The following is a 69118-nucleotide window of genomic DNA, read 5'->3' on the forward strand; positions in this document are numbered from 1 at the left end:
CGGACCGTGTCTGAGCGCGGGACGGGGCGAGACCCGCCCACACCAGGTGGTGATCCGAGCTCGGCACCTGCTCCATGGAGGCCGTCGGAACGCTGCGCAAGTACGTCTTGGAAATGTAAAGACGGTCGATGCTGGACGCTCTGAACTGGGGCCGCACAGAGGTGCGCACCCACAATTCAGGATGGAGAGTCCACCAGACATCCACCAAGTCAAAGGACCTAACCAGGTCCCTCAACTCCACCACCGCCGCTGGGCCGCGCTGGACTCCGATGCGGTCCTTGTCCCGGAGGGTGCAATTGAAATCCCCTCCGAGGACGATGCACTCGCCCACCGGGATGGTGCCTGGAAGAGTGGACACCTTTTGGAAGGAAGCCGCCTGCTGCAGTCCGGCCACGGGAGCGGATACATTTACAAAGTGAATCACCGCTGCCCCGAAACGGGCCTTTAGGTGCAGCAGACGGCCTGGCACTGGCTCCTTGACCCCCCCCAGAGGGGACGAGGGGAGACTCGGTGCCGGGTGTGAGGGTGCCCTCTGCCTCGCTGCAGAGCGCGTCTAAATCCTCCTCCTCACCCGCCACCGAGCAGCCTTCCTCCTCCGAACGGTCACCTCCCGAGCTCGAGTCCCCCGCCACATGGAGTATGGCGGGCGGCACGGACCCACCGGCTAACCCTTGGCCCGATTCGACCCCACCCCCAGGGTCGTCCTCAGGCAGGTCCCCCGCAGGCTCCTCCCGCGGCTCAGGGCCCGTGGACGGCGCCCCCAACCACGCCGGCGACTCCGGGACCTCGGAGAGACCCCCCCGGAAATATGTCCGGCTTGAAAACAGGGCTCTCCGGCGTCGCCCGCCCGGGTGTAGAGGGCGGGGAGCCTCCCCCGTCCACGGCCCACAGTGGCACGATGAGCGGTCGCTGCTGCTGCCGGCCCCCGGCGATGGTGAAGAGGAGGCGTCCGGGGAGGAAACTTGCACCGGGCGGGACGGGCCCCCAGGGGCTTCGACTCCGCTCGACCCCGGGTCCTCCTGCTCGGGGGGCGACAGCAGCTCGAGTGGCTCGGGGGCCTCGGAGGCCCCCCCGGCCTTGCTTCTCTTCATTGTGTGCCCCGGGCCAGGCGTCGGGGGGATGGGCACCAACACGGGAGAGATGGGGCAGGAGGAGCTCGGTGGGGAGGGAGGGCGGGACGTTTGATAGAACAACACGTTCTGCGGTGGCCTCCAGCGTCTCCACCGCCACGTGTGTCCCGCCCACCGTGAGCCCCCTTTCCAGGGCCCGCTGGGCCGCCTGCTCGGCCCGCAGGAAGAACCCGGCCTTGCCGTACATCCGCGAGGCGGCTACGATGGCCGAGGGGCCGACAGCCCCGCCCATCGCACGGGTGCCCGCCTCAATGGTCATGGTAGGGTGGGCAGAGCACTTCACCCCCAGCTGCCGCGTGAGCAGGCGGGAGGGCGAGGGCACCGCGGGGGCAGCGGAGCGACGGGAGGCTGCCGCCCCCACATAATGTCTTGTCCGCCCTGCCCCCGGCAGTGGAGGATGCCCCCGAGGTGCTGGCCAGAGGGTGGGAGGGCAGGAGGCTGGGCCTGCAGCCATGGGTGGTCCCACTCCCACCTCAGGCAGAGGGGTGGGAGGACAGGAGGCCGGGCCTGCAGCCCTGGATGGTCGCACTCCCACCTCTGGCAGAGGGGTGGGAGGGCAGGAGGCCGGGCCTGCAGCCCTGGATGGTCGCACTCCCACCTCTGGCAGAGGGGTGGGAGGGCAGGAGGCCGGGCCTGCAGCCGTGGATGGTCACACTCCCACCTCAGGCAGAGGGATGGGAGGACAGGAGGCCGGGCCTGCAGCCCTGCATTGTCCCACCTCAGCCAGAGGGGTGGGAGGACAGGAGACTGGGCCTGCACCCCTGGATGGTCCCACTCCCACCTCCGGCAGGGGTGGGAGGACAGGAGACTGGACCTGCAGCCCTGGATGGTCCGACCTCAGGCAGAGGGGTGGGAGGATAGGAGGCTGGGCATGCAGCCCTGGATGGTCCCACTCCCACCTCAGGCAGAGGGGTGGGAGGACAGGAGGCTGGGCCTGAAGCACTGGATGGTTCCAGTCCCACCTCAGGAAGAGAGGTGGGAGGACAGGAGGCTGGGACTGCAGCCCTCGATGGTCCCACTCCCACCTCAGGCAGGGGTGGGAGGACAGGAGGCCGGGCCTGCAGCCTGGGTGGTCCCACTCCCACCTCAGGCAGAGGGGTGGGAGGACAGGAGACTGGTCCTGCAGCCCTGGATGGTCCCACTCCCACCTCAGCCAGAGGGGTGGGAGGGCAGGCGGCCGGGCCTGCCGCCCTGGATGTTCCCAGTCCCACCCCAGGCAGAGGGGTGGGAGGACAGGAGACTGGGCCTGCAGCCCTGGATGGTCACACTCCCACCTCAGGCAGAGGGGTGGGCGGACAGGAGGCCGGGCCTGCAGCCCTGGATGGTCCCACCTCAGGCAGAGGGGTGGGAGGACAGGAGACTGGGCCTGCAGCCCTGGAGTGTCCCACCTCAGGCAGAGGGGTGGGAGGAAAGGAGGCTGGGCCTGCAGTCCTGGATGGTCCCACTCCCACCTCAGGCAGTGGGGTGGGAGGACAGGAGGCTGGGCCTGCAGCCCTGGATGGCCCCACACCCACCTCAGGCAGAGGGGTGGGAGGACAGGAGGCTGGGCCTGCAGCCCTGGATGGTCCCACTCCCACCTCAGGCAGAGGGGTGGGAGGACAGGAGGCTGGGCCTGCAGCCGTTGATGGTCCCACTCCCACCTCAGGCAGAGGGGTGGTAGGGCAGGAGGCCGGGCCTGCAGACCTGGATGGTCCCACTCCCACCTCAGGCAGAGGGGTGTGAGGACAGGAGGCCGGGCCTACAGCCCTGGATGGTCACACTCCCACCTCAGGCAGAGGGGTGGGAGGACGGGAGGCTGGGCCTGCAGCCCTGGATGGTCCCACCTCAGGCAGAGGGGTGGGAGGACAGGAGACTGGGCCTGCAGCCCTGGAGTGTCCCACCTCAGGCAGAGGGGTGGGAGGAAAGGAGGCTGGGCCTGCAGTCCTGGATGGTCCCACTCCCACCTCAGGCAGTGGGGTGGGCGGACAGGAGGCCGGGCCTGCAGCCCTGGATGGTCCCACCTCAGGCAGAGGGGTGGGAGGACAGGAGACTGGGCCTGCAGCCGTTGATGGTCCCACTCCCACCTCAGGCAGAGGGGTGGTAGGGCAGGAGGCCGGGCCTGCAGACCTGGATGGTCCCACTCCCACCTCAGGCAGAGGGGTGGGAGGACAGGAGGCCGGGCCTGCAGCCCTGGATGGTCACACTCCCACCTCAGGCAGAGGGGTGGGAGGACGGGAGGCTGGGCCTGCAGCCCTGGATGTTCACACTCCCACCTCAGGCAGAGGGGTGGGAGGACAGGAGCCGGGCCTGCAGCCCTGGATGGTCCCACTCCCACCTCAGGCAGAGGGTTGGGTGGACAGGAGGCTGGGCATGCAGCCCTGGATGGTCCCACTACTACCTCAGGCAGAGGGGTGCGAGGACAGGAGGCTGGGCCTGCAGCCCTGGATGGTTCCACTCCCACCTCAGGCAGAGGGGTGGAAGGACAGGAGGCCGGGCCTGCAGCCCTGGATGGTCCCACTCCCACCTCAGGCAGAGGGTTGGGTGGACAGGAGGCTGGGCCTGCAGCCCTGGATGGTCCCACTACACCTCAGACAGAGGGGTGCGAGGACAGGAGGCTGGGCCTGCAGCCCTGGATGGTCCCACTCCCACCTCAGGCAGAGGGGTGGGAGGGCAGGAGGCCGGGCCTGCAGCCCTGGATTGTCCCACTCCCACCTCAGGCAGAGGGGTGGGAGGACAGGAGGCCGGGCCTGCAGCCCTGGATGGTCACACTCCCACCTCAGGCAGAGGGGTGGGAGGACAGGAGGCTGGGCCTGCAGCCCTGGATGGTCACACTCCCTCCTCAGGCAGAGGGGTGGAGGATAGGAAGCCGGGCCTCCAGCCCTGGATGGTCCCAGTCCCACCTCAGTAAGAGGGGTGGGAGGACAGGAGACTGGGCCTGCAGCCCTAGACGGTCCCACTACCACCTCAGGCAGAGTGGTGGGAGGACAGGAGACCGGGTCTGCAGCCCTGGATGGTCACACTCCCACCTCAGGCAGAGGGGTGGGAGGACAGGAGACTGGGCCTGCAGCCTTGGATGGTCCCACTACTACCTCAGGCAGAGGAGTGGGAGGACAGGAGGTTGGCCTGGAGCCCTGGATGGTCCCACTTCCACCTCAGGCAGAAGGGAGGGAGGACAGGAGGCTGGGCCTGCAGCCCTGGATGGTCGCACTCCCACCTCAGGCAGAGGGGTTGGAGACAGGAGGCCGGGCCTGCAGTCCTGGATGGTCCCACCTCAGGCAGAGGGGTGGGAGGACAGGAGACTGGGCCTGCAGCCCTGGATGGTCCCACCTCAGGCAGAGGGGTGGGAGGAAAGGAGGCTGGGCCTGCAGCCCTGGATGGTCCCACTCCCACCTCAGGCAGTGGGGTGGGAGGACAGGAGGCTGGGCCTGCAGCCCTGGATGGTCGCACACCCACCTCAGGCAGAGGGGTGGGAGGACAGGAGGCTGGGCCTGCAGCCCTGGATGGTCCCAGTCCCACCTCAGGCAGAGGGGTGGGAGGACAGGAGGCTGGACCTGCAGCACTGGATGGTCCCACTCCCACCTCAGGCAGAGGGGTGGGAGGACAGGAGGCTGGGCCTGCAGCCGTCGATGGTCCCACTCCCACCTCAGGCAGAGGGGTGGGAGGACAGGAGGCTGGGCCTGCAGCCCTGGATGGTCCCACTCCCACCTCAGGCAGAGGGGTGGGAGGACAGGAGGCCGGGCCTGCAGCCCTGGATGGTCACACTCCCACCTCAGGCAGAGGGGTGGGAGGACGGGAAGCTGGGCCTGCAGCCCTGGATGTTCACACTCCCACCTCAGGCAGAGGGGTGGGAGGACAGGAGCCGGGCCTCCAGCCCTGGATGATCCCAATCCCACCTCAGGCAGAGGGGTGAGAGGACAGGGTCGGCAGTCCTGGATGGCCCTAGTCCCACCTCAGGCAGAGGGGTGGGAGGACAGGTGGCCAGGCCTGCAACCCTGGATGGTCACACTCCCACCTCAGGCAGAGGGGTGGGAGGACAGGAGGCTGGGCCTGCAGCCCTGGATGGTCCCACTCCCACCTCAGGCAGAGGGTTGGGTGGACAGGAGGCTGGGCATGCAGCCCTGGATGGTCCCACTACTACCTCAGGCAGAGGGGTGCGAGGACAGGAGGCTGGGCCTGCAGCCCTGGATGGTTCCACTCCCACCTCAGGCAGAGGGGTGGGAGGACAGGAGGCCGGGCCTGCAGCCCTGGATGGTCCCACTCCCACCACAGGCAGAGGGTTGGGTGGACAGGAGGCTGGGCCTGCAGCCCTGGATGGTCCCACTACACCTCAGGCAGAGGGGTGGGAGGACAGGAGGCCGGGCTTGCAGCCCTGGATGGTCACACTCCCACCTCAGGCAGAGGGGTGGGAGGACAGGAGGCTGGGCCTGCAGCCCTGGATGGTCACACTCCCTCCTCAGGCAGAGGGGTGGAGGATAGGAAGCCGTGCCTCCAGCCCTGGATGGCCCCAATCCCAACTCAGGCAGAGGGGTGGGAGGACATGAGGCCGGGCCTGCAGCCTGGATGGTCCCACTACTACCTCAGGCAGAGGGGTGCGAGGACAGGAGGCTGGGCCTGCAGCCCTGGATGGTCCCACTCCCACCTCAGGCAGAAGGGTGGGAGGGCAGGAGGCCGGGCCTGCAGCCCTGGATTGTCCCACTCCCACCTCAGGCAGAGGGGTGGGAGGACAGGAGGCAGGGCCTGCAGCCCTGGATGGTCACACTCCCACCTCAGGCAGAGGGGTGGGAGGACAGGAGGCTGGGCCTGCAGCCCTGGATGGTCCCAATCCCACCTCAGGCAGTGGGGTAGGAGGACAGGAGGCCGGGCTTGCCGCCCTGGATTGTCCCAGTCCCACCTCAGGCAGAGGGGTGGGAGGACAGGAGACTGGGCCTGCAGCCCTGGATGGTCCCACTACCACCTCAGGCAGAGGGGTGGGAGGACAGGAGGCTGGGCCTGGAGCCCTGGATGGTCCCACTCCCACCTCAGGCAGAGGGGAGGGAGGACAGGAGGCTGGGCCTGCTGCCCTGGATGGTCGCACTCCCACCTCAGGCAGAGGGGTTGGAGGACAGGAGGCCGGGCCTGCAGTCCTGGATGGTCCCACCTCAGGCAGAGGGGTGGGAGGACAGGAGACTGGGCCTGCAGCCCTGGATGGTCCCACCTCAGGCAGAGGGGTGGGAGGAAAGGAGGCTGGGCCTGCAGCCCTGGATGGTCCCACTCCCACCTCAGGCAGTGGGGTGGGAGGACAGGAGGCTGGGCCTGCAGCCCTGGATGGTCCCACACCCACCTCAGGCAGAGGGGTGGGAGGATAGGAGGCTGGGCCTGCAGCCCTGGATGGTCCCAGTCCCACCTTAGGCAGAGGGGTGGGAGGACAGGAGGCTGGACCTGCAGCACTGGATTGTCCCACTCCCACCTCAGGCAGAGGGGTGGGAGGACAGGAGGCTGGGCCTGCAGCCGTCGATGGTCCAACTCCCACCTCAGGCAGAGGGGTGGTAGGGCAGGAGGCCGGGCCTGCAGACCTGGATGGTCCCACTCCCACCTCAGGCAGAGGGGTGGGAGGACAGGAGGCCGGGCCTGCAGCCCTGGATGGTCACACTCCCACCTCAGGCAGAGGGGTGGGAGGACGGGAGGCTGGGCCTGCAGCCCTGGATGTTCACACTCCCACCTCAGGCAGAGGGGTGGGAGGACAGGAGCCGGGCGTCCAGCCCTGGATGGTCCCAATCCCACCTCAGGCAGAGGGGTGAGAGGACAGGGTCGGCAGTCCTGGATGGCCCTAGTCCCACCTCAGGCAGAGGGGTGGGAGGACAGGTGGCCAGGCCTGCAACCCTGGATGGTCACACTCCCACCTCAGGCAGAGGGGTGGGAGGACAGGTGGCTGGGCCTGCAGCCCTGGATGGTCCCACTCCCACCTCAGGCAGAGGGTTGGGTGGACAGGAGGCTGGGCATGCAGCCCTGGATGGTCCCACTACTACCTCAGGCAGAGGGGTGGGAGGACAGGAGGCTGGGCCTGCAGCCCTGGATGGTCCCACTCCCACCTCAGGCAGAGGGTTGGGTGGACAGGAGGCTGGGCATGCAGCCCTGGATGGTCCCACTACTACCTCAGGCAGAGGGGTGCGAGGACAGGAGGCTGGGCCTGCAGCCCTGGATTGTCCCACTCCCACCTCAGGCAGAGGGGTGGGAGGACAGGAGGCCGGGCCTGCAGCCCTGGATGGTCACACTCCCACCTCAGGCAGAGGGGTGGGAGGACAGGAGGCTGGGCCTGCAGCCCTGGATTGTCCCACTCCCACCTCAGGCAGAGGGGTGGGAGGACAGGAGGCCGGGCCTGCAGCCCTGGATGGTCACACTCCCACCTCAGGCAGAGGGGTAGGAGGACAGGAGGCCGGGCTTGCCGCCCTGGATTGTCACAGTCCCACCTCAGGCAGAGGGGTGGGAAGACAGGAGACTGGGACATCAGCCCTGGATGGTCCCACTACCACCTCAGGAAGAGGGGTGGGAGGACAGGAGACCGGATCTGCAGCCCTGGATGGTCCCACTCCCACCTCAGGCAGAGGGGTGGGAGGACAGGAGACTGGGCCTGCAGCCTTGGATGGTCCCACTACTACCTCAGGCAGAGGAGTGGGAGGACAGGAGGTTGGCCTGGAGCCCTGGATGGTCCCACTCCCACCTCAGGCAGAGGGGAGGGAGGACAGGAGGCTGGGCCTGCAGCCCTGGATGGTCGCACTCCCACCTCAGGCAGAGGGGTTGGAGGACAGGAGGCCGGGCCTGCAGTCCTGGGTTGCCACACTCCCACCTCAGGCAGAGGGGTCGGAGGACAGGAGGCCGGGCCTGCAGCCCTGGATGGTCCCACTCCCACCTCAGGCAGAGGGTGGGAGGACAGGAGGCTTGGCCTGCAGTCCTGGATGGTCCCACTCCCACCTCAGGCAGAGGGGTGGGAGGACAGGAGACTGGGCCTGCAGCCCTGGGTGGTCCCAGTCCGACCTCAGGCAGAGGGCTGGGAGGACAGGAGGCTGGGCCTGCAACCCTGGATGGCCCCACTCCCACCTCAGGCAGAGGGGTGGGAGGGCAGGAGGCCGTGCCTGCAGCCCTGGATGGTCACACTCCCACCTCAGGCAGAGGGGTGGGAGGGAAGGAGGCTGGACCTGCAGCCCTGGATGGTCCCACTCCCACCTCCGGCACAGGGGTGGGAGGACAGGAGGCCGGGCCTGCAACCCTGGATTCTCCCAGTCCCACCTCAGGCAGAGGGATGGGAGGACAGGAGGCCGGGCCTGCAGCCCTGGATGATCGCAGTCCCACCTCAGGCAGAGGGGTGGGAGGTCAGGAGGCCGGGCCTGCAGCCCTGGATGGTCCCAGTCCCACCTCAGGCAGAGGGGTGGGGGACAGGAGGCTGGGCCTGCAGCCCTGGATGGTCCCAGTCCCACCTCAGGCAGAGAGGTAGGAGGACAGGAGGCCGGGCCTGCAGCCCTGGATGGTCCCACTCCCACCTTAGGCAGAAGGGTGGGAGGACAGGAGGCCGGGCCTGCAGCCCTCGATGGTCCCAGTCCCACCTCAGGCAGTGGGGTGGGGGTCAGGAGGCTGGGCCTGCAGCCTGGATGGTCCCAGTCCCACCTCAGGCAGTGGGGTGGGGGTCAGGAGGCTGGGCCTGCAGCCTGGATGGTCCCAGTCCCACCTCAGGCAGAGGGGTGGGGGACAGGAAGCTGGGCCTGCAGCCCTGGATGGTCCCACTCCCACCTCAGGCAGAAGGGTGGGAGGACAGGAGGCTGGGCCTGCAGCCCTTGATGGTCACAGTCCCATCTCAGGCAGAGGGGTGGGAGGACCGGAGGCCGGGCCTGCAACCCTGGATGGTCCCTGTCCCACCTCAGGCAGAGGGGTGGGAGGACAGGAGGCCGGGCCTGCAGCCCTGGATTGTCCCACTCCCACCTCAGGCAGAGGGGGGGGGGAGGACAGGAGGCCGGGCCTGCAGCCCTGGATGGTCCCACTCCCACCTCAGGCAGAGGGGTGGGAGGACAGGAGGCCGGGCCTGCAGCCCTGGAGGTCCCAGTCCCACCTCAGGCAGAGGGGTGGGAGGACAGGAGGCTGGGCCTGAAGCCCTGGATGGTCCCTGTCCCACCTCAGGCAGAGGGGTGGGAGGACAGGAGGCCGGACCTGCAGCCCTGGATGGTCACACTCCCACCTCAGGCAGAGGGGTGATCAAACCGTGATCTTTATCAATGATGAGAAGGCGGAAACAGTGGAAGTTTAAACTGGACAGATATTTCACAGTTGGATTCACACAATACAGACAGCAATGTGTCGTAGATTGTGGAAGTGCCACAAATGTTGTCAAATGCAGGACGCGGGGTCCCTCAATGTTTCAATCTTGCTGAGAGACTGTCAGCCCACAGGGAGAACATTTCTGTTTAATAGGACTGATGGACAAGTTAAAATAGTTCCGTTTCAAAGTTTAAAATAACCAGTCATTGCTCTGTGCAGCTTTCGGAATCTGTCAGTGGAATTTACTTCACACAGGCAAGTTTAACAAGTGTATGGGGAACTGATTAGAGGTTTTGATGGAGATATTCCTGCATTGTGGAAAGGTGTGAGATCTTTTTCGGGTTGGGAAATGGATTGAGGATCAAAGGAAGCAGTTGTTTTTTAACTACATTAGACTGAGAGCCTTGAAGATTCACAACTTCCATGTGCTGTGAGGAAGGATTGATTAACCAAGGCCTATTATTCAAATGCTTCAGACAAGTGACAAAACAACAGTAACAGAGAATATACAAACAGAGACAAGCAGACACCTGTAATCGGACCTTAAACTTCACATTTGAATGTGAAGGGCTGAAATAAACAAGAGTCCACCCTGGGATTCGGTGCAATTTAAGTTCTGCTTTTCCAAAAAATAAAAATAACTATCTGCAATGAAAAATTCCTTGGACAGGACAGAGGGATTTTGACTCTGTATTTAACCCCAGACAGTATTTGGGTTGTGTGTGTTTGATGGGCAGTGTAGATGGAGCTTTACTCTGAAACACTGGAATTCAGTCTCAGGGCTGATTTAATCAAAATGCTTCAGAATAATAATTGATATTGTACATCTCGTGTGTGTCTCAGTGACAGCTGTGAAACATGTACAGCACAATCTCATCCTGTTTCTGTGTGTCTCTCTGAAATTAGCTGGTCCATTTCCTAAATTACCACCTTTCAAAAGGGCTCCATTGCCTGTGAAGCAGTTTGTGATACCCAAAGGTTATGAAAAGTGCTTCAGAATTATCTGTCCCCAAGCTGCTGTGAGGATGTTCAGAGTCAGTGTGTGACTTGGGTCAAACACAGGCCAGATACACCTCTCCAAGTTAAAGGTGGAGAATGGATCTCGCTCCATTTGAAAGATGTACTGACCCAGTCTGTCTGAGTTTGAGTATCTGTGTTTCTGTACACGTGTGTGTGTGTTTGGGGGGGGGGGGGGTTATGTGTGGCATTCTTTAGGCCGGACTGGAAGTTACACGGTAGCACAGTGGTTAGCACTGCGGCCTCACAGCTCCAGAGCCCCAGGTTCGAATCCCGGCTTGGGTCACAGTCTGTGCGGAGTCTGCACGTTCTCCCCTTGTCCGCGTGGGTTTCTCCCGGGTGCTCCGGTTTCCCCCCTGACGTACCGAAGGACGTGCTGTTTGGTGAATTGGACATTATGTATTCTCCCTCAGTGTACCCGAACAGGCGCCAGAGTTTGGAGACTAGGGACTTTTCTTAGTAACTTCATTACAGTGTGTGATTGTGTGTCTGTGTGTGTCTGTGTGTGTGTGTGCCTGTGTGTGCGTGTGTGTGTGCCTGTGTGTCTCAGTTTGACTTTGTTGAGTACTGATTGAAGATAATGAGATAGAAAGTTTGATAGAAAGTTTGGCAGCATTGTCGGTGTAAACAATAATGACAGAGACAGTGTGAACCCTGAAGAGAGCGCCATACCTGGGCCCACTCCCCTATCCCGTCGCTGTCACCCCACCTAACCTGAACATCTTTAGATACTGTGGGTAATTTGCATTGATCACCGCCAACCCACCTAACCTGCACGTCTTTGGACGGTGGGAGGAAACCGGAGCACCCGGAGGAAACCCACGCAGACACGGGGAGGACGTCCAGACTCCGCACAGACAGTGATCTAAGCAGGGAATCGAACCTGGGGCCCTGTAGCTGTGAGGCAGCAGTGCTAACCACTGTTCAATCCCGGCTCTGGGTCACTGTCCGTGTGGAGTTTGCACGTTCTCCCCGTGTTAGCCTGGGTCTCACCCCCACAACCCAAAGATGTGCAGGGCAGGTGGATGGGCCGCGCTAAGTTGCCCCTGAATTGGAAAAACTGAACTGGGCTCTGGATTTATTGTAAAAATCTTTTTATTGCCGTTTCCACAATTCTGAGCATTGCGGCTAGTTTACATTTCTCAGAGAGTGAAAAGGCTTTCTCTTACGTTTCTATCGTTACAAACTGTTGCCGTTCAGTTCGGCGTGTCTGCCCCCCCCCCCAAACCCCCTTTCCCTAAACCTTCCCCTCTCTCCCCCGCAGACCCTCCGTGATGCCCTTCCTGGCCGACCTGGTGTGTGACCCCCTGCTCCTTGTTTACCCCCTTACCCCCCCTTTCTTTTCTCCCTCCATCGGTTTCAGCCGTGTTCTTTCAGTGGATTGGGGGGGGGGTTCCCCCTCTCCATCCCTCTCGGTGGGGGGGGGGGGTTCTCCCCACTCCACAACTCTCGGTGGGGGGATTTCCCCTCTCCATCTCTCTCGGTGTGGGGGGATTCGCCCTCTCCATCTCTCTCGGTGTGGGGGGATTCCCCCCCTCCATCTCTCTCGGTGGTGGGGGGGGTTTCCCCTCTCCATCTCTCTCGGTGGGTGGGGGGGTCCCCCCACTCCACAACTCTCGGTGGGGGGGATTCCCCCCTCCATCTCTCTCGGTGTGGGGGGATTCGCCCTCTCCATCTCTCTCGGTGTGGGGGGATTCGGTCTCTCCATCTCTCTCGGTGTGGGAGGATTCCCCCCCTCCATCTCTCTCGGTGGTGGGGGGGGGGTTTCCCCTCTCCATCTCTCTCGGTGGGGGGGGGGGGGTTCTCCCACTCCATCTCTCTCGGTGGGGTGGGGGTTCCCCCCTCTCCATCCCTCTCGGTGGGGGGTCCCCCCTCTCCATCACTCTCGGTGGGGAGGTGGCTGTTCCCCCCTCTCCATCCCTCTCGGTGGGGGCGTCCCCACTCTCCATCCCTCTCGGTGGGGGGTCCCCCCTCTCCATCACTCTCGGTGGGGAGGTGGCTGTTCCCCTCTCTCCATCTCTCTCATAGAACATTACAACGCAGTACAGGCCCTTCGGCCCTCGATGTTGCGCCGACCTGTGAAACCACTCTGAAGCCCATCTACACTATTCCCTTATCGTCCATATGTCTATCCAATGACCATTTGAATGCCCTTAGTGTGGCGAGTCCACTACTGTTGCAGGCAGAGCATTCCACGCCCTGACTACTCTCTGAGTAAAGAACGTACCTCTGACATCTGTCTTATATCTATCTCCCCTCAATTTAAAGCTATGTCCCCTCGTGCTAGACATCACCATCCGAGGAAAAAGGCTCTCACTGTCCACCCTATCCAATCCTCTGATCACCTTGTATGCCTCTATTAAGTCACCTCTTAACTTTCTTCTCTCTAACGAAAACAGCCTCAAGTCCCTCAGCCTTTCCTCATAAGATCTTCCCTCCATAACCAGGCAACATTCTGGTAAATCTCCTCTGCACCCTTTCCAATGCTTCCACATCCTTCCTATAATGCGGCGACCAGAATTGCACGCAATACTCCAAATGCGGCCGCACCAGAGTTTTGTACAGCTGCAACATGACCTCATGGCTCCAAAATTCAGACACTCTACCAATAAAAGCTAACACACCGTACACCTTCTTAACAACCCTCTCAACCTGAGTGGCAACTTTCAGGGATCTATGTACATGGACACCGAGATCTCTCTGCTCATCCACACTGCCAAGAATCTTACCATTAGCCCAGTACGCTGTCTTCCTGTTATTCCTTCCTAAATGAATCACCTCACATTTTTCTGCATTAAACTCCATTTGCCACCTCTCAGCCCAGCGCTGCAGCTTATCTATGTCCCTCTGTAACTTGTAACATCCTTCCGCACTGTCCACAACTCCACCGACTTTAGTGTCAGCTGCAAATTTACTCACCCATCCTTCTGCGCCCTCCTCCAGGTCATTTATAAAAATGACAAACAGCAGTGGCCCCAATACAGATCCTTGTGGTACACCACTAGTAACTGGACTCCAGTCTGAACACTTCCCATCAACCACCACCCTTTGTCTTCTTCCAGCTAGCCAATTTCTGATCCAAACTGCTAAATCTTCCTGAATCCCATGCTTCCGTATTTTCTGCAGTAGCCTACCGTGGGGAACCTTGTCAAACGCGTTACTGAAATCCATATACACCACATCAACTGCTTTACCCTCATCCACCTGTTTCTCACCTTCTCAAAGAACTCTATATGGTTTGTGAGGCACAACCGACCCTTCACAAAACCGTGTTGACTATGTCTAATCAAATTATTCCTTTCCAGATGATTATACACCCTATCTCTTAAAAACCTTTCCAAGATTTTGCCCACAACAGAAGTAAGGCTCACTGGTCTATATTTACCGGGGTTGTCTCTACTCCCCTTCTTGAACAAGGGGACAGCATTTGCCAGAGAATCCTAGGATAAATCCCATCCGGCTAGGGGGACTTGTCTATTTTCACCCTTTCCAGAATAGTTAACACCTCCGCCTTATGAACCTCAAGTCCTTCTAGTCGAGTAGCCTGAATCTCAGTATTCTCCTCGTCAACATTGTCTTTTTCCTGTGTGAATAGTGATGAAAAATATTCGTATAGCACCTCTCCTATCTCCACGGACTCCAAGCACAACTTCCCACTCCTGTCCTTGACTGGCCCTACTCTTACCCAAGTCATTCTTTTATTCCTGACATATCTGTAGAAAGCTTGAGGGTTATCCTTGATCCTACCATCCAAAGACTTCTCATGTCCCCTTCTGGCTCTTCTTAGCTCCCTCTTTAGGTCCTTTCTAGCTAACTTGTAACTCTCGAGCGCCCTTATTGAACCTTCATGTCTCATCTTTACATAAGCCTCCTTCCTTCTTCCTCTAGACAAGTGTTTCAACTGCCTTAGTAAACCACGGTTCCCTTGCTCGACCACTTCCTCCCTGCCTGACAGGTACATACTTATCAAGGACACGCAGTAGCTGTTCTTTGAACAAGCTCCACATTTCCATTGTGCCCATCCCCTGCAGTTTTCCTCTCCGTCTCGGTGGGGGGGGGGGAAGGGTCCCCCCTCTCCATCTCTCTCGGTGGGTGGGGTGTTCCCGCCTCTCCATCTCTCTCGGTGGAGGGGGAGTTCTCCCCTCTCCATCTCTGTCGGTGGGGGCAGGGCTCCCCTCTCTCCATCTCTCTCGGTGGGGGCAGGGCTCCCCTCTCTCCATCTCTCTCGGTGGGGGCAAAGTTCCCCCCTCTCCATCTCTCTCGGTGGAGGGGGGCCCCCTCTCCATCTCTCTCGGCGGGGGGGGGGGGTCCACCCTCTCCATCTCTCTCGGCGGGGGGGGGGGGGGGTCCACCCTCTCCATCTCTCTCGGCGGGGGGGGTGTCCACCCTCTCCATCTCTCTCGGCGGGGGGGTGAGGTCCACCCTCTCCATCTCTCTCGGCGGGGGGGGGGGGGGTCCACCCTCTCCATCTCTCTCGGTGGAGGGGGAGTTCCCCCCTCTCCATCTCTCTCGGTGGGTGTGGGGGTTCCCGCCTCTCCATCTCTCTCGGTGGGGGGGGTCCCCCTCTCCATCTCTCTCGCTGGGGGAGTCCCCCCTCTCCATCTCTTTCGGTGGGGGGTCCCCCCTCTCCATCTCTCTCGGTGGTGGGGGGGTCGCCCTCTCCTTCTCTCTCAGCGGGGGGGGGGGTCCACCCTCTCCATCTCTCTCGGTGGAGGGGGAGTTCTCCCCTCTCCATCTCTCTCTGTGGGGGGAGGGGGGGTTACCCCTTCTCCATCTCGCTCGGTGGGGGGGGGGGGGGGTTCCTCTTCTCCATCTCTCTCGGTGGGGGAGGGGGTTCCCCTTCTCCATCTCTCTCGGTGGGGGGAGGCTGTTCTCCCCTCTCCATCTCTCTCGGTCTCTCCGTCTCTCTCTGGGACTCTGCCAAAACAAAATCCACAACCAGCAGTCGGCCATTAGTATGTCAGTTCACAATGGCCATTGTATGTCAGTTCACGGTGGCCATTTTATGTCGGTTCACGGGAGCCATTTTATGTCAGTTCACAATAGCCATTTTATGTCAGTTAACAATGGACAGTTCATGTCAGGTCGCAATGGCCATTTTGTGTCAGTTCACAATGGACAGTTAATGTCAGTTCACGGGGGCCATTTTGTGTCAGGTCGCAATGGCTATTGTATGTCAGTTCAGAATGGCCATTTTATGTCAGTTCACGGTAGCCATTGTATGTCAGTTCACATTGGCCATTTATGTCAGTTCACAATGGCCATTTTATGTCAGTTCACATTGGCCATTTTATGTCAGTTCACGGGGGCCATTTTATTTCAGTTCACGGTGGCCATTGTATGTCAATTCACATTGGCCATTTTATGTCAGTTCACAGTGGCCATTTTATGTCAGTTCACAATGGCCATTTTATGTCAGTTCACAATGCCCATTTTATGTCAGTTCACAATGGCCATTTTATGTCAGTTCACGGTGGCCATTGTATGTCAGTTCACAATGGCCATTTTATGTCAATTTGCAATGGCCATTTTTTGTCAGTTCACAATGGCCATTTTATGTCAGTTTGCAATGGCCATTTTATCTCAGATGCGGTGGCCAGTTCATGTCGGTTCACGGGGGCCATTTTATGTCAGTTCACGGTGGCCATTTTATGTCAGTTCATGGGGGCCATTTTATGTCAGTTCATGGTGGCCATTGTATGTTAGTTCACAATGGCCATTGTATGTCAGTTCATAATGGACATTTTATGTCAGTTTGCATAGGCCATTTTTTTCTCAGTTGACGGTGGCCATTTTGTGTCAGTTCACGGTGGCCATTGTATGTCAGTTTACAATGGCCATTGCATGTCAGTTCACAATGGCCATTTTGTGTCAGTTTGCAATGGCCATTTTATCTCAGTTGCGGTGGCCAGTTCATGTCGGTTCACGGGGACCATTTTATGTCAGTTCACGGTGGCCATTTTATATCAGTTCACGGGGGCCATTTATGTCAGTTCATGGTGGCTATTGTATGTCAGTTCACAATGGCCATTTTATGTCAGTTCACGGTGGCCATTTTATCTCAATTCACAGTGGCCATTTTATGTCAGTTCACGGGGGCCATTTTATTCAGTCGATGGGTGCCATTTTATGTCAGTACACGGTGGCCATTTTATGTCAGTTCACGGTGGTCATTTAATGTCGGTTGACGGGGGCCTTTTTATGTCTGCTCGCAATGGCCATTTTATGTCAGTTCACGGCGGCCATTGTATGTCAGTTCACGGCAGCCATTTTATGTCAGTTCACGGTGTCCACTGTATGTCAGTTCACAATGGCCATTTTATGTCAGTTCACAATGACCATTTTATGTCAGTTCACGGTGGCCATTGTATGTCAGTTCACAATGGCCATTTTATGTCAATTTGCAATGGCCATTTTATGTCAATTTGCAATGGCCATTTTATGTCAGTTCACGGTGGCCATTGTATGTCCGTTCACAATGGCCATTTTATGTCAGTTTGCAATGGCCATTTTATGTCAGTTCACGGTGGTCATTGTATGTCCGTTCACAATGGCCATTTTATGTCAGTTTGCAATGGCCATTTTATCTCAGTTGTGACGGCCAGTTCATGTCGGTTCACGTGGGCCATTTTATGTCAGTTCACGGTGGCCATTTTATGCACAGTTCACGGGGGCCATTTTATGTCAGTTCATGGTGGCTATTGTATGTCAGTTCACAATGGCCATTTTATTTCAGTTCACGGTGGCCATTTTATCTCAGTTAAAAGTGGCCATTTTATGTCAGTTCACGGGGGCCTTTTTATGTCAGGTCGCAATGGCTTTTTTATGTCAGTTCACAATGGCCATTTTATGTCAGTTCATGGTGGCCATTGTATGTCAGTTCACAATGGCCATTGTATGTCAGTTCACAATGGCCATTTTATGTCAGTTTGCCATGACCATTTTTCTTCAGTTCACAATGGCCATTTTATGTCAGTTCACAATGGCCATTTTATGTCAGTTCACGGTGGCCATTGTGAGTCAGTTCACAATGGCCATTTTATGTCAGTTCACAATGGCCATTTTATGTCAGTTCATGGTGGCCATTGTATGTCAGTTCACAATGGCCATTGTATGTCAGTTCACAATGGCCATTTTATGTCAGTGTGCAATGGCCATTTTTTTATCAGTTGACGGTGGCCATTTTGTGTCAGTTCACGGTGGCCATTGCATGTCAGTTCACAATGGCCATTGTATGTCAGTTCACAATGGCCAGTTTATGTCAGTTTGCAATGGCCATTTTATCTCAGTTGCGGTGGCCAGTTCATGTCGGTTCACGGAGGCCATTTTATGTCAGGTCACGGTGGCCATTTTATGTCAGTTCAAGGAGGCCATTTTATTCAGTCAATGGGGGCCATTTTTTATCAGTTTACGGTGGCCAATTTATGTCAGTTCACGGTGGTCATTTTATGTCGGTTCATGGCGGCAACTTTATGTCAGCTCACGGTGGCTATTTTATGTTAGCTCATGGCGGCCATTTTATCTCAGTTCACGGGGCCATTTTATGTCAGTTCACGATGGACATTTTATATCTGTTCACGGGGGCCTTTTTACGTCCGGTCGCAATGGCCATTTTATGTCAGTTCACGGTGGCCATTGTATATCAGTTCACAATGGCCATTTTATGTCAGTTTGCAATGACCATTTTATCTCAGTTGCGGTGGCCAGTATATGTTGGTTCACGGGGGCCATTTTATGTCAGTTCACGGTGGGCATTTTATGTCAGTTCACGGGGGCCATTTTATGTCAGTCCATGGTGGCCATTTATATGTCAGTTCACAATGGCCATTGTATGTCAGTTCACAATCGCTATTTTGTGTCAGTTCACGGTGGCCATTGTATGTCAGTTTACAATGGCCATTTTATGTCAGTTTGCAATGGCCATTTTATCTCAGTTGCAGTGGCCAGTTCATGTCGGTTCACGGGGGCCATTTTATGTCAGTTCACGGTGGCCATTTTATGTCAGTTCACGGGGGCCATTTTATGTCAGTTCATGGTGCCCATTTTTTGTCAGTTCACGGTGGCCATTTTATCTCAATTCACAGTGGCCATTTTTGTCAGTTCACGGGGGCCATTTTATTCAGTCGATGGGGGCCATTTTATGTCAGTACACGGTGGCCATTTTATGTCGGTTCACGATGGTCATTTTATGTCGGTTGATGGGGGCAATTTTATGTCAGCTCGCAATGGCCATTTTATGTCAGTTCACGGTGGCCATTGTATGTCAGTTCATGGTGGCCATTTTATGTCAGGTCACGGTGGCTATTTTATGTTAGCTCATGGCCGCCATTTTATGTCAGTTCACGGGGCCGTTTCATGTCAGTTCACGATGGACATTTTATATCAGTTCACGGGGGCCATTGTATATCAGTTCACGGCAGCCATTTTATGTCAGTTCACAGTGGCCACTGTATGTCAGTTCACAATGGCCATTTTATGTCAGTTTGCAATGGCCATTTTATCTCAGTTCATGGTGGCCATCGTATGTCAGTTCACAATGGCCATTTTATGTCAGTTTGCAATGGCCATTTTATCTCAGTTGCGGTGGCCAGTTCATGTCGGTTCACGGGGGCATTTTATGTCAGTTCACGGTGGCCATTTTATGTCAGTTCACGGGGGCCATTTTATGTCAGTTCACGGAGGCCATTTTATGTCAGTTCACGGGTGCCTTTTTATGTCAGGTCGCAATGGCCATTTTATGTCAGTTCACGGCGGCCATTGTATATCAGTTCACAGTGGCCATTTTATTTCAGGTCACAGTGGCCATTTTATGTCAGTTCACAATGGCCATTTTATGTCAGTTCAAGGGGGCCATTGTATGTCAGTTCAGAATGGACAGTTTATATCAGTTCACGGGGGCCTTTTTATGTCAGGTCGCAATGGCCATTTTATGTCAGTTCACAATGGCCATTTTATGTCTGCTCACATTGGCCATTTTATGTCAGTTCAAGGGGGCCATTGTATGTCAGTTCACAATGGACAGTTTATGTCAGTTCACGGGGGCTGTTTTCTGTCAGGTCGCAATGGCCATTTTATGTCAGTTCACGGGGGCCATTGTATGTCAGTTCACAATGGACATTTTATGTCAGTTCAAGGTGGCCATTGTATGTCAGTTCACAGTGGCCATTTTATGTCAGTTCACAATGGCCATTTTATGTCAGTTCATGGGGGCCATTGTATGTCAGTTCAGAATGGACAGTTTATATCAGTTCACGGGGGCCTTTTTATGTCAGGTCGCAATGGCCATTTTATGTCAGTTCACAATGGCCATTTTATGTCTGCTCACAATGGCCATTTTATGTCAGTTCAAGGGAATCATTGTATGCAGTTCACAATGGACAGTTTATGTCAGTTCACGGGGGCTGTTTCATGTCAGGTCGCAATGGCCATTTTATGTCAGTTCACGGGGGCCATTGTATGTCAGTTCACAATGGCCATTGTATGTCAGTTCACAATGGCCATTTTTTGTCAGTTCACAGTGACCATTTTATGCCAGTTCACGGCAGCCATTGTATATCAGGTCACAGTGGCCATTTCATGTCAGTTCACAATGGCCGTTTTATGTCAGTTCACGGTGGCCATTGTATATCTGTTCACAATGCCATTTTATGTCAGTTCACGGGGTCCATTTTATGTCAGTACACGGTGGCCATTTTATGTCTGTTCACAATGGTCATTTTATGTCAGTTCACTGTGGCCATTGTATGTCAGTTCACAGTGGACATTTCATGTCAGTTCACAATGGCCGTTTTATGTCAGTTCACGGTGGCCATTGTATATCTGTTCACAATGCCATTTTATGTCAGTTCACGGGGGCCATTTTATGTCAGTTCACGGGGGCCATTTTATGTCAGTTCACGGGTGCCTTTTTATGTCAGGTCGCAATGGCCATTTTATGTCAGTTCACGGCGGCCATTGTATATCAGTTCACAGTGGCCATTTTATTTCAGTTCACAGTGGCCATTTTATGTCAGTTCACAATGGCCATTTTATGTCAGTTCAAGGGGGCCATTGTATGTCAGTTCAGAATGGACAGTTTACATCAGTTCACGGGGGCCTTTTTATGTCAGGTCGCAATTTGCCCCCCTCAAATTGCCCCCCCCCTCAAATTTGCCCCCCAGCCAAAATTATTTCCCCCCCAATTTTATGCCCCCTCAAATTGCCCCCCAGCCAAAATTATTGCCCCCCCCTCAAATTGCCCCCCCCCTCAAATTTGCCCCTCAAATTGCCCCCCCCTCAAATTTTGCCCCCCCCCCCCTCAAATTTGCCCCTCAAATTGCCCCCCCTCAAATTTTGCCCCCCTCAAATTGCCCCCCCCTCAAATTTGCCCCCCGGCAAAAATTATTTCCCCCCCCCCAATTTTATACCCCCCTCAAATTGCCCCCCCGTTATTTTTTTTTTCTACAAATATTCCCCCCCAAATATTTTCAACCCTATTATACTCCCCTCCCCCCCACACATTCTTCCCCAAAAATATCCCCCCTGGATAAAATACTTAATCCTCGGGTCAGGTTGGTTGTTTACACATTTTATTGCCAATGTAGATACAGAGCTGGGGGGGGGGGGGGGGGTCCGTTCGCCCCCTTACAAAACCCTGACCCACATGGGGAGAGTTTAAATGAAATGAAGGTGCAAATCCACTATTTAATTTATTAAACACACCAGACCCCTCCTGCTCCCCACTTCTCCTTAATCCCTTCCTGAGGCTGCGTTCCCTCCTGCCCCTTAATCACCTGAGGCTACGTTCCCTCCTGCCCCACCTCCTTAATCCCTTCCTGAGGGGGTGTTCCCTCCTGCCCCACCTCCTTAATCACCTGAGGCTGCGCTCCCTCCTGCTCCCACACTCCACCTCCTTAATCACCTGAGGCTGCGCTCCCTCCTGCTCCCACACTCCACCTCCTTAATCACCTGAGGCTGCGCTCCCTCCTGCTCCCACACTCCACCTCCTTAATCACCTGAGGCTGCGCTCCCTCCTGCTCCCACACTCCACCTCCTTAATCACCTGAGGCTGCGCTCCCTCCTGCTCCCACACTCCACCTCCTTAATCACCTGAGGCTGCGCTCCCTCCTGCTCCCACACTCCACCTCCTTAATCACCTGAGGCTGCGCTCCCTCCTGCTCCCACACTCCACCTCCTTAATCACCTGAGGCTGCGCTCCCTCCTGCTCCCACACTCCACCTCCTTAATCACCTGAGGCTGCGCTCCCTCCTGCTCCCACACTCCACCTCCTTAATCACCTGAGGCTGCGCTCCCTCCTGCTCCCACACTCCACCTCCTTAATCACCTGAGGCTGCGCTCCCTCCTGCTCCCACACTCCACCTCCTTAATCACCTGAGGCTGCGCTCCCTCCTGCTCCCACACTCCACCTCCTTAATCACCTGAGGCTGCGCTCCCTCCTGTTCCCACACTCCACCTCCTTAATCACCTGAGGCTGCGCTCCCTCCTGTTCCCACACTCCACCTCCTTAATCACCTGAGGCTGCGCTCCCTCCTGCTCCCACACTCCACCTCCTTAATCACCTGAGGCTGCGCTCCCTCCTGCTCCCACACTCCACCTCCTTAATCACCTGAGGCTGCGCTCCCTCCTGCTCCCACACTCCACCTCCTTAATCACCTGAGGCTGCGCTCCCTCCTGCTCCCACACTCCACCTCCTTAATCACCTGAGGCTGCGCTCCCTCCTGCTCCCACACTCCACCTCCTTAATCACCTGAGGCTGCGCTCCCTCCTGTTCCCACACTCCACCTCCTTAATCACCTGAGGCTGCGCTCCCTCCTGCTCCCACACTCCACCTCCTTAATCACCTGAGGCTGCGCTCCCTCCTGCTCCCACACTCCACCTCCTTAATCACCTGAGGCTGCGCTCCCTCCTGCTCCCACACTCCACCTCCTTAATCACCTGAGGCTGCGCTCCCTCCTGCTCCCACACTCCACCTCCTTAATCACCTGAGGCTGCGCTCCCTCCTGCTCCCACACTCCACCTCCTTAATCACCTGAGGCTGCGCTCCCTCCTGCTCCCACACTCCACCTCCTTAATCACCTGAGGCTGCGCTCCCTCCTGTTCCCACACTCCACCTCCTTAATCACCTGAGGCTGCGCTCCCTCCTGTTCCCACACTCCACCTCCTTAATCACCTGAGGCTGCGCTCCCTCCTGTTCCCACACTCCACCTCCTTAATCACCTGAGGCTGCGCTCCCTCCTGTTCCCACACTCCACCTCCTTAATCACCTGAGGCTGCGCTCCCTCCTGTTCCCACACAACATCTTGTTCACTGGAATAACTCACCCAACCCTCAGTGTGAAAATGTCACCGGTCTCCCACTCCCCCCAGAGACACGGACTCCTGCCTCTCCCCCCCACCCCCCGCCCCCCCAGAGACACTGAGACTCCTGCACCCCCCCCCCCGCCCCCCAGAGACACTGAGACTCCTGCACCCCCCCCCCCGCCCCCCAGAGACACTGAGACTCCTGCACCCCCCCCCCCCACCCCCCCGCTTCCAAAAAAACAAAAGAGCCCAACACTTGAGTAGCCATCAGAATAATGAAACCCCAATAATGACACACAAAGACACATTGACATTTATTCTGTTTCTCTCAGGTTCGAACTCCTGTCTGAGGATTCCTCGCCGAGGAAGGATTCTCTTTGCGTCGTCCAAGCTTCAAAATCAACTCTCCTCGGGAAGAGAAAGCTGGAAATTGATTACAGCAAAGCATTATTGAAATAATAAAGGCACAGCAACATCCTGGGACTGCCCCCAATCTGTTTTATAAAACCCATTTTATAAACACGGCCGAACGCTGCAACAGTTTAGTTGTTTCAAAAAAATATATTTTTATTGATAACAATAACAAAAGCAATAACAACATAACCATCAACATAGTAAAGGAGATATTTCCCACCCAACCCCTTCTGTACATCCCTTAACCATATTGCACTTTCCCCCCCCCTTCAGAGTGCTGCTTCTGCCGACACTTTAATTCGCCCCCAGAAAGTCGACGAACGGCTGCGTCCTCCGAGAGAACCCCAGCATTGACCCCCTCAAGGCAAACTTTATTTTCTCCAGCTTGAGGAACCCAGCCATGTCACTGAGCCAAGTCTCCACGCTCGGGGGCTCCGAGTGCCTCCACATTAAAAGGATCTGTCTCCGGGCTACCAGGGAGGCAAAGGCCAGAACGTCGGCCTATTTCACTCCCTGTACTCCGGGATCTTCTGACACTCCAAAGATCGCCACCTCCGGACTCGGCACCGCCCGGGTGTCGAGCACCTTGGACATTGCTCGAGCAAAACCCTCTAAGCTTCGGGCATGCCCAAAACATGTGGACGTGGTTTGCTGGGCTTCTCGCACATCTATCGTCTACCCCGAAAAACTTGCTCATCCTCGCCACCTTCATGTGTGCCCGGTGTACCACCTTAAACTGTACTAGGCTGAGCCTGGCACATGATGAGGAGGAATTAACCCTGCGGGCGTCCACCCACAGACCCGCCTCTAACTCCCCACCTAACTCCTCCCACTTGCCCTTCAGTTCCTCCACCGGGGTCTCCTCCGCCTCCAACAAATCCTGATAGATATCCGACACTTTCCCCTCCCCCACTCTCCCTGCTCACTCCAGGACTGGTATTTACCCTCTCCCCCTCTGTCTTCCCCCCCCCACCCTCTTCCCCCTCTGTCTTCCCCCTCTGTCCCCCCTCCCCCCCTCAGACTCCCCCTACCCTGCAAGTTTCCCCAATCTCCCTGCATATTTCAGCTTCTAATTCCTGTTGACTGTTTGGGTACAATCCCAATGAGGTCACCATCCCATCCTTGGTTCCACCCACAAAACATCGCTGGATGATTCCTCGGTTATTTCATCTCTTGACTGCTGCCGTGACGCTCCCCTTAATGAAAAACGCAACTCCCCTTTCCTGCACCTCTGTCCCTCCTGGAGCACCTGTACCTATCGTGTCTATCCAGCTCTCTGCCATTGCTGAGGACTGCGACCCTTTCAGCCGCTCTGCTTTACAATTACAACACTGAGGGAGCACCCGATACCCAATTACAACACTGAGGGAGCACCCAATACCCAATTACAACACTGAGGGAGCACCCGATACCCAATTACAACACTGACGGAGCACCCGATACCCAATTACAACACTGACGGAGCACCCGATACCCAATTACAACACTGAGGGAGCACCCGATACCCAATTACAACACTGTGGGAGCACCCGATACCCAATTACAACACTGACGGAGCACCCGATACCCAATTACAACACAGAGGGAGCACCCGATACCCAATTACAACACTGAGGGAGCACCCGATACCCAATTACAACACTGACGGAGCACCCAATACCCAATTACAACACTGAGGGAGCAACGGATACCCAATTACAACACTGACGGAGCACCCGATACCCAATTACAACACTGAGGGAGCACTCAATACCCAATTACAACACTGAGGGAGCACCCGATACCCAATTACAACACTGAGGGAGCACCCAATACCCAATTACAACACTGAGGGAGCACCCGATACCCAATTACAACACTTAGGGAGCACCCAATACCCAATTACAACACTGAGGGAGCACCCGTTACCCAATTACAACACTGAGGGAGCACCCGATACCCAATTACAACACTGAGGGAGCACCCGATACCCAATTACAACACTGAGGGAGCACCCAATACCCAATTACAACACTGAGGGAGCACCCGATACCCAATTACAACACTGAGGGAGCACCCGATACCCAATTACAACACTGAGGGAGCACCCGATACCCAATTACAACACTGAGGGAGCACCCAATACCCAATTACAACACTGAGGGAGCACCCGTTACCCAATTACAACACTGAGGGAGCACCCGATACCCAATTACAACACTGAGGGAGCACCCGATACCCAATTACAACACTGAGGGAGCACCCAATACCCAATTACAACACTGAGGGAGCACCCAATACCCAATTACAACACTGAGGGAGCACCTGATACCCAATTACAACACTGACTGAGCACCCGATACCCAATTACAACACTGAGGGAGCACCCAATACCCAATTACAACACTGTGGGAGCACCCAATACCCAATTACAACACTGAGGGAGCACCCGATACCCAATTACAACACTGACTGAGCACCCGATTCCCAATTACAACACTGAGGGAGCACCCGATACCCAATTACAACACTGACTGAGCACCCGATACCCAATTACAACACTGAGGGAGCACCCGATACCCAATTACAACAGTGACGGAGCACCCGATACCCAATTACAACACTGAGGGAGCACTCAATACCCAATTACAACACTGAGGGAGCACCCGATACCCAATTACAACACTGACTGAGCACCCGATTCCCAATTACAACACTGAGGGAGCACCCGATACCCAATTACAACACTGAGGGAGCACCCGATACCCAATTACAACACTGAGGGAGCACCCGATACCCAATTACAACACTGAGGGAGCACCCGATACCCAATCACAACACTGAAGGAGCACCCGATACCCAATTACAACACTGAGGGAGCACCCAATACCCAATTACAACACTGACTGAGCACCCGATACCCAATTACAACACTGAGGGAGCACCCGATACCCAATTACAACACTGAGGGAGCACCCGATACCCAATTACAACACTGAGGGAGCACCTGATACCCAATTACAACACTGAGGGAGCACCCGATACCCAATTACAACACTGAGGGAGCACCCGATACCCAATTACAACACTGACTGAGCACCCGATACCCAATTACAACACTGAGGGAGCACCCGATACCCAATTACAACACTGAGGGAGCACCCGATACCCAATTACAACACTGAGGGAGCACCCGATACCCAATTACAACACTGAGGGAGCACCCGATACCCAATTACAACACTGAGGGAGCACCCGATACCCAATTACAACACTGACTGAGCACCCGATACCCAATTACAACACTGAGGGAGCACCCAATACCCAATTACAACACTAATTGAGCACCCGATACCCAATTACAACACTGAGGGAGCACCCGATACCCAATTACAACACTGACGGAGCACCCGGTACCCAATTACAACACTGAGGGAGCACTCAATACCCAATTACAACACTGAGGGAGCAGAATTATTAATTACAACACCGATTTAGCACCTGCTACTCAATTACAGCACAGATGGAGCATCTTTACTTCATTACAACAATGTGGGACGAGAGAATTTTACTGTCAAAAACTCATTAAAGTCAAAGATAATGTCTCCCGAGCCAATGGCTCCAGGATTGCTGCTGTTTCCTCATTCAGTATTAATCCTGACGCTTCCCCTTCCATCAGTCACCTCTCCCTCTCTCACAAACACTCGGAAGTCAGTATGTTCCATGGTACAGTGGCAGCGCACAGTCCGATCCCACAAACCCCCTAGAACATTTACCTCTCTCCAAACAAACTACCCCCTCTTACTCCACTTCAATATGTCCCTCATCCTCGCACAGCAGGATCCCACACACACACTGCAATGTGGTATCGGCCGGATTTGAAAAAAAAAAAGGTGTTTGAGGTGAGAATTGCCGCAGTTGTTGTGCGAAGAATGTGTGGCGGGGTCTAGGGAGGCTGGAACCCTCCCATCCGTGGGCAGGGTGGGTACAGAGGGATATGGGCCAAATGCGGGCAAGCGGGACTAGCTTAGTGATAGAAACTGGGCGGCACGGACAAGCTGGGCCGAAGGGACCGTTTCCATGCTGTAAACATCTTTCACTCTGTGACTGGCCTCCAGTCGCACAAACAGCCTTCTCCCACCTCCCTCTGCCTCCTATCACTAACTCAGTTCTGCTTCCAAGTTACCCCATCTCCCATGTGCATTTGACTTCTTTGTCAGTCTCCCATGTGGGGCCTTGTCAGAGGCTTGGCTGCAACCCAGATAAACTACATCAACTGCACCACCCTCATCTGGTCACCTCCTCCAATAATTCAGTCCCATTGGTTCAGCACGGCCTCCCTCTGCCACGCTGACTATTCCTGATCAAAGCTCGCCTCTCCCAAGTGGAGAGTGATTCTCCAGCCCCACCGCCCCACGTCAATATTGCCCTCAGCCTCGCACAGCAAGATCCCACACTGAACACCGTCAGATCCGGTGTCTTTATCCCCCCTTCCCTTGACCCACCAACCAATGTCCACCTCTGCTTTGCTGTCTCTGGATCCCCCCTCCCACCCCATCGCCTCACTGGCTCTCTTTCACCCACACAGCCCCCAATATTCCCCACCCCCCAGTGTGGACAGTGTCGCCTTGCGAGGAACATGGGGCGGGTTGTGTGGGCGCAAGGGGAGGGGGTGGGGGGAGGGTGCTGGACCCTGACTCTACACCAGGAAACCCCCATCCACGATTCTTGTCTCTCTCTCCGCTCCCTCTGGCTTTGCACTCTCCCCTATCTCCATCCTAATTGCACAATGAGATCCAATCACCCCTCCAGCCAGTGTACATGAGCAATGAAGGCAATTCTACACAGCAAGATCCCACTGGCAGTACCACCATGGTGCAGGACACCCCTCCCACACACTCTGTCTCTCTCTCCCACCCCTCCAGATCCCCTTCACATCCCCAGCCTTCAACTTCCATCACTTACCTCTGCCTCCATCTCTCTTTCTCTCATTTCATTTCTCTCTCTCTCTCTTTTCCTTTCTCTCCCTCTCTCACTTTTCATTTCTCTCCTTCCCTCTCTCTCATTTCATTTCTCTCCTTCCCTCTCTCTCATTTCATTTCTCTCCCTCCCTCCCTCTCATTTCATTTCTCTCCTTCCCTCTCTCTCATTTCATTTCTCTCCCTCTCTCACTTTTCATTTCTTTCCCTCCCTCTCATTTCATTTCTCTCTCTCCCTCTCTCTCATTTCATTTCTCTCTCCCTCTCTCTCCATTTCATTTCTCTCCCTCTCTCTCATTTCATTTCTCTCGCCCTCTCTCTCATTTCATTTCTCTCTCTCCCTCTCTCTTTTCATTTCTCTCCCTGTTTCACTTTTCATTTCTCTCTCTCCCTCTCTCACTTTTCATTTCTCTCCCTCTCATTTCATTTCTCTCTCTCCCTCTCTCATTTCATTTCTCTCTCTCCCTCTCTCATTTCATTTCTCTCTCTCTCTCTCTCTCTCTCTCTCCCTCTCTGAGCCTGATCTGCACAGAATCAGACCGCACAGAACAGGCCCTTCCACCCACCAAGCCTGGAGAGACAAGTGTAAATACTCTAATCTGCTCCAATCCCTCTGCCCAGCACTAGGCCCAAAGCCTTGAATGTTACCACACGTTGGGTGTCGCAACCGCCCAATTCTCTCCAACAGAGAGAGATCTGGAAGGGACTGAGAGGGAGAGGGGCTGAGAGGGAGAGGGGCTGAGAGGGAGAGGGGCTGAGAGAGCGAGGGGCTGAGAGGGAGAGGGGCTGAGAGGGAGAGAGACTGAGAGGGAGAGGGACTGAGAGGGAGAGGGACGGAGAGGGAGAGGGACTGAGAGGGAGAGAGGCTGAGAGGGAGAGAGGCTGAGAGGGAGAGGGGCTGAGAGGGAGAGGGACTGAGAGGGAGAGGGGCTGAGAGGGAGAGGGGCTGAGAGGGAGAGAGGCTGAGAGGGAGAGGGGCTGAGAGGGAGAGGGGCTGAGACGGAGAGAGGCTGAGAGGGAGAGGGGCTGAGAGGGAGAGGGGCTGAGACGGAGAGAGGCTGAGACGGAGAGAGGCTGAGAGGGAGAGGGGCTGAGAGGGAGAGAGGCTGAGAGGGAGAGAGGCTGAGAGGGAGAGGGGCTGAGAGGGAGAGGGACTGAGAGGGAGAGGGGCTGAGAGGGAGAGAGGCTGAGAGGGAGAGGGGCTGAGAGGGAGAGGGGCTGAGAGGGAGAGAGACTGAGAGGGAGAGGGGCTGAGAGGGAGAGGGACTGAGAGGGAGAGAGGCTGAGAGAGAGAGAGGCTGAGAGGGAGAGGGGCTGAGAGGGAGAGAGGCTGAGAGGGAGAGAGACTGAGAGGGAGAGGGGCTGAGAGGGAGAGGGGCTGAGAGGGAGAGGGGCTGAGAGGGAGAGGGGCTGAGAGGGAGAGAGACTGAGAGGGAGAGGGGCTGAGAGGGAGAGAGACTGAGAGGGAGAGGGACTGAGAGGGTGAGGGGCTGAGAGGGAGAGGGGCTGAGAGGGAGAGGGGCTGAGAGGGAGAGGGAGAGAGACTGAGAGGGAGAGGGGCTGAGAGGGAGAGGGACTGAGAGGGAGAGGGACTGAGAGGGAGAGGGGCTGAGAGGGAGAGAGACTGAGAGGGAGAGAGACTGAGAGGGAGAGGGGCTGAGAGGGAGAGAGGCTGAGAGGGAGAGAGACTGAGAGGGAGAGAGACTGAGAGGGAGAGGGGCTGAGAGGGAGAGAGACTGAGAGGGAGAGAGACTGAGAGGGAGAGAGGCTGAGAGGGAGAGAGGCTGAGAGGGAGAGGGAGAGAGACTGAGAGGGAGAGGGGCTGAGAGGGAGAGGGGCTGAGAGGGAGAGAGACTGAGAGGGAGAGGGGCTGAGAGGGAGAGAGGCTGAGAGGGAGAGGGGCTGAGAGGGAGAGGGAGAGGGAGAGGGACTGAGAGGGAGAGAGGCTGAGAGGGAGAGAGGCTGAGAGGGAGAGGGAGAGGGAGAGAGACTGAGAGGGAGAGAGACTGAGAGGGAGAGAGACTGAGGGAGAGGGGCTGAGAGGGAGAGGGGCTGAGAGGGAGAGGGACTGAGAGGGAGAGGGAGAGGGAGAGAGACTGAGAGGGAGAGAGACTGAGAGGGAGAGAGACTGAGGGAGAGGGGCTGAGAGGGAGAGGGGCTGAGAGGGAGAGGGACTGAGAGGGAGAGGGGCTGAGAGGGAGAGAGACTGAGGGAGAGGGGCTGAGAGGGAGAGGGGCTGAGAGGGAGAGGGGCAGGAGAGGGAGGGGCTGAGAGGGAGAGGGGCTGAGAGGGAGAGCTGAGAGGGAGAGGGGCTGAGAGGGAGAGAGACTGAGAGGGAGAGGGGCTGAGAGGGAGAGGGGCTGAGAGGGAGAGGGGCAGGAGAGGGAGGGGCTGAGAGGGAGAGGGGCTGAGAGGGAGAGGGGCTGAGAGGGAGAGAGACTGAGGGAGAGGGGCTGAGAGGGAGAGGGGCTGAGAGGGAGAGGGGCAGGAGAGGGAGGGGCTGAGAGGGAGAGGGGCTGAGAGGGAGAGAGACTGAGAGGGAGAGGGGCTGAGAGGGAGAGGGACTGAGAGGGAGAGGGGCTGAGAGGGAGAGAGGCTGAGAGGGAAAGGGGCTGAGAGGGAGAGAGACTGAGGGAGAGAGGCTGAGAGGGGCTGAGAGGGAGAGGGGCTGAGAGGGAGAGAGACTGAGAGGGAGAGAGGCTGAGAGGGAGAGGGGCTGAGAGGGAGAGGGGCTGAGAGGGAGAGAGGCTGAGAGGGAGAGAGACTGAGAGGGAGAGGGGCTGAGAGGGAGAGGGGCTGAGAGGGAGAGAGGCTGAGAGGGAGAGGGGCTGAGAGGGAGAGAGGCTGAGAGGGAGAGGGGCTGAGAGGGAGAGGGGCTGAGAGGGAGAGGGGCTGAGAGGGAGAGAGGCTGAGAGGGAGAGAGACTGAGAGGGAGAGAGGCTGAGAGGGAGAGGGGCTGAGAGGGAGAGAGGCTGAGAGGGAGAGAGACTGAGAGGGAGAGAGGCTGAGAGGGAGAGGGGCTGAGAGAGGCTGAGAGGGACAGAGGCTGAGAGGGAGCGGGGCTGAGAGGGAGAGAGGCTGAGAGGGAGAGGGGCTGAGAGGGAGAGGGGCTGAGAGGGAGAGAGGCTGAGAGGGAGAGGGGCTGAGAGGGAGAGAGGCTGAGAGGGAGAGAGACTGAGAGGGAGAGAGGCTGAGAGGGAGAGGGGCTGAGAGGGAGAGGGGCTGAGGGAGAGGGGCTGAGAGGGAGAGGGGCTGAGAGGGAGAGGGGCTGAGAGGGAGAGGCTGAGAGGGAGAGGGACTGAGAGGGAGAGGGGCTGAGAGGGAGAGGGGCTGAGAGGGAGAGAGGCTGAGAGGGAGAGAGGCTGAGAGGGAGAGGGGCTGAGAGGGAGAGGGGCTGAGAGGGAGAGGCTGAGAGGGAGAGGGACTGAGAGGGAGAGGCTGAGAGGGAGAGGGGCTGAGAGGGAGAGAGGCTGAGAGGGAGAGGGGCTGAGAGGGAGAGAGACTGAGAGGGAGAGGGGCTGAGAGGGAGAGGGGGCCCCCCTCCTTACACTCTGTCTCTTTCCACTACCCTTCCTGAGCCCCTCACACCCCCTCCCAGCCCCTCCCTGTTCAGCTGCCCTTCCCTCCCTCCATTTCCCCATCTCTCTCTCTCTCTGCCTGCCTCTCCCTCTCCCAGCCTCCCTCTTTCCCTCAATCTTTTACATTTACAGTCAGCTCGCGGGTGTTTGTAAGTAATAGGGAGCCAGGCGAGTGCACAGCTCGATCCCACACACACATACAACCTGCTCACGGACAGGGGAACAATTTAAACACTGAAACCAGGAGCAGGCCATTCGGCCCTTCCAAGCTGCTCTGCCATTCATCATCACGGCTGACCATCCGACTCAGTAACCTGTGTGTCCCCCCCCCACATCCTCTGATCCTCCCCAGAGCTGTATCCTTCTTTAAAACAAGCTGCACAGCAACATTATCCAGGGTGGATCTTTATAAACACAAAATTCTCAGATTCACAAATGTGGACAGGCAGACAGAGAGAGAGAGAAATCCAGTCAACACCTCAATAAACTCAAAATGCTTGCTGCACATTGCACTGAATCCCTCAATTCATCCCCGTGTGGGGAAAACTGGCAGCAGAATTATCCAGCAATAAAACGTCACCTTAAACAACTTTCAATTCCCGTCCCTCTCCCAGCAGCTTCACAAGTGGGGGATGGATTTAAAACCCAGCGGCTGCTTCTTTCGGGAGGCACTTTCCGGGTCATCTCTGCCCAGCAAGACTCCAAGGCACCGTTACCAATCTCCGTCCCCTTCTCTCCCTCCCTCCCCCTTCACCGCATTCTCTCTCTCCTTTCCCATTCTCTCTCTCCTTTCCCTTTCTCTCTCTCATTTTCCTTTCTCTCTTTCCTTTCCCATTCTCTCTCTCCTTTCCCATTCTCTCTCTCTCTCCTTTCCCATTCTCTCTCTCCTTTCCCATTCTCTCCTTTCCCATTCTCTCTCTCCTTTCCCATTCTCTCTCTCCTTTTCCTTTCTCTCTCTCATTTTCCTTTCTCTCTTTCCTTTCCCATTCTCTCTCTCCTTTCCCATTCTCTCTCTCTCTCCTTTCCCATTCTCTCTCTCCTTTCCCATTCTCTCCTTTCCCATTCTCTCTCTCCTTTCCCATTCTCTCTCTCCTTTCCCATTCTCTCTCCTTTCCCATTCTCTCTCCTTTCCCATTCTCTCTCTCCTTTCCCATTCTCTCTCTCTCTCCTTTCCCATTCTCTCCTTTCACATTCTCTCTCTCCTTTCCAATTCTCTCTCTCCTTTCCCATTCTCTCTTCTTTTCCTATTCTCTCTCTCCTTTTCCTTTCTCTCATTTTCCTTTCTCTCTCTCATTTTCCTTTCTCTCTTTCCTTTCCCATTCTCTCTCTCCTTTCCCACTTCTCTCTCTCCTTTTCCTTTCTCTCTCTCATTTTCCTTTCTCTCTCTCATTTTCCTTTCTCTCTCTCATTTTCCTTTCTCTCTTTCCTTTCCCATTCTCTCTTCTTTCCCATTCTCTCTCTCCTATCCCATTCTCTCTCTCCTTTCCCATTCTCTCTCTCCTTTCCCATTCTCTCTTCTTTTCCTATTCTCTCTCTCCTTTTCCTTTCTCTCATTTTCCTTTCTCTCTCTCATTTTCCTTTCTCTCTTTCTTTTCCCATTCTCTCTCTCCTTTCCCACTTCTCTCTCTCCTTTTCCTTTCTCTCTCTCATTTTCCTTTCTCTCTCTCATTTTCCTTTCTCTCTTTCCTTTCCCATTCTCTCTTCTTTCCCATTCTCTCTCTTCTATCCCATTTCTCTCTCCTTTCCCATTCTCTCTCTCTCTCCTTTCCCATTCTCTCTCTCCTTTCCCATTCTCTCCTTTCCCATTCTCTCTCTCCTTTCCCATTCTCTCTCTCCTTTCCCATTAATTCCAGTAAAACACGGGCAATGTGCGATTGGTAAATTGAACCAGGCCCCAATCGCGGCCTTTTCCGTTCCAGGCACTTTGTGAGAGCTGGATTAAAATGTCCTCGGAAAATCTCCTGTCATCCCATTTAGAATAAGTGTCCCACCACACTGGACGTGTTTAATTTTCATGATTACAGAACTAAAACCCAAAACACCAGTCAATGTACTAATGACTAAAGTTACAATGAAGACCATTCTGCACAGCAGGATCCCACGGGCAGCCCCACAACGGAGGAGGACTCAACCGCTCCAAGATCCAGTATCAATTACCCCAACTGAGTCCCCAACGTTCCCCACCCCCTCTCAGTTTGGTTCTCCCTCACCCTGTTTCTCCCCCCGCCCTTTCTCACTGTCGATTGAGGTTTAAGGTGTGGACACCATGGAGGGGTGAGGAATGTGGGGTGGGGAGGTGGGGGTCTGTGCCCTGGCTGTGCAGCAGAGACCCCCATCCAACAATCTCCTCTTCCCTCTCCCTGCCCCTCTGGCTTCTCTCTCTCTCTCTCTGTCTCACTCTGTCTATCTCTCTCTGATACTTCACAAGCTGAAGACAAAGATGGGAGGGAGAGAGAGACAGAAACAGACAGAGAGAGAGAAACAGACAGAGGGACAGAAATAGGCAGAGAGAAAGGGGAAAATGCAGTCAGTACATCCCTAAAACTCAAATCCAAATATTTCCTGTGCATTTTACTCAAACCTGGATTTATTGCAATGTCAGCTGTGTTGAGCCCTTTAAGACATGTGACACACATTACACACAGAGACAGGCAGAAAGAGAGTGACACAATGACACACAGACAGGCAGGCAGAGACAGAGGGAGTGAGAGAGATGTAAAGAGAGACAGGTAGTCAAGACAGGTAGAGACAGACCGACAGGGGGAGAGAGACAGAAGATAGAGGCAGAGGGAGAGAGGAAAACAGTGACGAACAGAACCAGGCAGTCAGAGAGAGGGAGAGACAGACCGACAGGGGGAGAGACACAGACAGAGACAGAAGATAGAGGCAGAGGGAGAGAGGAAAACAGTGACTCACAGAACCAGGCAGTCCGAGAGAGGGAGAGACAGACCGACAGGGGGAGAGAGACAGACCGACAGGGGGAGAGACACAGACAGAGACAGAAGATAGAGGCAGAGATAGAGAGGAAAACAGTGACTAACAGAACCAGGCAGTCAGAGAGAGGGAGAGACAGACCGACAGGGGGAGAGACACAGACAGAGACAGAAGATAGAGGCAGAGGGAGAGAGGAAAACAGTGACTAACAGAACCAGGCAGTCAGAGAGAGGGAGAGACAGACCGACAGGGGGAGAGAGAGAGACAGAGACAGAAGATAGAGGCAGAGGGAGAGAGGAAAACAGTGACTAACAGAACCAGGCAGTCAGAGAGAGGGAGAGACAGACCGACAGGGGGAGAGAGACACAGACAGAGACAGAAGATAGAGGCAGAGGGAGATAGGAAAACAGTGACTAACAGAACCAGGCAGTCAGAGAGAGGGAGAGACAGACCGACAGGGGGAGAGAGAGACAGACAGAGACAGAAGATAGAGGCAGAGGGAGAGAGGAAAACAGTGACTAACAGAATCAGGCAGTCAGAGAGAGGGAGAGACAGACCGACAGGGGGAGAGAGACAGACGGAGACAGAAGATAGAGGCAGAGGGAGAGAGGAAAACAGTGACTAACAGAACCAGGCGGTCAGAGAGAGGGAGAGACAGACCCACAGGGGGAGAGACACAGACAGAGACAGAAGATAGAGGCAGAGGGAGATAGGAAAACAGTGACTAACAGAACCAGGCGGTCAGAGAGAGGGAGAGACAGACCGACAGGGGGAGAGAGAGACAGAGACAGAAGATAGAGGCAGAGGGAGAGAGGAAAACAGAGACTAACAGAACCAGGCAGTCAGAGAGAGGGAGAGACAGACCGACAGGGGGAGAGAGAGAGAGAGACAGAATCAGGCAGTCAGAGAGAGGGAGAGACAGACCGACAGGGGGAGAGAGAGACAGAGACAGAAGATAGAGGCAGAGATAGAGAGGAAAACAGTGACTAACAGAACCAGGCAGTCCGAGAGAGGGAGAGACAGACCGACAGGGGGAGAGAGAGTGGGACAGCACGGTAGCCTTGTGGATAGCACAATTGCTTCACAGCTCCAGGGTCTCAGGTTCGATTCCGACTTGGGTCACTGTCTGTGCGGAGTCTGCACATCCTCCCCGTGTCTGCGTGGGTTTCCTCCGGGTGCTCCGGTTTCCTCCCACAGTCCAAAGATGTGCAGGTTAAGAGGATACGCTATGATAAATTGCACTTAGTGTCCAAAATTGCCCTTAGTGTTGGGTGGGGTTACTGGGTTATGGGGATAGGGTGGAGGTGTGGCCTTGGGTAGGGTGCTCTTTCCAAGAGCCGGTGCAGACTCGATGGGCCGAATGGCCTCATTCTGCACTGTAAATTCTATGAGAAGATAGAGGCAGAGAGAGAGAGGAAAACAGTGACTAACAGAACCAGGCAGTCAGAGAGAGGGAGAGACAGACCGACAGGGGGAGAGACACAGACAGAGACAGAAGATAGAGGCAGAGGGAGAGAGGAAAACAGTGACTAACAGAACCAGGCAGTCAGAGAGAGGGAGAGACAGACCGACAGGGGGAGAGACACAGACAGAGACAGAAGATAGAGGCAGAGGGAGAGAGGAAAACAGTGACTCACAGAACCAGGCAGTCAGAGAGAGGGAGAGACAGACCGACAGGGGGAGAGACACAGACAGAGACAGAAGATAGAGGCAGAGGGAGAGAGGAAAACAGTGACTAACAGAACCAGGCAGTCACAGAGAGGGAGAGACAGACCGACAGGGGGAGAGAGACAGAAGATAGAGGCAGAGGGAGAGAGGAAAACAGAGACTAACAGAACCAGGCAGTCAGAGAGAGGGAGAGACAGACCCACAGGGGGAGAGAGACAGAAGATAGAGGCAGAGGGAGAGAGGAAAACAGAGACTAACAGAACCAGGCAGTCAGAGAGAGGGAGAGACAGACCGACAGGGGGAGAGACACAGACAGAGACAGAAGATAGAGGCAGAGGGAGAGAGGAAAACAGAGACTAACAGAACCAGGCAGTCAGAGAGAGAGAGAGACAGACCGACAGGGGGAGAGAGACAGAGACAGAAGATAGAGGCAGAGGGAGAGAGGAAAACAGTGACTAACAGAACCAGGCAGTCAGAGAGAGGGAGAGACAGACCGACAGGGGGAGAGACACAGACAGAGACAGAAGATAGAGGCAGAGGGAGAGAGGAAAACAGTGACTAACAGAACCAGGCAGTCCGAGAGAGGGAGAGACAGACCGACAGGGGGAGAGAGAGACAGAGACAGAAGATAGAGGCAGAAGGAGAGAGGAAAACAGAGACTAACAGAACCAGGCAGTCTGAGAGAGGGAGAGACAGACCGACAGGGGGAGAGACACAGACAGAGACAGAAGATAGAGGCAGAGGGAGAGAGGAAAACAGAGACTAACAGAACCAGGCAGTCAGAGAGAGAGAGAGACAGACCGACAGGGGGAGAGAGACAGACAGAGACAGAAGATAGAGGCAGAGGGAGAGAGGAAAACAGAGACTAACAGAACCAGGCAGTCAGAGAGAGAGAGAGACAGACCGACAGGGGGAGAGAGACAGACAGAGACAGAAGATAGAGGCAGAGGGAGAGAGGAAAACAGAGACTAACAGAACCAGGCAGTCAGAGAGCCGGAGAGACAGACCGACAGGGGGAGAGAGACAGACAGAGACAGAAGATAGAGGCAGAGGGAGAGAGGAAAACAGAGACTAACAGAACCAGGCAGTCAGAGAGAGGGAGAGACAGACCGACAGGGGGAGAGACACAGACAGAGACAGAAGATAGAGGCAGAGGGAGAGAGGAAAACAGAGACTAACAGAATCAGGCAGTCAGAGAGAGGGAGACAGAGACAGAAGATAGAGGCAGAGGGAGAGAGAATGAGAGGGAGAGGGGCTGAGAGGGAGAGGGGCTGAGAGGGAGAGGGGCTGAGAGGGAGAGGGGCTGAGAGGGAGAGGGGCGTAGAGGGAGAGGGGCTGAGAGGGAGAGAGGCTGAGAGGGAGAGGGGCTGAGAGGGAGAGGGGCTGAGAGGGAGAGGGGTTGAGAGGGAGAGGGGCTGAGAGAGAGGGGCTGAGAGGGAGAGAGGCTGAGAGGGAGAGGGAGAGAGACTGAGAGGGAGAGGGGCTGAGAGGGAGAGGGGCTGAGAGGGAGAGGGGCTGAGAGGGAGAGGGGCTGAGAGGGAGAGAGGCTGAGAGGGAGAGGGGCTGAGAGGGAGAGGGGCTGAGAGGGAGAGAGGCTGAGAGGGAGAGGGGCTGAGATAGAGAGAGGCTGAGAGGGAGAGAGACTGAGAGGGAGAGGGGCTGAGAGGGAGAGGGGCTGAGAGGGAGAGGGGCTGAGAGAGAGAGACTGAGAGGGAGAGAGGCTGAGAGGGAGAGGGAGAGGGGCTGAGAGGGAGAGGGAGAGGGGCTGAGAGGGAGAGAGGCTGAGAGGGAGAGGGGCTGAGAGGGAGAGAGGCTGAGAGGGAGAGGGACTGAGAGGGAGAGGGGCTGAGAGGGAGAGGGGCTGAGAGGGAGAGGGGCTGAGAGGGAGAGGGGCTGAGAGGGAGAGGGGCTGAGGGAGAGGGGCTGAGAGGGAGAGAGGCTGAGAGGGAGAGGGACTGAGAGGGAGAGAGACTGAGAGGGAGAGAGACTGAGAGGGAGAGGGGCTGAGAGGGAGAGAGGCTGAGAGGGAGAGGGGCTGAGAGGGAGAGGGACTGAGAGGGAGAGAGACTGAGAGGGAGAGAGACTGAGAGGGAGAGGGGCTGAGAGGGAGAGAGACTGAGAGGGAGAGGGGCTGAGAGGGAGAGAGGCTGAGAGGGAGAGGGGCTGAGAGGCTGAGAGGGAGAAGGGCTGAGAGGGAGAGGGGCTGAGAGGGAGAGAGGCTGAGAGGGAGAGGGGCTGAGAGGGAGAGGGACCGAGAGGGAGAGAGGGAGAGGGGCTGAGAGGGAGAGGGGCTGAGAGGGAGAGAGGCTGAGAGGGAGAGGGGCTGAGAGGGAGAGAGACTGAGAGGGAGAGAGGCTGAGAGGGAGAGAGGCTGAGAGGGAGAGAGGCTGAGAGGGAGAGAGGCTGAGAGGGAGAGGGGGTGAGAGGCTGAGAGGGAGAGAGGCTGAGAGGGAGAGAGGCTGAGAGGGAGAGAGGCTGAGAGGGAGAGGGGCTGAGAGGGAGAGGGGCTGAGAGGGAGAGGGGCTGAGAGGGAGAGAGGCTGAGAGGGAGAGAGACTGAGAGGGAGAGGGGCTGAGAGGGAGAGAGGCTGAGAGGGAGAGGGGCTGAGAGGGAGAGAGACTGAGAGGGAGAGAGGCTGAGAGGGAGAGAGACTGAGAGGGAGAGGGGCTGAGGCTGAGAGGGAGAGAGGCTGAGAGGGAGAGGGGCTGAGAGGGAGAGAGACTGAGAGGGAGAGAGAGTGAGAGGGAGAGGGGCTGAGAGGGAGAGAGACTGAGAGGGAGAGGGGCTGAGAGGGAGAGGGGCTGAGAGGGAGAGGGGCTGAGAGGGAGAGAGGCTGAGAGGGAGAGGGGCTGAGAGGCTGAGAGGGAGAGAGGCTGAGAGGGAGAGGGGCTGAGAGGGAGAGAGACTGAGAGGGAGAGGGGCTGAGAGGGAGAGGGGCTGAGAGGGAGAGGGGCTGAGAGGGAGAGAGGCTGAGAGGGAGAGGGGCTGAGAGGGGTTGATAGGGAGAGGGGCTGAGAGGCTGAGAGGGAGAGAGGCTGAGAGGGAGAGAGGCTGAGAGGGAGAGAGGCTGAGAGGGAGAGGGGCTGAGAGGGAGAGGGGCTGAGAGGGAGAGAGACTGAGAGGGAGAGAGACTGAGAGGGAGAGAGGCTGAGAGGGAGAGAGGCTGAGAGGGAGAGAGGCTGAGAGGGAGAGGGGCTGAGAGGGAGAGGGGCTGAGAGGGAGAGAGACTGAGAGGGAGAGAGGCTGAGAGGGAGAGAGGCTGAGAGGGAGAGGGGCTGAGAGGGAGAGAGACTGAGAGGGAGAGGGGCTGAGAGGGAGAGGGGCTGAGAGGGAGAGAGACTGAGAGGGAGAGAGGCTGAGAGGGAGAGGGGCTGAGAGGGAGAGGGGCTGAGAGGGAGAGAGACTGAGAGGCTGAGAGGGAGAGAGGCTGAGAGGGAGAGAGGCTGAGAGGGAGAGGGGCTGAGAGGGAGAGGGGCTGAGAGGGAGAGAGACTGAGAGGGAGAGAGGCTGAGAGGGAGAGAGGCTGAGAGGGAGAGAGGCTGAGAGGGAGAGGGGCTGAGAGGGAGAGAGACTGAGAGGGAGAGGGGCTGAGAGGGAGAGGGGCTGAGAGGGAGAGAGACTGAGAGGGAGAGAGGCTGAGAGGGAGAGAGGCTGAGAGGGAGAGAGGCTGAGAGGGAGAGAGGCTGAGAGGGAGAGAGGCTGAGAGGGAGAGGGGCTGAGAGGGAGAGACTGAGAGGGAGAGAGGCTGAGAGGGAGAGGGAGAGGGGCTGAGAGGGAGAGGGAGAGGGGCTGAGAGGGAGAGAGGCTGAGAGGGAGAGGGGCTGAGAGGGAGAGAGGCTGAGAGGGAGAGGGACTGAGAGGGAGAGGGGCTGAGAGGGAGAGGGGCTGAGAGGGAGAGGGGCTGAGAGGGAGAGGGGCTGAGAGGGAGAGGGGCTGAGGGAGAGGGGCTGAGAGGGAGAGAGGCTGAGAGGGAGAGGGACTGAGAGGGAGAGAGACTGAGAGGGAGAGAGACTGAGAGGGAGAGGGGCTGAGAGGGAGAGAGGCTGAGAGGGAGAGGGGCTGAGAGGGAGAGGGACTGAGAGGGAGAGAGACTGAGAGGGAGAGAGACTGAGAGGGAGAGGGGCTGAGAGGGAGAGAGACTGAGAGGGAGAGGGGCTGAGAGGGAGAGAGGCTGAGAGGGAGAGGGGCTGAGAGGCTGAGAGGGAGAAGGGCTGAGAGGGAGAGGGGCTGAGAGGGAGAGAGGCTGAGAGGGAGAGGGGCTGAGAGGGAGAGGGACCGAGAGGGAGAGAGGGAGAGGGGCTGAGAGGGAGAGGGGCTGAGAGGGAGAGAGGCTGAGAGGGAGAGGGGCTGAGAGGGAGAGAGACTGAGAGGGAGAGAGGCTGAGAGGGAGAGAGGCTGAGAGGGAGAGAGGCTGAGAGGGAGAGAGGCTGAGAGGGAGAGGGGGTGAGAGGCTGAGAGGGAGAGAGGCTGAGAGGGAGAGAGGCTGAGAGGGAGAGAGGCTGAGAGGGAGAGGGGCTGAGAGGGAGAGGGGCTGAGAGGGAGAGGGGCTGAGAGGGAGAGAGGCTGAGAGGGAGAGAGACTGAGAGGGAGAGGGGCTGAGAGGGAGAGAGGCTGAGAGGGAGAGGGGCTGAGAGGGAGAGAGACTGAGAGGGAGAGAGGCTGAGAGGGAGAGAGACTGAGAGGGAGAGGGGCTGAGGCTGAGAGGGAGAGAGGCTGAGAGGGAGAGGGGCTGAGAGGGAGAGAGACTGAGAGGGAGAGAGAGTGAGAGGGAGAGGGGCTGAGAGGGAGAGAGACTGAGAGGGAGAGGGGCTGAGAGGGAGAGGGGCTGAGAGGGAGAGGGGCTGAGAGGGAGAGAGGCTGAGAGGGAGAGGGGCTGAGAGGCTGAGAGGGAGAGAGGCTGAGAGGGAGAGGGGCTGAGAGGGAGAGAGACTGAGAGGGAGAGGGGCTGAGAGGGAGAGGGGCTGAGAGGGAGAGGGGCTGAGAGGGAGAGAGGCTGAGAGGGAGAGGGGCTGAGAGGGGTTGATAGGGAGAGGGGCTGAGAGGCTGAGAGGGAGAGAGGCTGAGAGGGAGAGAGGCTGAGAGGGAGAGAGGCTGAGAGGGAGAGGGGCTGAGAGGGAGAGGGGCTGAGAGGGAGAGAGACTGAGAGGGAGAGAGACTGAGAGGGAGAGAGGCTGAGAGGGAGAGAGGCTGAGAGGGAGAGAGGCTGAGAGGGAGAGGGGCTGAGAGGGAGAGGGGCTGAGAGGGAGAGAGACTGAGAGGGAGAGAGGCTGAGAGGGAGAGAGGCTGAGAGGGAGAGGGGCTGAGAGGGAGAGAGACTGAGAGGGAGAGGGGCTGAGAGGGAGAGGGGCTGAGAGGGAGAGAGACTGAGAGGGAGAGAGGCTGAGAGGGAGAGGGGCTGAGAGGGAGAGGGGCTGAGAGGGAGAGAGACTGAGAGGCTGAGAGGGAGAGAGGCTGAGAGGGAGAGAGGCTGAGAGGGAGAGGGGCTGAGAGGGAGAGGGGCTGAGAGGGAGAGAGACTGAGAGGGAGAGAGGCTGAGAGGGAGAGAGGCTGAGAGGGAGAGAGGCTGAGAGGGAGAGGGGCTGAGAGGGAGAGAGACTGAGAGGGAGAGGGGCTGAGAGGGAGAGGGGCTGAGAGGGAGAGAGACTGAGAGGGAGAGAGGCTGAGAGGGAGAGAGGCTGAGAGGGAGAGAGGCTGAGAGGGAGAGAGGCTGAGAGGGAGAGAGGCTGAGAGGGAGAGGGGCTGAGAGGGAGAGAGACTGAGAGGGAGAGGGGCTGAGAGGGAGAGGGGCTGAGAGGGAGAGAGACTGAGAGGGAGAGAGGCTGAGAGGGAGAGAGGCTGAGAGGGAGAGAGGCTGAGAGGGAGAGGGGCTGAGAGGGAGAGGGGCTGAGAGGGAGAGGGGCTGAGAGGGAGAGAGACTGAGAGGGAGAGAGGCTGAGAGGGAGAGGGGCTGAGAGGGAGAGGGGCTGAGAGGGAGAGGGGCTGAGAGGGAGAGAGGCTGAGAGGGAGAGGGGCTGAGAGGGAGAGAGACTGAGAGAGAGAGAGGCTGAGAGAGAGAGAGGCTGAGAGGGAGAGGGGCTGAGAGGGAGAGAGGCTGAGAGAGAGAGAGGCTGAGAGGGAGAGGGGCTGAGAGGGAGAGGGGCTGAGAGGGAGAGGGGCTGAGAGAGAGAGGGGCTGAGAGGGAGAGGGGCTGAGAGGGAGAGGGGCTGAGAGGGAGAGGGGCTGAGAGGGAGAGGGGCTGAGAGGGAGAGGGGCTGAGAGAGAGAGGGGCTGAGAGGGAGAGGGGCTGAGAGGGAGAGGGGCTGAGAGGGAGAGAGACTGAGAGGGAGAGAGACTGAGAGGGAGAGGGGCTGAGAGGGAGAGGGGCTGAGAGGGAGAGGGGCTGAGAGAGAGAGGGGCTGAGAGGGAGAGGGGCTGAGAGGGAGAGGGGCTGAGAGGGAGAGGGGCTGAGAGGGAGAGGGGCTGAGAGGGAGAGGGGCTGAGAGAGAGAGGGGCTGAGAGGGAGAGGGGCTGAGAGGGAGAGAGGCTGAGAGGGAGAGGGGCTGAGAGGGAGAGAGACTGAGAGGGAGAGAGGCTGAGAGGGAGAGAGGCTGAGAGGGAGAGAGGCTGAGAGGGAGAGGGGCTGAGAGGGAGAGGGGCTGAGAGGGAGAGGGGCTGAGAGGGAGAGAGACTGAGAGGGAGAGAGGCTGAGAGGGAGAGGGGCTGAGAGGGAGAGGGGCTGAGAGGGAGAGGGGCTGAGAGGGAGAGAGGCTGAGAGGGAGAGGGGCTGAGAGGGAGAGAGACTGAGAGAGAGAGAGGCTGAGAGAGAGAGAGGCTGAGAGGGAGAGGGGCTGAGAGGGAGAGAGGCTGAGAGAGAGAGAGGCTGAGAGGGAGAGGGGCTGAGAGGGAGAGGGGCTGAGAGGGAGAGGGGCTGAGAGAGAGAGGGGCTGAGAGGGAGAGGGGCTGAGAGGGAGAGGGGCTGAGAGGGAGAGGGGCTGAGAGGGAGAGGGGCTGAGAGGGAGAGGGGCTGAGAGAGAGAGGGGCTGAGAGGGAGAGGGGCTGAGAGGGAGAGGGGCTGAGAGGGAGAGAGACTGAGAGGGAGAGAGACTGAGAGGGAGAGGGGCTGAGAGGGAGAGGGGCTGAGAGGGAGAGGGGCTGAGAGGAGAGGGGCTGAGAGGGAGAGGGGCTGAGAGGGAGAGGGGCTGAGAGGGAGAGGGGCTGAGAGAGAGAGGGGCTGAGAGGGAGAGGGGCTGAGAGGGAGAGAGGCTGAGAGGGAGAGGGGCTGAGACGGAGAGAGACTGAGGGAGAGGGGCTGAGAGTGAGAGGGGCTGAGAGGGAGAGGGGCTGAGAGGGAGAGGGGCTGAGAGGGAGAGGGGCTGAGGGAGAGGGGCTGAGAGGGAGAGGGGCTGAGAGGGAGAGAGGCTGAGAGGGAGAGAGGCTGAGAGGGAGAGAGACTGAGAGGGAGAGGGGCTGAGAGGGAGAGGGGCTGAGAGGGAGAGGGGCTGAGGGAGAGGGCTGAGAGGGAGAGAGACTGAGAGGGAGAGAGGCTGAGAGGGAGAGAGACTGAGAGGGAGAGGGGCTGAGAGGGAGAGGGACTGAGAGGGAGAGGGGCTGAGAGGGAGAGGGAGAGGGTGAGAGGCTGAGAGGGAGAGGGGCTGAGAGGGAGAGAGGCTGAGAGGGAGAGGGGCTGAGAGAGAGAGGGGCTGAGAGGGAGAGGCTGAGAGGGAGAGGGGCTGAGAGGAAGAGGGGCTGAGAGGGAGAGAGACTGAGAGGGAGAGGGGCTGAGAGGGAGAGGGGCTGAGAGGGAGAGGGGCTGAGAGGGAGAGAGACTGAGAGGGAGAGGGACTGAGAGGGAGAGAGACTGAGAGGGAGAGAGGCTGAGAGGGAGAGGGAGAGGGTGAGAGGCTGAGAGGGAAAGGGGCTGAGAGGGAGAGGGGCTGAGAGGGAGAGGGGCTGAGAGGGAGAGAGGGCTGAGAGGGAGAGAGACTGAGAGGGAGAGAGACTGAGAGGGAGAGGGGCTGAGAGGGAGAGGGGCTGAGAGGGAGAGGGGCTGAGAGGGAGAGGGAGAGGGTGAGAGGCTGAGAGGGAGAGGGGCTGAGAGGGAGAGGGGCTGAGAGGGAGAGAGGCTGAGAGGGAGAGAGACTGAGAGGTAGAGAGACTGAGAGGGAGAGGGGCTGAGAGGGAGAGGGGCTGAGAGGGAGAGGGGCTGAGAGGGAGAGGGAGAGGGTGAGAGGCTGAGAGGGAGAGGGGCTGAGAGGGAGAGGGGCTGAGAGAGAGAGGGGCTGAGAGGGAGAGGCTGAGAGGGAGAGGGGCTGAGAGGAAGAGGGGCTGAGAGGGAGAGGCTGAGAGGGAGATGGGCTGAGAGGGAGAGAGGCTGAGAGGAAGAGGGGCTGAGAGGGAGAGAGACTGAGAGGGAGAGAGACTGAGAGGGAGAGGGGCTGAGAGGGAGAGAGACTGAGAGGGAGAGGGACTGAGAGGGAGAGAGACTGAGAGGGAGAGGGGCTGAGAGGGAGAGAGGCTGAGAGGGAGAGGGTGAGAGGCTGAGAGGGAGAGGGGCTGAGAGGGAGAGGGGCTGAGAGGGAGTGGGGCTGAGAGGGAGAGGGGCTGAGAGGGAGAGGGGCTGAGAGGGAGAGGGACTGAGAGGGAGAGGCTGAGAGGGAGAGGGGCTGAGAGGAAGAGGGGCTGAGAGGGAGGCTGAGAGGGAGAGGGGCTGAGAGGGTGAGAGGCTGAGAGGGAGAGGGGCTGAGAGGGAGAGGGGCTGAGAGAGAGAGGGGCTGAGAGGGAGAGGCTGAGAGGGAGAGGGGCTGAGAGGAAGAGGGGCTGAGAGGGAGGCTGAGAGGGAGAGGGGCTGAGAGGGAGAGGGACTGAGAGGGAGAGAGACTGAGAGGGAGAGGGGCTGAGAGGGAGAGAGACTGGGAGGGAGAGGGAGAGGGTGAGAGGCTGAGAGGGAGAGGGGCTGAGAGGGAGAGGGGCTGAGAGAGAGAGGGGCTGAGAGGGAGAGGCTGAGAGGGAGAGGGGCTGAGAGGAAGAGGGGCTGAGAGGGAGAGAGACTGAGAGGGAGAGGGGCTGAGAGGGAGAGGGACTGAGAGGGAGAGAGACTGAGAGGGAGAGGGCCTGAGAGGGAGAGAGACTGAGAGGGAGAGGGGCTGAGAGGGAGAGAGACTGAGAGGGAGAGGGGCTGAGAGGGAGAGAGACTGAGAGGGAGAGGGGCTGAGAGGGAGAGAGACTGAGAGGGAGAGGGGCTGAGAGGGAGAGGGGCTGAGAGGGAGAGAGGCTGAGAGGGAGAGGGGCTGAGAGGGAGAGAGGCTGAGAAGGAGAGGGGCTGAGAGGGAGAGAGGCTGAGAGGGAGAGGGGCTGAGAGGGAGAGGGGCTGAGAGGGAGAGGGACTGAGAGGGAGAGGGACTGAGAGGGAGAGGGACTGAGAGGGAGAGAGATTGAGAGGGAGAGAGACTGAGAGGGAGAGAGAATGAGAGGGAGAGGGGCTGAGAGGGAGAGGGGCTGAGAGGGAGAGGGGCTGAGAGGGAGAGGGGCTGAGAGGGAGAGGGGCTGAGAGGGAGAGAGGCTGAGAGAGAGAGAGGCTGAGAGGGAGAGGGGCTGAGAGGCTGAGAGGGAGAGGGGCTGAGAGGGAGAGGGGCTGAGAGGGAGAGGGGCTGAGAGGGAGAGAGGCTGAGAGGGAGAGGGGCTGAGAGGGAGAGGGACTGAGAGGGAGAGGGGCTGAGAGGGAGAGAGACTGAGAGGGAGAGGGGCTGAGAGGGAGAGGGGCTGAGAGGGAGAGGGGCTGAGAGGGAGAGAGGCTGAGAGGGAGAGGGGCTGAGAGGGAGAGGGAGAGGGGCTGAGAGGGAGAGGGGCTGAGAGGGAGAGAGGCTGAGAGGGAGAGAGGCTGAGAGGGAGAGGGACTGAGAGGGAGAGAGGCTGAGAGGAAGAGGGGCTGAGAGGGAGAGAGGCTGAGAGGGAGAGGGGCTGAGAGGGAGAGGGGCTGAGAGGGAGAGGGGCTGAGAGGGAGAGGGGCTGAGAGGGAGAGGGGCTGAGAGGGAGAGAGGCTGAGAGGGAGAGGGGCTGAGAGGGAGAGGGGCTGAGAGGGAGAGGGGCTGAGAGGGAGAGAGACTGAGAGGGAGAGAGGCTGAGAGGGAGATGGGCTGAGTGGGAGAGAGACTGAGAGGGAGAGGGGCTGAGAGGGAGGGACTGAGAGGGAGAGGGGCTGAGAGGGAGAGAGACTGAGAGGGAGAGAGGCTGAGAGGGAGATGGGCTGAGTGGGAGAGAGACTGAGAGGGAGAGAGGCTGAGAGGGAGAGGGGCTGAGAGGGAGAGGGGCTGAGAGGGAGAGGGACTGAGAGGGAGAGAGGCTGAGAGGAAGAGGGGCTGAGAGAGAGAGAGGGGCTGAGAGAGAGAGAGGCTGAGAGGGAGAGAGGCTGAGAGGGAGAGGGGCTGAGAGGGAGAGAGACTGAGAGGGAGAGGGGCTGAGAGGGAGAGAGGCTGAGAGGGAGAGAGACTGAGAGGGAGAGAGAGAGACAGAGAGACTGACTGAGAGAGAGACTGAGAATGTGACAAGCAGAAAGTCAGTAAAAGTCGATTCAAACGGTCCCCTGGGCTTTCACAAGGAACCGTGACATTAATCACAGTACAACACGGGCACTGCGCGATTGGGAAATTGTCTGATTAAATGGAAGCCCCTCTTTAAAACTGACAGTGGGGCAGATGGGGGGGAGCCTGGAGACATTGTAGAACTCGGTGAGCTGAATTAACCCCCTCCCACACCCACACAACCCCCCCTCCCCCCATCACCAACACTTCACTAATCAGTCCGTCTTCAGCACAGGAGATATCCCTTACACAGCCTCACATTTATAAATTCAATCCCAGCACCTCGGCAACATTATGAAAGTCGATACGTTCATGTTTACATGTTGCAGTGTGCACAGCAGGATCCCATAAATAATAAACATGATGGAGACAGGAGCCCAGTCCGTATCCTGCGTCTCTCTTAACCTCCCACTCAACCGCCCCCCTCCGCACACACCCCACACCCCCACACACATTCGCCACCCCCACTAGCCTCCCCATTCAAATAACGACAAATCACGTTGGTGTTTTTATCATTTTATTGGAAGAGGAAGTATAGAGGGAAATAGCTGGAGAGAGAGGCTCGGTGAGGGGAGGGGGATGTGGTGGGGAAGAGTGAGACAGGCAATTTCTCCCACGCTCCCTCTCTTTCTCTCTCAGGTCTTCTTTCCCTCTGGAGGCATTTTCAAATCGACTGGCCTCAGGACAGGACAGGGCTGTCTCAGGACATTTTCAAATCGACTGTCTCAGGACAGGACAGGGCTGTCTCAGGACATTTTCAAATCGACTGTCTCAGGACAGGACAGGGCTGTCTCAGGACATTTTCAAATCGACTGTCTCAGGACAGGACAGGGCTGTCTCAGGACATTTTCAAATCGACTGTCTCAGGACAGGACAGGGCTGTCTCAGGACATTTTCAAATCGACTGTCTCAGGACAGGACAGGGCTGTCTCAGGACATTTTCAAATCGACTGCCTCAGGACAGGACAGGGCTGTCTCAGGACATTTTCAAATCGACTGTCTCAGGACAGGACAGGGCTGTCTCAGGACATTTTCAAATCGACTGTCTCAGGACAGGACAGGGCTGTCTCAGGACATTTTCAAATCGACTGTCTCAGGACAGGACAGGGCTGTCTCAGGACATTTTCAAATCGACTGTCTCAGGACAGGACAGGGCTGTCTCAGGACATTTTCAAATCGACTGTCTCAGGATTGTGTAAAATCGCACTTTCTAAAAGATAATGTGACTGGGCCGTGACTGTGCACAGCAGAACCCCCACCCCCAGACCCTGTGCCTGATCACCCCCTCACCCCACCCCACATCTCTCCCCCCGTTTCCCCTGGCCCTCCCTTTTCTCTCACCCCCTCTCTTTTTCACTCCTCGCTCCCACCGCCCTCTCTCTCTTTCTCTCTCCCTCTTTTTCACTCTCTCCCTCCACCCTCTAACTTTCTCTGTCCCCCTCCCCTTTTCACTTTATCTCCTTCCACCCTCTTGTCATTCTCTCTCCCTCTTTTTCACTCCCTCTCCCTCCACCCTGTCTTTCTCTGTCCTCCCCTCTCTTTTTTATTCTCTCTCCCTCAACCCTGTCTTTCTCTGTCCCCCTCCCCTTGTCACTATATCTTTCTCCCTCCACTCTCTCTCTCTTTCTCTCTCCTCCTCTTTTTCACTCCCTCTCTCCCACCGCCCTCTCTCTGTCTTTCTCCCTCCCCCTCTTTTTCACTCTCTCTCCCTCCACCCTCTGTCTTTCTCTGTCCCCCTCCCCTTTTCACTATATCTCTTTACCTCCACTCTCTCTCTCTTTCTCTCCCTGCCCTCTCTTTTTCACTCTCTTTCTCCCTCCACTCTCTCGACAAATCACATTGGGGTTCTCTGTAACATTTAGTCCAAGATGAAATGTAGAAAGAAATGGCTGGAAAGTAGGAGAGAGAGAGATAGAAAGCTGGGGTGACTGAGGCAGGGACATTTATCCCCAAACCCCCCTCAGAAATCCTTCCTATCCCACCGCCCTGTCTAAAACACAAACACCACCATTGAGGACAAACCTGTACCCAGGCTGCGGCCTATTCATTTCAGACCCATTCCCGACTGCTGCACACTCAGTGAGCCAGTTTAATATTAAATTGTGCGTGGTCACTAAGTTGACATTTCAGGAAAGGCTGCAGGCCACTGATGCACAGCAGGATCCCACAACCAGCAATGTGATCCTGACAGGGTGGGACAGGCAGGTGAGCGGGGGGATGGGGGAGAGACATATTCCTTCCCTTGCCTGCTATATTCTTTCCTCCATCTCTTCCCCCCCCCCCGCCCCCAAAATACCCCCACCCCTGAATACCACGGGTATTGGGAGTCTGGAGCCACATCCACTGTCCCCAGAAAGTTACACTTCCCTCTTTAAACTGGGAAACCAGCTGCCTGGTCCGTCCGGAGACTTTTTACAATCACCCTCCCAGCATTTATTTCCATTTATTTCCCAAATCAGGGTATCCCCAGAAAGATGTGATGAGGCTCCCCATTGCAGTTTGTGGGAAGGTTTCATTGATTGAAGGTTTAAAGAGACACTAAAAAGCTGGAGAGAGATGGACAGATAGCGGCAGAATGCTGGAGAGACAGAGAGAGAGGCAAGAATGGAAAGAAGGCAGAAAGGGAGAGAAAGCCTCTCTTTTTCACTACCTCCCTCTCCCTCCAACCTCTCTCTCTCACATCTCCCTCCTACCCCCCCCCCCCCCCCCCCCCCTCCCACGACCCCACTCTCTCTCTCTCTCTCTCATCCCAGTAGTTGGGAAGGAGAGAGAGAGAGAGGATCACACACAGGAATCCAACAATCACTACCACAGCAAACAGAATTCAAATGGCCCCCTGCCAATTTCATTTCACCCTCACATTTAAGTCTCGGCCTAAAACACAGGCTTTATTCTAGAATTACACCCCCTTCAAGTTTAAGGGACTATAATTCCAGATTACTTTACAGTCGATGGATTCAGTATTAAAGTGACCCCACTGTTGGTTCATTTCAGGAATTCTGCAGGCAACTTGTGCACGGGGAGATCCCAAAAATGGTGACACTTTCCAAATTGAGTTCCGAGTTTCTGATGGTGGATTTCTCTCTCAGCAGCGATGAGATCATGGCTGAATATCCCGTCAGTGCACGCAGAAAGGGTTCATTAACTCTCTCGTTCCCAAGCACTCAAGTTTAAGACTTTAAAATTCGAGACCTTCGAACCCACTTTGCAGTCCGTGAGCTATTTCATTAAAAAAAAAGTAGGTACTCTATATTTATTTATTTATTTATTTTTATAAATTTAGAGTACCTAATTCATTTTTTCCAATTAAGGGACAATTTCACGTGGCCAATCCACCTACCCTGCAAATCTTTGGGTTGTGGGGGCGAAACCCACTCAAACACAGGAAGAGAGCTATTTTATTTTCAGAGTTGTGGTCACTGTTGCTGCGCGGGCAAAGGCCACAGGCCTGTGAGTGAACAGCAAGATCCCACAGCAGCAGCAATCTGGACCTAACCAGATGGGACACTGTCCTTCTCCCCCCCCCCCCCCCCTCCTCACTCCTGCTGGGAGCCCCATTCCCCACTGCACCTAACACCACCCCCCCACCCCACCCCCGCCGTGTCATGTGTGGATTGGAACATCCCTGGAGAAGTCCCTTCAGTTTCTGAAAGAGTTAAACTGCCTCTTAAAACGAAGAAAAACCTTTTTAAAACAAAATCCATTGGCACACAGAAAGATCCCAGAAGGTGCAGTCGGCAGTGTTGAGTGTCGTTGACATTTGCTACCAGGTTGCAGAGAGTGGCTGAGACAGTGAAATCCCCCCCCCCCCCCCCCCCCCCCACCACACATACCCGGGATGCTCAGAATTAACATAACCCCTGTTATTTTGGAACAAAATTAGACAGCTTTATATTCCAGATTTGTATTTTACTCTTTGCCACCCACCAAAGGGTTAATGTGTTTGTGTCGAAGTGCAAGGCCAGGGCGGCAATAAAGAGACAACTCACGTGAGTGCGGCCTGTGGAGTAGGCCTCAGTCCATCCACTTGTCCTCTGGAGAATAGCCTTTGTCCAAAGATTCCTGGTCGCATTGCAGTCTTCAAAGTTCAAATTCCTGGGGAAAAGAGGGAGAAAATTAACTAAAACGCAGGAAAATGTTTACACTTGTAGCACAGCAAGAGGCCAAGATTCCCCCTCTCAGTCACACAAACTCTCAGCAACATCCACCTACACTAATCTCAGTTATAAACCACAGAATAAAAAAGATTGAGAGACAGTTCCCACTTCCCTTGTCTTTCTCTTTCTCTCTCTCTCGCTATCTCATTCGGTCCCACTATCCCTCTCATTCATATTTCTGTCTCCCTCGTTATCCCTCATCAGCCTCCCAGCATTTAGTTCTATTTGTTTCTCTAATCAGGGTATCCCCAGAAAGATGTGATGAGACTCCCCATTGCAGTTTGTGGGGTGGTTTTCTTAGATTAAAGGTTTAAAGAGACACTAAAAAGCTGGAGAGAAATGGACAGATAGTGGCAGAAAGCTGGGGAGACAGAGAGAGAGAGAGAGAGGGGCAAGAATGGAAGAAAGACAGAAAGGGAGAGAAAGCCTCTCTTTTTCACGACCTCCCTCTCCCTCCACCATCTGTCTTTCTCCTCTCCCTCTCTCTAATCTCTATTACCCCCCAGCCCCACACTCTTTTCTGTACTTCTCTCTCTCTCTCTTTCTATCATCCTAATAGTTGGGAAGGAGAAAGAGAGAGAGAGACAGGGTCACACACAGGAATCCAACATTCACAACCACAGCAAACTGAATTCAAATGACCTCCTGCGAATTTAATTTCACTCTCATACTTGTGCCTCGGCCTAAAATACAGGCTTCATTCCAGAATTAGACCCGCTTCAAGTCAAGGGACTTTAATTCCGGGCAATCGAGATTACTTTACAGTCAATGGGTTCATTTAAAAGTGACCCCCACTATCGTTAATTTTGTGAATTATGCCGGCAACCTGGGCACAGGGAGAGCCCAACAAATGATGACCACTTTCAAAATTGAGTTCAGAGTTTCTGATCTGAGATTTCTCTCTCTCTCTCTACCAGATTACAGAGAGTGGCTGAAACAGTGAAATGCCCCCCCCCCTCCCCACACACACACCGCACCCCATACCCCCACCCCTGGGACGCTCAGAATTAATATAACCCCTGTTATTTTGGAACAAAATTAGACAGCTTCATATTCCAGATTTGTATTTTACTCTTTGCCGCCCACCTAAGGTTTAATGTGTTTGTGTCTAAGTGCAAGGCCGGGGCTGCAATAAAGAGACAACTCACGTGAGTGCGGCCTGTGGAGTAGGCCTCAGTCCATCCATCCATGCTCGGGAGAAATACCCTTACCCAAAGATTCCTGCTCACATTGCAGTCTTTCAAAATTCAAATTCCTGGGAAAAAGAGGGAGAAAATCAACTAAACCACAGGAAAAGATTGAAACTATTTAATACAGCGAGAGCCCAGGGTCCCCTTTTCAGTTTTACAACCCCTCAGCAACATCCAAATACAAATAAGTCACAGCTTTCAACCAGAGGTTAAAAAAGATTGAGAGACAATTAATACTCAAAATCTTTTTATTGTCACAATTAGGCTGACATTAATACTGCAATGAAGTTACTGTGAAAATCCCCTTCTCTTGTGTTTCTCGCTGTCTCTCTATCCCTCTTATACATATTTCTGTCTCCCTCCCTCACTCACTCTTTTTGATCCCTCCAATATTAAAATTAAACCTCAGTCAGGGTAATAACCCGGGTGAAGCCTGCAGAACAGGCCTCAGCCAGCGCTCCCTCGGGAAGAATTCACCCTCCCTCGTCCTCCTCACTGGATTCCCGACTTCCTTCCAGTTCTCCAAATAAAAACGCCTCTGGAGAAAAAAAGGAGATAACATTGATTATAAAGGCAATAACAGGGACATTTTAATAAAATATTCAAAACAGCACAACAGGAGTTCAACATCTCCAATCTCGAGTCAATCAGTAACATGTCAACAGCCAAAATGCACAGCTCAAAACAGGCAGATTGACACACCCAGCGACACACACACACACACACACTGAAGCAGAGGGGTAATGTTTTGAGTGTAGTGAGTTTTTGGTTTGTGAACTGAAGTCCCTCAGACACAGATATATCCTCAGTGAGCTGTGAGCAGACTCCACCCCTAGTCTCTGCCATGTGTGGAATGTCTGTCTCAGACCACAGCTCTCTATTGACATGTAAATGCAGGCCAAGAGATACTGATCTCCTTGCTGCTCAGCCCCACACACACAGAATGTGACTTCAGCTAACCCTTGGCCTTCCCCACACCAGTGTTGTTCACTGAGCAGGACAGAAAAAATTGGATTAAATGTAATTATTAGACAGGGACGTTCTTATTTTCTCTACCCAAGTGGATAACCTCACATTTATCCACGTTGTACTGCATCTGCCATATCTCTCACTCACTCCCCTCCAATAGGATTGAATCGTAATTTAAAATAGTATTGGGAAATGATTAGAAACAGTTTGGACTGAGATCTCCTCAGTGACCTGTGTGCAGACCCCACCCCCGACTTTCTGTGAGGAATGCCCCCCTCGGTGTGGTTCCTGTGTCTGCTAAGGAAGACACTTGTCCTGTCTATGGTTATGTTAATTCAGCAGTTAGCAACAGATTCTGTCCTGTCATTATTTCTGTCTTTGGTTTAACATTTGTTTACCTCTGAATTTCTGACATGTTTGGAATGACTATTCGTCTGTCGCCTTAGGAAGGCTCTCCATAGAATGAGTAAAAAGCAGCAAGAAATCACAGAATGTGAGTTAAACACAACTTCATTTCTGCCTCCATTTGGAGAGAAGATTCCTGGCCACAAAAACAAAGCTCATTGCAAAGTTTCACTTCATATTTTACATGTTGTTCACAGACAGATTTCTTCAATGAGCTGCTCTATAAATCTGGATTCAATTTGACTTTTTCTCACTGTGAGATGAAAAGTTTATTCCTGAATCAGTACACGGTCATCGGCAACAACATAATTTTATTAGACAGTGAGGATCAATGGGATTTTTCACTGAAATCCTCTGATGTCAATTCCTGAGATTAGAATTTATAATGAAACAATTTGGATTCAATGAAAACGGTCAGTTTAATAACCCCAATGTCCTGACTGCCTCACGTCCTGGCACCCTCACACCCTCACACCCTCATGTCCCCTAACTCTCAATCCCTGACCCACTCACGCCTCCGAAACTTCAGATCCTGACCCGCTGTGTACCTCTTTCTGTGTGTGTGTCCCTTACTCTGTCTGTGTGCCCACCTCTCACTGTCCCTCTCTGTATCCCTCTCTCCCTCTGTGTCCCTCTCTCTCGCTGTCTGTGTCCTTCTATCTCACTCTATCCCTCTCTTTCACTGCGTACCTCTTTCTATCTGTCTCACTCTCTCTGTGTCCCTCTCCCTCTATGTGTCCCCGTCTCTCTGTCTCTCTCGCTGTGTTCCTCGCTCTCTCGCTGTGTCCTTCTCTCTCTCGCTGTGTACCCGTCCCTCTCGATGTGTCCCCCTCTCTCTCTCGCTGCGTCCCTCACTCTCTCTCGCTGCTTCCCTCTCTCTCTCGCTGTGTCCCCCTCTCTCTCGCTGTGTTCCTCGCTCTCTCGCTGTGTCCCTCTCTCTCTCGCTGTGTACCCGTCCCTCTCACTGTGTCCCCCTCTCTCTCTCTCGCTGTGTTCCTCGCTCACTCGCTGTGTCCCTCTCTCTCTCGCTGTGTTCCCCGCTCTCTCGCTGTGTCCCTCTCTCTCTTTCGCTGTGTCATAGATTATCATAGAATTTACAGTGCAGAAGGTGGCCATTCGGCCCATCGAGTCTGCACCAGCTCTTGGAAAGAGCACGCCACCCAAGGTCAACACCGCCACCCTATCCCCATAACCCAGTAACCCCACAACGCTAAGGGCAATTCTGGACACTAAGGGCAATTTATCATGGCCAATCCACCTAACCTGCACATCTTTGGACTGTGGGAGGAAACCAGAGCACCCGGAGGAAACCCACGCAGACACGGGGAGGATGTGCAGACTCCGCACAGAGAGTGACCCAAGCCGGAATCGAACCTGGGACCCTGGAGCTGTGAAACAATTGTGCTATCCACAAGGCTACCGTGCTGTCCCACTCTCTCTCGCTGTGTCCCTCCCTCACTCGGTGTGCTCCTCTCTCTCTCGCTGTGCCCCTCTCTCTCTCGCTGCGGTCCTCTCTCACTCGCTGTGTCCCTCTCTCTCTCGCTGTGTCCCTCACTCTCTCGCCGTGTACCCGTCCCTCTCGCTGTGACCCCCTCTCTCTCGTTGTGTCCCTCTCTCTCTCGCTGTGTCCCTTGCTCTCTGTGTCCCTTGCTCTCTGTGTCCCTTGCTCTCTCCCTGTCCCCCTCTCTCTCGTTGTGTCCCTCTCTCTCTCTCGCTGTGTCCCTTGCTCTCTGTGTCCCTCACTCTCTGTGTCCCTCGCTCTCTCTGCGTCCCTCGCTCTCTCTGTGCCCCTCGCTCTGTCTGTGTCCCTCGGTCTGTGTCCCTCACTCTCTCTGTGTCCCTCACTCTCTGTGTCCCTCGCTCTCTCTGTGACCCTCGCTCTCTCTGTTTCCCTCGCTCTCTGTGTTCCTCACTCTCTGTGTTCCTCGCGCTCTCTGTGTGTCCCTCGCTCTCTATGTCCCTTGCTCTCTCTGTGTCCCTGGCTCTGTCTGTGTCCCTTGCTCTCTCTGTGTGTCCCTCGCTTTCTGTGTCCCTCGCTCTCTGTGTCCCTCGATCTCTCTGTGTCCCTCGCTCTCTGTGTTCCACACTCTCTGTGTCCCTCACTCTCTCTGTGTGTCCCTCGCTCTCTGTGTCCCTCGCTCTCTCTGTTTCCCTCGCTCTCTGTGTTCCTCACTCTCTGTGTCCCTCACTCTCTCTGTGTCCCTTGCTCTGTCTGTGTCCCTCGCTCTCTCTGTGTGTCCCTCGCTCTCTGTGTCCCTCACTCTCTGTGCCCCTCACTCTCTCTGTGTCCCTCACTCTCTGTGTCCCTCGCGCTCTCTGCGTCCCTCGCTCTCTCTGGGTCCCTCGCTCCCTCTGGGTCCCTCACTCTCTCTGTGTCCCTCACTCTCTGTGTCCCTTGCTCTCTGTGTCCCTCGCTCTCTGTGTCATTCGCTCTCTCTGTGTTCCTCGCTCTCCTTGTGTCCCTCAGTCTCTCTGTGTCTCTCACTCTCTCTGTGTCCCACACTCTCTCTGTGTGTCCCTCGCTCTCTGTGTCCCTCGCACTCTCTGTGTCCATGGCTCTGTCTGTGTGTCCCTCACTCTCTGTGTCCAACACTCTCTCTCTGTGTGTCCCTCACTCTCTCTGTGTGTCCCTCACTCTCTGTGTCCCTCGCTATCTCTGTGTGTCCCTCGCTCTCTGTGTCCCTCGCTCTCTGTGTCCTCGCTCTCTCTGTGTCACTCGCGCTCTCTGTGGCCCTCACTCTTTCTGTGTCCCTCCCTTTCTGTGTGTCCCTCGCTCTCTCTGTGTCCCTCGCTCTGTCTGTGTCCCTCGCTCTGTGTCCCTCACTCTCTCTGTGTCCCTCGCTCTCTCTGTGTCCCTCGCTCTCTCTGTGTCCCTCGCTCTCTGTGTTCCACACTCTCTGTGTCCCTCAGTCTCTCTGTGTGTCCCTCACTCTCTGTGTCCCTCGCTCTCTCTGTTTCCCTCGCTCTCTGTGTACCTCACTCTCTGTGTCCCTCACTCTCTCTGTGTTTCCCTCGCTCTCTGTGTCCCTCGCTCTCTGTGTCCCTCGTTCTCTCTGTGCGTCCCTCGCTCTCTATGTCCCTCGCTCTCTCCGTGTCCCTTGCTCTGTCTGTGCCCCTCGCTCTCTCTGTGTGTCCGTCGCTCTCTGTGTCCCTCGCTATCTCTCTGTGTCCCTCGCTCACTCTGTGTGTCCCTCGCTCTCTGTGTCCCTCGCTCTCTGTGTCCCTCGCTATCTCTCTGTGTCCCTCGCTCTCTCTGTGTCCCTCACTCACTGTGTTCCACACTCTCTGTGTCCCTCGCTCTCTGTGTCCCTCGCTCTCTGTGCCCCTCGCGCTCTCTGTGCCCCTCGCGCTCTCTGTGTCCCTCGTGCTCTCTGTGCCCTTCGCGCTCTCTGTGTCACTCGCTCTCTGTGTCCCACACTCTCTCAGTGTGTCCCTCACTCTCTGTATCCTTCACTCTCTAAGTGTCCCTCGCTCTCTGTGCCCCTCGCGCTCTCTGTGTCCCTCGCGCTCTCTGTGCCCCTCGCGCTCTCTGTGTCCCTCGCTCCCTCTGGGTCCCTCACACTCTCTGTGTCCCTCACTCTCTGTGTCCCTTGCTCTCTGTGTCCCTCGCTCTCTGTGTCATTCGTTCTCTCTGTGTTCCTCGCTCTCCTTGTGTCCCTCAGTCTCTCTGTGTCTCTCACTCTCTCTGTGTCCCACACTCTCTCTGTGTGTCCCTCGCTCTCTGTGTCCCTCGCTCTCTGTGTCCCTCGCTCTCTCTGTGTCCATGGCTCTGTCTGTGTGTCCCACACTCTCTGTGTCCAACACTCTCTCTCTGTGTCACTCACTCTCTCTGTGTCCCACACTCTCTCTGTGTGTCCCTCACTCTCTGTGTCCCTCGCTATCTCTGTGTGTCCCTCGCTCTCTGTGTCCCTCGCTCTCTGTGTCCCTCGCTCTCTGTGTCCTCGCTCTCTCTGTGTCACTCGCGCTCTCTGTGTCCCTCACTCTCTCTGTGTCCCTCCCTATCTGTGTCCCTCGCTCTCTCTGTGTCCCTCGCTCTGTCTGTGTCCCTCGCTCTGTCTGTGTCCCTCGCTCTGTGTCCCTCACTCTCTCTGTGTCCCTCACTCTCTCTGTGTCCCTCGCTCTCTCTGTGTCCCTCGCTCTCTCTGTGTCCCTCGCTCTCTGTGTTCCACACTCTCTGTGTCCCTCGCTCTCTGTGTTCCACACTCTCTGTGTCCCTCAGTCTCTCTGTGTGTCCCTCGCTCTCTGTGTCCCTCGCTCTCTCTGTTTCCCTCGCTTTCTGTGTACCTCACTCTCTGTGTCCCTCGCTCTCTGTGTTCCACACTCTCTGTGTCCCTCGCTCTCTGTGTTCCACACTCTCTGTGTCCCTCACTCTCTCTGTGTTTCCCTCGCTCTCTGTGTCCCTTGCTCTCTGTGTCCCTCGTTCTCTCTGTGCGTCCCTCGCTCTCTATGTCCCTCGCTCTCTCTGTGTCCCTTGCTCTGTCTGTGCCCCTCGCTCTCTCTGTGTGTCCCTCGCTCTCTGTGTCCCTCGCTCTCTGTGTCCCTCGCTATCTCTCTGTGTCCCTCGCTCTCTCTGTGTCCCTCACTCACTGTGTTCCACACTCTCTGTGTCCCTCGCTCTCTGTGTCCCTCGCTCCCTGTGCCCCTCGCGCTCTCTGTGCCCCTCGCGCTCTCTGTGTCACTCGCTCTCTCTGTGTCCCTCGCTCACTGTGCCTCTCGCGCTCTCTGTGTCACTCGCTCTCTGTGTCCCACACTCTCTCAGTGTGTCCCTCACTCTCTGTATCCTTCACTCTCTAAGTGTCCCTCGCTCTCTGTGTCCCTTGCTCTCTGTCACCCTCGCTCTCTCTGTGTCCCCCACTCTCTCTCTGTCCCTCGCGGTCTCTGTGTCCCTCCCGGTGTCTGTGTCGCTCGCGCTCTCTGTGTCCCTCGCGCTCTCTGTGTCACTCGTGCTCTCTGTGTCCTTCGCTCTCTGTGTCCCTCGCTCTCTGTGTCCCTCGCTCTCTCTCTGCCCCTCGCTCTCTCTGTGTCCCTCGTTCGCTGTGTGTCCCTCGCTCTCTCTGTGTCCCTGGCTCTCTGTGTCCCTCGCTCTCTCTCTGCCCCTCGCTCTCTCTGTGTCCCTCGCTCTCTGTGTGTCCCTCGCTCTCTCTGTGTCCCTCGCTCTCTGTGTGTCCCTCGCTCTCTGTGTGTCCCTCGCTCTCTGTGCCCCTCACTCTCTGTGTCCCTCGCTCTCTGTGTCCCTCGCTCTCTGTGTCCCACACTCTCTGTGTCCCACACTCTCTGTGTCCCTTGCCCTTTGTGTCCCTCGCTCTCTGTGTCCCTCACTCTTTGTGTCCCTCATGCTCTGTGCTACTCGCTCTCTGTGTCCCTCGCTCTCTGTGTCCCACACTCTCTGTGTCCCTCGCTCTCTGTGTCCCACACTCTCTGTGTCCCTCGCTCTCTGTGTCCCTCGTGCTCTGTGTCCCTCGCTCTTTGTGTCCCTCGCTCTCTCTGTGTCCCTCGCGCTCTCTGTGTAGCTCGGTCTGTGACCCTCGCTCTGTCTGTGTCCCTCCCTTTCTGTGTGTCCCTCGCTCCCTCTGTGTCCCTGGCTCTCTGTGTCCCTCGCTCTCTCTCTGCTCTCTGTGTCCCTCGCTCTCTGTGTCCCACACTCTCTGTGTCCCACACTCTCTGTGTCCCTTGCCCTTTGTGTCCCTCGCTCTCTGTGTCCCTCACTCTTTGTGTCCCTCATGCTCTGTGCTACTTGCTCTCTGTGTCCCTCGCTCTCTGTGTCCCACACTCTCTGTGTCCCTCACTCTCTGTGTCCCTCACTCTCTGTGTCCCTCACTCTCTGTGTCCCTCACTCTCTCTGTGTCCCTTGCTCTGTCTGTGTCCCTCGCTCTCTCTGTGTGTCCCTCGCTCTCTGTGTCCCTCGCTCTCTGTCTGTGTCCCTCGCTCTCTCTCTGTGTCCCTCGCGCTCTCTGTGTCACTCGCTCTCTGTGTCCCTCGCTCTCTCTCTGTGTCCCTCGCTCTCTCTCTGTGCCCCTCGCTCTCTGTGTCCCTCGCGCTCTCTGTGCCCCTCGCGCTCTCTGTGTCACTCGCTCTCTGTGTCCCACACTCTCTCAGTGTGTCCCTCACTCTCTGTATCCTTCACTCTCTAAGTGTCCCTCGCTCTCTGTGTCCCTTGCTCTCTGTGACCCTCGCTCTCTGTGTCCCTCACTCTCTCTGTGCCCCTCACTCTCTGTGTCTCTCGCTCTCTCTGTGTGTCCCTCGCTCTCTGTGTCCCTCACTCTCTGTGCCCCTCACTCTCTCTGTGTCCCTCACTCTCTGTGTCCCTCGCGCTCTCTGCGTCCCTCGCTCTCTGTGTCCCTCACTCTCTCTGTGCCCCTCACTCTCTGTGTCTCTCGCTCTCTCTGTGTGTCCCTCGCTCTCTGTGTCCCTCGCTCTCTCTGGGTCCCTCGCTCCCTCTGGGTCCCTCACTCTCTCTGTGTCCCTCACTCTCTGTGTCCCTTGCTCTCTGTGTCCCTCGCTCTCTGTGTCATTCGCTCTCTCTGTTTTCCTCGCTCTCCTTGTGTCCCTCAGTCTCTCTGTGTCTCTCACTCTCTCTGTGTCCCACACTCTCTCTGTGTGTCCCTCGCTCTCTGTGTCCCTCGCTCTCTCTGTGTGTCCCTCGCTCTCTGTGTCCCTCGCTCTCTCTGTGTCCATGGCTCTGTCTGTGTGTCCCTCACTCTCTGTGTCCCTCGCTATCTCTGTGTGTCCCTCGCTCTCTGTGTCCCTCGCTCTCTGTGTCCTCGCTCTCTCAGTGTCACTCGCGCTCTCTGTGTCCCTCGCTCTGTCTGTGTCCCTCGCTCTGTCTGTGTCCCTCGCTCTGTGTCCCTCACTCTCTCTGTGTCCCTCACTCTCTCTGTGTCCCTCGCTCTCTCTGTGTCCCTCGCTCTCTCTGTGTCCCTCGCTCTCTGTGTTCCACACTCTCTGTGTCCCTCGCTCTCTCTGTTTCCCTCGCACTCTGTGTACCTCACTCTCTGTGTCCCTCGCTCTCTGTGTCCCTCGCTCTCTGTGTCCCTCGTTCTCTCTGTGCGTCCCTCGCTCTCTATGTCCCTCGCTCTCTCTGTGTGTCCCTCGCTCTCTATGTCCCTCGCTCTCTCTGTGTCCCTTGCTCTGTCTGTGCCGCTCGCTCTCTCTGTGTGTCCCTCGCTCTCTGTGTCCCTCGCTCTCTGTGTCCCTCGCTCTCTCTCTGTGTCCCTCGCTCTCTGTGTCCCTCGCGCTCTCTGTGCCCCTCGCGCTCTCTGTGTCACTCGCTCTCTGTGTCCCACACTCTCTCAGTGTGTCCCTCACTCTCTGTATCCTTCACTCTCTAAGTGTCCCTCGCTCTCTGTGTCCCTTGCTCTCTGTGACCCTCGCTCTCTCTGTGTCCCCCACTCTCTCTCTGTCCCTCGCGGTCTCTGTGTCCCTCCCGGTGTCTGTGTCGCTCGCGCTCCCTGTGTCCCTCGCGCTCTCTGTGTCACTCGTGCTCTCTGTGTCCTTCGCTCTCTGTGTCCCTCGCTCTCTGTGTCCCTCGCTCTCTCTGTGTCCCTCGCTCTCTGTGTCCCTCGCTCTCTCTCTGCCCCTCGCTCTCTCTGTGTCCCTCGCTCGCTGTGTGTCCCTCGCTCTCTCTGTGTCCCTGGCTCTCTGTGTCCCTCGCTCTCTCTCTGCCCCTCGCTCTCTCTGTGTCCCTCGCTCTCTGTGTGTCCCTCGCTCTCTCTGTGTCCCTCGCTCTCTGTGTGTCCCTCGCTCTCTCTGTGTCCCTCGCTCTCTGTGCCCCTCACTCTCTGTGTCCCTCGCTCTCTGTGTCCCTCGCTCTCTCTGTCCCACACTCTCTGTGTCCCACACTCTCTGTGTCCCTTGCCCTTTGTGTCCCTCGCTCTCTGTGTCCCTCACTCTTTGTGTCCCTCATGCTCTGTGCTACTCGCTCTCTGTGTCCCTCGCTCTCTGTGTCCCACACTCTCTGTGTCCCTCGCTCTGTGTTTCCCTCACTCTCTGTTTCCCTCACTCTCTGTGTCCCTCGCTCTCTGTGTCCCACACTCTCTGTGTCCCTCGCTCTCTGTGTCCCTCGTGCTCTGTGTCCCTCGCTCTTTGTGTCCCTCGCTCTTTGTGTCCCTCGCTCTCTCTGTGTCCCTCGCGCTCTCTGTGTAGCTCGGTCTGTGACCCTCGCTCTGTCTGTGTCCCTCCCTTTCTGTGTGTCCCTCGCTCCCTCTGTGTCCCTGGCTCTCTGTGTCCCTCGCTCTCTCTCTGCTCTCTGTGTCCCTCGCTCTCTGTGTCCCACACTCTCTGTGTCCCACACTCTCTGTGTCCCTTGCCCTTTGTGTCCCTCGCTCTCTGTGTCCCTCACTCTTTGTGTCCCTCATGCTCTGTGCTACTTGCTCTCTGTGTCCCTCGCTCTCTGTGTCCCACACTCTCTGTGTCCCTCACTCTCTGTGTCCCTCACTCTCTGTGTCCCTCACTCTCTGTGTCTCTCGCTCTCTGTGTCCCACACTCTCTGTGTCCCTCGCTCTCTCTGTGTCCCTCGCGCTCTCTGTGTAGCTCGGTCTGTGACCCTCGCTCTGTCTGTGTCCCTCGCTCTCGCTGTGTCCCTCGCGCTCTCTGTGTCCCTCGCTCTCTCTGTGTCCCTCACTCTCTCTGTGTCCCTCGCTCTCCCTGAGTAGCTCACTCTCTCTGTGTCTCTTGCTCTCTCTGTGTCCCTCGCTCTGTGTGTCCCTCGCTCTCTCTGTGTCCCTCCCTCTCTCTGTGTCCCTCGCTCTCGCTGTGTCGCTCACTCTCGGTGTACCTCACTCTCTCTGTGTCCCTCACTCTCTGTGTTCCTCACTCTCTGTGTCCCTCACTCTCTCTGTGCCCCTCACTCTCTGTGACCCTCACTCTCTCTGTGTCCCTCACTCACTCTCTGTCCCTCACTCTCTCTGTGGCCCTCACTCTCTGTGTCCCTGACTCTCTCTGTGTCCCTCGCTCTCTGTGTCCCGCATTCTCTGTGTCTCTCGCTCTCTCTGTGTGACCCTCGCTCTCTGTGTCCCTCGCTCTCTGTGCCCCTCGCTCTCTGTGTCCCTCACTCTCTGTGCCCCTCACTCTCTGTGTCCCTCGCTCTCTGTGTCCCTCGCTCTCTCTGTGTTCCTCGCTCTCTGTGTGTCCCTCACTCTCTCTGTGTCTCTCACTCTCTCTGTGTCCCACACTCTCTCTGTGTGTCCCACGCTCTCTGTGTCCCTCGCTCTCTCTGTGTGTCCCTCACTCTCTGTGTCCCACACTCTCTCTCTGTGTCACTCACTCTCTCTGTGTCCCACACTCTCTCTGTGTGTCCCTCACTCTCTGTGTCCCACACTCTCTCACTGTGTCACTCACTCTCTCTGTGTCCCACACTCTCTCTGTGTGTCCCTCACTCTCTGTGTCCCTCGCTATCTCTGTGTGTCCCTTGCTCTCTGTGTCCCTCGCTCTCTGTGTCCTCGCTCTTTCTGTGTCCCTCACTCTCTCTGTGTCCCTCCCTTTCTGTGTGTCCCTCGCTCTCTCTGTGTCCCTCGCTCTGTCTGTGTCCCTCGCTCTGTCTGTGTCCCTCGCTCTGTGTCACTCACTCTCTCTGTGTCACTCACTCTCTCTGTGTCCCTCGCTCTCTCTGTTTCCCTCGCTCTCTGTGTTCCACACTCTCTGTGTCCCTCACTCTCTCTGTGTGTCCCTCGCTCTCTGTGTCCCTCGCTCTCTCTGTTTCCCTCGCTCTCTGTGTCCCTCGTTCTCTCTGTGCGTCCCTTGCTCCCTATGTCCCTCGCTCTCTATGTCCCTCGCTCTCTCTGTGTCCCTTGCTCTGTCTGTGTCCCTCACTCTCTCTGTGTGTCCCTCGCTCTCTGTGTCCCTCGCTCTCTCTATTTCCCTCGCTCTCTGTGTTCCTCACTCTCTGTGTCCCTCACTCTCTCTGTGTCCCTTGCTCTGTCTGTGTCCCTCTCTCTCTCTGTGTGTCCCTCGCTCTCTGTGTCCCTCGCTCTCTCTCTGTGTCCCTCGCTCTCTCTCTGTGTCCCTCGCTCTCTGTGTCCCTCGCGCTCTCCGTGCCCCTCGCGCTCTCTGTGTCCCTCGCTCTCTCTGTGTCCCACACTCTCTCAGTGTGTCCCTCACTCTCTGTATCCTTCACTCTCTAAGTGTCCCTCACTCTCTGTGTCCCTTGCTCTCTGTGACCCTTGCTCGCTCTGTGTCCCCCACTCTCTCTGTGTCCCTCGCTCTCTCTGTGTTCCACACTCTCTGTGTCCCTCGCTCTCTGTGTCCCTCGCGCTCTCTGTGCCCCTCGTTCTCTCTGTGTCACTCGCTCTCTCTGTGTGTCCCACACTCTCTCAGTGTGTCCCTCACTCTCTGTATCCTTCACTCTCTAAGTGTCCCTCACTCTCTGTGTCCCTTGCTCTCTCTGACCCTCGCTCTCTGTGTCCCTCACTCTCTCTGTGTCCCTCACTCTCTGTGTCTCTCGCTCTCTCTGTGTGTCCCTCGCTCTCTGTGTCCCTCACTCTCTGTGCCTCTCACTCTCTCTGTGTCCCTCACACTCTGTGTCCCTCGCGCTCTCTGCGTCCCTCACTCTCTCTGTGTCCCTCACTCTCTGTGTCCCTCACTCTCTGTGTCCCTTGCTCTCTGTGACACTCGCTCTGTCTGTGTCCCTCGCTCTGTGTCCCCCACTCTCTCTGTGTCCCTCACTCTCTCTGTGTCCCTCGCTCTCTCTGTGTCCCTCGCTCTCTCTGTGTCCCTCGCTCTCTGTGTTCCACACTCTCTGTGTCCCTCACTCTCTCTGTGTGTCCCTCGCTCTCTGTGTCCCTCGCTCTCTCTGTTTCCCTCGCTCTCTGTGTTCCTCACTCTCTGTGTCCCTCACTCTCTCTGTGTCCCTTGCTCTGTCTGTGTCCCTCGCTCTCTCTGTGTGTCCCTCGCTCTCTGTGTCCCTCGCTCTCTGTCTGTGTCCCTCGCTCTCTCTCTGTGTCCCTCGCGCTCTCTGTGTCCCTCGCTCTCTCTCTGTGTCCCTCGCTCTCTCTCTGTGTCCCTCGCTCTCTCTCTGTGTCCCTCGCTCTCTGTGTCCCTCGCGCTCTCTGTGCCCCTCGCGCTCTCTGTGTCACTCGCTCTCTGTGTCCCACACTCTCTCAGTGTGTCCCTCACTCTCTGTATCCTTCACTCTCTAAGTGTCCCTCGCTCTCTGTGTCCCTTGCTCTCTGTGACCCTCGCTCTCTGTGTCCCTCACTCTCTCTGTGCCCCTCACTCTCTGTGTCTCTCGCTCTCTCTGTGTGTCCCTCGCTCTCTGTGTCCCTCACTCTCTGTGCCCCTCACTCTCTCTGTGTCCCTCACTATCTGTGTCCCTCGCACTCTCTGCGTCCCTCGCTCTCTCTGGGTCCCTCGCTCCCTCTGGGTCCCTCACTCTCTCTGTGTCCCTCACTCTCTGTGTCCCTTGCTCTCTGTGTCCCTCGCTCTCTGTGTCATTCGCTCTCTCTGTTTTCCTCGCTCTCCTTGTGTCCCTCAGTCTCTCTGTGTCTCTCACTCTCTCTGTGTCCCGCACTCTCTCTGTGTGTCCCTCGCTCTCTGTGTCCCTCGCTCTCTCTGTGTGTCCCTCGCTCTCTGTGTCCCTCACTCTCTGTGCCCCTCACTCTCTCTGTGTCCCTCACTATCTGTGTCCCTCGCACTCTCTGCGTCCCTCGCTCTCTCTGGGTCCCTCGCTCCCTCTGGGTCCCTCACTCTCTCTGTGTCCCTCACTCTCTGTGTCCCTTGCTCTCTGTGTCCCTCGCTCTCTGTGTCATTCGCTCTCTCTGTTTTCCTCGCTCTCCTTGTGTCCCTCAGTCTCTCTGTGTCTCTCACTCTCTCTGTGTCCCGCACTCTCTCTGTGTGTCCCTCGCTCTCTGTGTCCCTCGCTCTCTCTGTGTGTCCCTCGCTCTCTGTGTCCCTCGCTCTCTCTGTGTCCATGGCTCTGTCTGTGTGTCCCTCACTCTCTGTGTCCCTCGCTATCTCTGTGTGTCCCTCGCTCTCTGTGTCCCTCGCTCTCTGTGTCCCTCGCTCTCTGTGTCCTCGCTCTCTCAGTGTCACTCGCGCTCTCTGTGTCCCTCACTCTCTCTGTGTCCCTCCCTTTCTGTGTGTCCCTCGCTCTCTCTGTGTCCCTCGCTCTGTCTGTGTCCCTCGCTCTGTCTGTGTCCCTTGCTCTGTGTCCCTCACTCTCTCTGTGTCCCTCACTCTCTCTGTGTCCCTCGCTCTCTCTGTGTCCCTCGCTCTCTCTGTGTCCCTCGCTCTCTGTGTTCCACACTCTCTGTGTCCCTCGCTCTCTCTGTTTCCCTCGCACTCTGTGTACCTCACTCTCTGTGTTCCTCACTCTCTCTGTGTTTCCCTCGCTCTCTGTGTCCCTCGCTCTATGTGTCCCTCGTTCTCTCTGTGCGTCCCTCGCTCTCTATGTCCCTCGCTCTCTCTGTGTGTCCCTCGCTCTCTATGTCCCTCGCTCTCTCTGTGTCCCTTGCTCTGTCTGTGCCGCTCGCTCTCTCTGTGTGTCCCTCGCTCTCTGTGTCCCTCGCTCTCTGTGTCCCTCGCTCTCTCTCTGTGTCCCTCGCTCTCTGTGTCCCTCGCGCTCTCTGTGCCCCTCGCGCTCTCTGTGTCACTCGCTCTCTGTGTCCCACACTCTCTCAGTGTGTCCCTCACTCTCTGTATCCTTCACTCTCTAAGTGTCCCTCGCTCTCTGTGTCCCTTGCTCTCTGTGACCCTCGCTCTCTCTGTGTCCCCCACTCTCTCTCTGTCCCTCGCGGTCTCTGTGTCCCTCCCGGTGTCTGTGTCGCTCGCGCTCTCTGTGTCCCTCGCGCTCTCTGTGTCACTCGTGCTCTCTGTGTCCTTCGCTCTCTGTGTCCCTCGCTCTCTCTGTGTCCCTCGCTCTCTGTGTCCCTCGCTCTCTCTCTGCCCCTCGCTCTCTCTGTGTCCCTCGCTCGCTGTGTGTCCCTCGCTCTCTCTGTGTCCCTGGCTCTCTGTGTCCCTCGCTCTCTCTCTGCCCCTCGCTCTCTCTGTGTCCCTCGCTCTCTGTGTGTCCCTCGCTCTCTCTGTGTCCCTCGCTCTCTGTGTGTCCCTCGCTCTCTCTGTGTCCCTCGCTCTCTGTGCCCCTCACTCTCTGTGTCCCTCGCTCTCTGTGTCCCTCGCTCTCTCTGTCCCACACTCTCTGTGTCCCACACTCTCTGTGTCCCTTGCCCTTTGTGTCCCTCGCTCTCTGTGTCCCTCACTCTTTGTGTCCCTCATGCTCTGTGCTACTCGCTCTCTGTGTCCCTCGCTCTCTGTGTCCCACACTCTCTGTGTCCCTCGCTCTGTGTTTCCCTCACTCTCTGTTTCCCTCACTCTCTGTGTCCCTCGCTCTCTGTGTCCCACACTCTCTGTGTCCCTCGCTCTCTGTGTCCCTCGTGCTCTGTGTCCCTCGCTCTTTGTGTCCCTCGCTCTTTGTGTCCCTCGCTCTCTCTGTGTCCCTCGCGCTCTCTGTGTAGCTCGGTCTGTGACCCTCGCTCTGTCTGTGTCCCTCCCTTTCTGTGTGTCCCTCGCTCCCTCTGTGTCCCTGGCTCTCTGTGTCCCTCGCTCTCTCTCTGCTCTCTGTGTCCCTCTCTCTCTGTGTCCCACACTCTCTGTGTCCCACACTCTCTGTGTCCCTTGCCCTTTGTGTCCCTCACTCTCTGTGTCCCTCACTCTTTGTGTCCCTCATGCTCTGTGCTACTTGCTCTCTGTGTCCCTCGCTCTCTGTGTCCCACACTCTCTGTGTCCCTCGCTCTCTCTGTGTCCCTCGCGCTCTCTGTGTAGCTCGGTCTGTGACCCTCGCTCTGTCTGTGTCCCTCCCTTTCTGTGTGTCCCTCGCTCTCGCTGTGTCCCTCGCGCTCTCTGTGACCCTCGCTCTCTCTGTGTCCCTCACTCTCTCTGTGTCCCTCGCTCTCCCTGAGTAGCTCACTCTCTCTGTGTCTCTTGCTCTCTCTGTGTCCCTCGCTCTGTGTGTCCCTCGCTCTCTCTGTGTCCCTCCCTCTCTCTGTGTCCCTCGCTCTCGCTGTGTCGCTCACTCTCGGTGTACCTCACTCTCTCTGTGTCCCTCACTCTCTGTGTTCCTAACTCTCTGTGTCCCTCACTCTCTCTGTGCCCCTCACTCTCTGTGACCCTCACTCTCTCTGTGTCCCTCACTCACTCTCTGTCCCTCACTCTCTCTGTGGCCCTCACTCTCTGTGTCCCTGACTCTCTCTGTGTCCCTCGCTCTCTGTGTCCCTCGCTCTCTGTGTCTCTCGCTCTCTCTGTGTGTCCCTCGCTCTCTGTGTCCCTCGCTCTCTGTGTCCCTCACTCTCTGTGTCCCTCACTCTCTCTGTGCCCCTCACTCTCTGTGACCCTCACTCTCTCTGTGTCCCTCACTCACTCTCTGTCCCTCACTCTCTCTGTGGCCCTCACTCTCTGTGTCCCTGACTCTCTCTGTGTCCCTCGCTCTCTGTGTCCCTCGCTCTCTGTGTCTCTCGCTCTCTCTGTGTGTCCCTCGCTCTCTGTGTCCCTCGCTCTCTGTGTCCCTCACTCTCTGTGCCCCTCACTCTCTGTGTGTCCCTCACTCTCTGTGTCCTTCGCGCTCTCTGCGTCCCTCGCTCTCTCTGGGTCCCTCGCTCCCTCTGGTCCCTCACTCTCTCTGTGTCCCTCACTCTCTCTGTCACTCGCTCTCTCTGTCCCTCGCTCTCTGTGTCCCTCGCTCTCTGTGTCCCTCGCTCTCTCTGTGTTCCTCGCTCTCTGTGTCCCTCGCTCTCTCTGTGTGTCCCTCACTCTCTGTGTCCCACACTCTCTCTCTGTGTCACTCACTCTCTCTGTGTCCCACACTCTCTCTGTGTGTCCCTCACTCTCTGTGTCCCACACTCTCTCACTGTGTCACTCACTCTCTCTGTGTCCCACACTCTCTCTGTGTGTCCCTCACTCTCTGTGTCCCTCGCTATCTCTGTGTGTCCCTTGCTCTCTGTGTCCCTCGCTCTCTGTGTCCTCGCTCTTTCTGTGTCCCTCACTCTCTCTGTGTCCCTCCCTTTCTGTGTGTCCCTCGCTCTCTCTGTGTCCCTCGCTCTGTCTGTGTCCCTCGCTCTGTCTGTGTCCCTCGCTCTGTGTCACTCACTCTCTCTGTGTCCCTCACTCTCTCTGTGTCCCTCGCTCTGTCTGTGTCCCTCGCTCTGTGTCACTCACTCTCTCTGTGTCCCTCACTCTCTCTGTGTCCCTCGCTCTCTCTGTTTCCCTCGCTCTCTGTGTTCCACACTCTCTGTGTCCCTCACTCTCTCTGTGTGTCCCTCGCTCTCTGTGTCCCTCGCTCTCTCTGTTTCCCTCGCTCTCTGTGTCCCTCGTTCTCTCTGTGCGTCCCTTGCTCCCTATGTCCCTCGCTCTCTATGTCCCTCGCTCTCTCTGTGTCCCTTGCTCTGTCTGTGTCCCTCGCTCTCTGTGTCCCTCGCTCTCTGTGTCCCTCTCTCGCTGCGCCCCTCACACTCTCTCTCTGTCCCTCACTCTCTCTCGCTGTGTCCCTCACTCTCTGTGCCCCTCACTCTCTCTGTGTCCCTCACTATCTGTGTCCCTCGCACTCTCTGCGTCCCTCGCTCTCTCTGGGTCCCTCGCTCCCTCTGGGTCCCTCACTC

General features: G+C 56.8%; 1 long non-coding RNA gene across 5 annotated transcripts; it reads right to left on the reverse strand.

The window, feature by feature from the left end:
• Positions 1-22995: 22995 nt before the first annotated feature.
• On the reverse strand, positions 22996-53362 carry LOC140406135 (uncharacterized). 5 transcript variants are annotated; one of them, XR_011939058.1, is made up of 5 exons: positions 53238-53362; positions 52568-52701; positions 52122-52228; positions 50806-50911; positions 22996-23131 (listed from the first exon to the last, which is right to left on the reverse strand). It is a non-coding gene; the product is annotated as an uncharacterized lncRNA (long non-coding RNA). The 5 variants fall into 5 exon arrangements; XR_011939057.1 differs by lacking the exon at positions 53238-53362 and adding an exon at positions 52866-52988; XR_011939059.1 differs by lacking the exon at positions 53238-53362 and adding an exon at positions 52880-52986.
• Between the last annotated feature and the right edge of the window lie 15756 nt (positions 53363-69118).

The sequence above is a fragment of the Scyliorhinus torazame genome, unplaced genomic scaffold, assembly GCF_047496885.1.
Source record: "Scyliorhinus torazame isolate Kashiwa2021f unplaced genomic scaffold, sScyTor2.1 scaffold_299, whole genome shotgun sequence".
Taxonomy (NCBI): Eukaryota; Metazoa; Chordata; class Chondrichthyes; order Carcharhiniformes; family Scyliorhinidae; genus Scyliorhinus; species Scyliorhinus torazame.